Source organism: Apium graveolens, chromosome 1, assembly GCF_009905375.1.
Source record: "Apium graveolens cultivar Ventura chromosome 1, ASM990537v1, whole genome shotgun sequence".
Taxonomy (NCBI): domain Eukaryota; kingdom Viridiplantae; phylum Streptophyta; class Magnoliopsida; order Apiales; family Apiaceae; genus Apium; species Apium graveolens.
In genome coordinates, this window is record NC_133647.1 from 142,966,788 (window position 1) to 143,038,876 (window position 72,089).

The 72,089-nt window shown below is 36.0% G+C and overlaps 2 protein-coding genes and 2 non-coding genes across 4 annotated transcripts; 1 reads left to right on the forward strand and 3 right to left on the reverse strand.

The window, feature by feature from the left end:
* Nucleotides 1-8,262: 8,262 nt before the first annotated feature.
* Nucleotides 8,263-8,369, reverse strand: LOC141680430 (small nucleolar RNA R71). The gene has a single exon (XR_012558331.1). It is a non-coding gene; the product is annotated as a small nucleolar RNA R71 (small nucleolar RNA).
* Nucleotides 8,370-27,894: 19,525 nt separating this feature from the next.
* LOC141667709 (ethylene-responsive transcription factor ERF109-like) lies at nt 27,895-28,831 on the forward strand. Its single transcript, XM_074474311.1, has one exon. The coding sequence runs from the start codon at nt 27,942-27,944 to the stop codon at nt 28,704-28,706; it is 765 nt and encodes a 254-aa protein (XP_074330412.1). The 5' UTR covers nt 27,895-27,941; the 3' UTR covers nt 28,707-28,831.
* A 1,519-nt stretch (nt 28,832-30,350) lies between these two features.
* Nucleotides 30,351-30,423, reverse strand: TRNAR-CCU (transfer RNA arginine (anticodon CCU)). Its single transcript has one exon. It is a non-coding gene; the product is annotated as a tRNA-Arg (tRNA).
* A 930-nt stretch (nt 30,424-31,353) lies between these two features.
* On the reverse strand, nt 31,354-38,936 carry LOC141667717 (protein CHROMATIN REMODELING 25). The gene is made up of 21 exons (XM_074474324.1): nt 38,618-38,936; nt 37,502-37,882; nt 37,023-37,109; nt 36,680-36,920; nt 36,476-36,601; nt 36,321-36,377; nt 36,126-36,212; nt 35,736-35,831; nt 35,599-35,649; nt 34,834-34,908; nt 34,622-34,708; nt 34,293-34,384; nt 34,077-34,209; nt 33,508-33,627; nt 33,321-33,434; nt 33,130-33,213; nt 32,960-33,034; nt 32,817-32,875; nt 32,087-32,282; nt 31,895-31,993; nt 31,354-31,792 (listed from the first exon to the last, which is right to left on the reverse strand). The coding sequence occupies exons 1-21, from the start codon at nt 38,872-38,874 to the stop codon at nt 31,427-31,429; spliced, it is 2,883 nt and encodes a 960-aa protein (XP_074330425.1). The 5' UTR covers nt 38,875-38,936; the 3' UTR covers nt 31,354-31,426.
* Nucleotides 38,937-72,089: the final 33,153 nt, after the last annotated feature.

Genomic DNA, 72,089 nt, shown 5'->3' on the forward strand with positions numbered 1-72,089 from the left:
ATGCTCATGTCATCTGCTTATGTCATCTGCTTACACTTGTCCTCCTCTTGTTAGTGTGATGACATCATCCTCCACTAATCCCTTTGATTAACTCCTAATTACTTGGCTAATGATCGTTGATCTGTTATACAGTTCGCTTAACTTTCGTTCTCGTTTATCGTTTGAGGGATCATATCCGGGATCTTATTACTTGGGTTCCCCTAAACCTTTCTTAATATTTTATATTCCTTTTATGATCCTCTCTTATAATCCTTGAATTTAAATCCTTTTAATCATGTTATCTTATACTCATTTCTTTCGGTATCTGGTGGATTTTCGGGAAAAATCAAAGTGTTCGGATTCGAATTCTACCGACCTTTACATACACTCATTTACTTTATGGAATACTAATACGATCTTAAAATTTCCATAACAGTACTCCAATATATCGTGGACTGATAATTTTCCTTAATCAGCATCATCACCAAAAGTTACTATTCATCAGGGTTTCAAAAAGTCCAAAATTTTTGGGGTTATTACAACCTACATACTAGATATAGTGTCACCACACAAATGTCTATGAGAACAGACATCATTCATAATGAAGTAAATATAGGATGTACCGATCTTTGCGGATTACTAATTCCCAATTAGTAATCCTACGACCAGGAAATATTTAAGTTCAGAGTTATCATCTTTTAAGTCTCATTATTATGATCTCATCATAATTCATAAAAAGCTTTACTCTAAACTATGGTATATCTTATTTAAACACTTAAATAGATAAAGCCCACAATAAAACCAAAACAAGTCTTTTATTAATATCAATGAAATCAAAATAGATTACATAAAAGTTATTCCTAAATCATCATACGTGATTGGACTTAGGTCACATCTCTTTCAGGAAGCAAGTGTTATATTCTAAAAGACAACTCTGAATATGTGGGAAAATTTGACTCTAAAGCTTTTGAAGCAATTTTTCTGGGATATTCATTAGAAAGAACAGCCTACAAAGTTTATGTGATTGATCAAAAGAAAATTATGGAAAGCACAGATGTGACTTTTGATGATGACAAGTGTCCAGGCTTAAAATGCCTTGATGTAAATGATGCTGAAGCCCTTGCATTTGAAAATCTAACCACTGATAGTGATTCTGATGAGGAAGATAAAGTTGTGGCACAACAAGTGACAAATGAAGAGACCTCTGAACAAAATTATGGGAATGAAAGCTCTCTTCAGACACCTGAATTTGATGGCACAAACTCAGGGGGAGAAGGAAAGAATGGAAATGACAGTCATGGTAATACTGAAGAAAATGATGAAGGCACTAGTCAACATACACACACTAGAAAGTGGGATAGGAGTCATACAGTAGAAGCTATTATTGGTGATCCCTCAGCTGGTGTGAGAACTAGAAGTGCAACTGCTAATGAATGCCTACATGCATGTTTTCTATCTCAAGTAGAGCCCAAGAAATCTGAAGAAGCCCTATCGGATCCTGACTGGATATGTGCCATGCAGGAGGAGCTGGATCAGTTTGAGAGAATCAAAGTTTGGAAATTAGTCCATGCACCAAAGAACAGAAGCATAATTGGAACTAAGTGGGTGTACAGGAATAAAATGGATGAAAATGGAATTGTTACTAGAAACAAAGCAAGGCTGGTTGCTAAAGGCTACTCACAAGAAGAGGGAATTGACTATGATGAGAATTTTGCTCCTATTACAAGACTAGAAGCAATAAGAATTTTTCTGGCATTTGCTGCACACTCAAATTTCAAGGTGTATCAAATGGATGTCAATAGTGCTTTTCTCAATGGTGAACTAGAAGAAGAAGTTTATGTGCAACAGCCACCTGGCTTTGAAGATCCAGAATTTCCTAACTTTATTTACAAATTACTTAAGGCTCTCTATGGATTGAAACAGGCACCTAGAGCCTGGTATGACACACTGTCAGAATCTACTCAAACATGGTTTTACCAGAGGTACTATTGATAAGACTATCTTCTACAAGAAGCATGGTGAAGATATGATCCTAGTTCAAATCTATGTGGATGATATCATCTTTGGATCTACGAATCAAAAGCTTTGTCAAAGATTCTCTAGGCTAATGCAGAGTGAGTATGAAATGAGCATGATGGGATAATTGAGTTACTTCCTTAGCCTTCAAGTTAGTCAAAGAAGTGATGATATTTTCATCAGCCAAACCAAATATGTGAATGACTTATTGAAGAAATTTGGTATGGTGGATAGCTCACCAGCATCTACACCAATGTCTATTACAACCAAGTTGGGTGAAGACAAGAAAGGCAAGAGTGCGGATATTTCAAGCTATAGAGGGATGATTGGATCATTGCTGTATTTGACTGCTAGTAGACCAGACATCATGTTTGCTACTTGTCTATGTGCCAGATTTCAAGCCAATCCAAAGGAATCACATTTGATGACTGTAAAAAGGATTTTCAGATACTTAAAGGGAACTCCAAACTTGGGATTATGGTATCCTAAGGGAATTGGTTTTGAAGTTGTTGGATATACAGATGCAGATTTTGCTGGATGCAGGGTTGATAGGAAAAGTACTAGTGGAAGCTGTCAATTTCTTGGTCAAAGACTTGTATCCTGGTATAGTAAGAAACAACAATCTGTGTCAACTTCCACAGCTGAAGATGAATATATAGCTGCTGGAAGTTGTTGAGCTCAGGTGCTTTGGATTAGAAATCAGCTAATGGACTATGGTCTAGTGTTACACAAAATTCCTATTATGTGTGACAATACTAGTGCCATATCTATAGTAGCTAATCCAGTTAATCATTCTAGAACAAAGCACATTGATGTTAGGTACCATTTTATCAGGGAACATGCTGCAAATGGTACCATTGAGCTCATTTTTGTTCCAACAGAGAAACAATTAGCTGACATTTTTACTAAACCTTTGGATGAAGCAACCTTCACTAGACTTGTGAGTGAAATTGGAATGCTCAATTCTTCATCCTAAGGTAAGAACTCAGCTAATGTTTTGCAGCAGATTAATTTCTAATAAATCAACTTATTTTGATTTAATTGGAAATTAACTGAAATATGAATTATAAATATTTCAGAGTCTCTGTATATTTATTTTTCTTTAAAAACTCAATAAATTAACTTAGAATATTTCAAATTCTAAGTAAACTGCTTAGTTGTTAATTTACATCTTTAATGTGTAAAATTAAGACAAGGCAGAATAACAGTATGCAAAGGTATAGAGAACTGAGTTTTTGATAAGTCAAAATGACTTATCGACAAGTCATTTTAGAGTTCTCGAGTGAGTCCTCAATAAGTCTATTTACAGACTTCTCGAATGACTTCTCGATAAGCTCTATTATGACTTATCGATAAGACCATGTAGAGTTCTCTAATAGTGTTAATTCAAAGAGTTCTCGACAAGGATATTTTGAGACTTATCAATAACTCAGAACTAAAATAATTTAATTCAATGAATTATTTTAGACAAATACTTTTGGAAAATTTATTCTGATTTCAATTTGATTCAATTCAAATAAATTAGAATCATTTTTAGTCCATTTTCGGACAAACTGGGCATTTATCAGAGTTCTCGATAAATCATTTCTTAGTTCTCGAAAAGAATTAATAAAATGACTTATCGAATGTACGTTCTTTCAAATTCAAAATTACTTCTCGATAAGTTTAAAATCAAATGTTTATTTAACTTCTTGATAAGTATTTTACTTTTTCTATAAATACCCAGACTTCTCGATACATACACTGTACTTACACCTTCTCGAGATCTCAAGTGACCTAGTTTTCAGACAAAAGGCGATTTCTCTCTCGTTTTTGCTCCTTTCTCAAAACCTTTTCTTACCCACTTCTTCTAAACACTACAATGGCACAAAACATTGTTAGAGCTATCATTCCAAAGAAGGGAACTAACTTTATTGCTTTTCTTGATGCTAACCAAGCCCCTGATAGTTTCAAGGGGTTTGTGAAGTTTCTTTCTGAATCCTATATTGCAGGTGCTTTAATTGTAAGTCTTGTGCTGTATTTGGACGTTCTTCATGAATTTTGGACATCAGCTATAACTAGGACAGTTGTTCTAGAGAATGTCACTTCTATGGTGGTCACATTCACAATTGGAGGCCAGGAAATTGAGTTTTCAGCTGCTGATGTGAATACAGCCCTGGGATTGCCAACTGAGAATTATGGAGAGATGCCAACTGCAGATGAACTGAGTGAATTCATGGACTTCATCAACTACAGTGGCTCAATCAACTTGGCAAGCCTGAACATAACAAACTTTAGGAAGGAATGGTCCTTTGTGTTTGATTCTGTAGTGAGGGCTTTCACTTGCAGAAAAACTGGCTTTAACAACATCTTAAGTGTGGTGCAGAAGCTGGTGTTCTCAATAGCTCACAACAGGCATCTGAATATTGGGGCTCTAATTCTGGAGGAGCTGGCTACCAGGCTTACTATGCCTTTGAAGAATAGAGGTAAAGAAATCTTTTTACCAAGGTTTATTATGTCTACTTTAGCTCATAAGGTAAATGACATACATTTGTTAGCTGGTATTGACAGTAGTAGAATTGGCAACTGTAAGCAAGTGTCCAAAATAATATTTGGCTCACTCACTACAAAGAATAAGGTAAGTGTAAGTCTTAGAATCACTCCATTCATGTTGGAGAGATTCAGGACTTATCCTTACCCTATGCCAGACATGAGGGCTCCTCAAATTGCTAATTCAGCTATGGTTCCTGATCCTGTGGAAGTACAAACATAGGCACACCAACAGGGACTTTCCAAAGCTGCAGCCCCTTCTTCTAAACCATTAGATGTTAGCAAACCAACCACTTTAGTCTCTCAAAAGACTGAAGTGAGTAAATAGAAGAGAAATGAACCAACCCTTATTGTTGTAAATGAGAGTGAAATAATTCTTACTGAACTAGAGTCACCCTTGGTCAAGACACTAAAGAAGAGTAAAATACCTGAGCTGACCACTCAAAACACCTATGTGTCCTCCCAAAAGGGCACAATTGAATAAATGGGGAGTAAACAGTTACTAGATGCATCCTCTCAACATGGTGTATCTATTGAAAATAGTATTCATCCCAATGCATCATGTACTGAGTCAGCACAACCTGTACCTAGAGTGTATGGTAGAAGAAATAAGGATGGCACACACAGTGAGGGCACATCACTTGAAGCTCCCTCATCCATTCAGGGGGAGCTGCCAACACTCACAACTGAGCAAACTTCTCTAATCTCCCAAATTTCTTCATCATATAGAGCACTTGAATCAGATTCTCAAGTGCACCACCACTCAAGTGACATGGTTCATGAAACTGTGCTCACCACCCAGAACCAACATCTAGATGGTGAGAGGCTACTAGCTGGGGTAGACCTTTATGACACCACTCAAGTCACTCTTGCACCTTCATGTGTACAATCATCTTAACAGATGAATAGGTTTGAGGGTAGTACTCTTGAGGGAGAGCTATCTAAATCCTCTCCAATTCAATTGGAGGTTCCTCTAGAAGGAACAACTCCCCTCAAAACCCTAGCTGAAATTGCCTTCACAGTTGAAGCTAGGAGTACAATTGCCAATGACCCTGTTATGGGAGAGGCATGTTCATCACATTTATGTGACAGTGCTCTACAAGGTGCACAAAGGTTTGAGGCTGGTGTACATGACAGTAACCCAGTCAAATCATCTTCAATTCTAATGGAGGTTCCTACTACATGTGGTAAACAACAAATTGTCAAAACCACAGACTTGTCTGTGAGTCAAACTGTGACCTCAGTCACAGGTGGTAATCTGGACATTTCTCAGCAGCCATCCACATCTCAATCCAGTCAACCACATGTCATGGCTCAATGGCTACAAGATATGGAAGCTTAGCCTTCGACAGTTGATGACATGTTGGTAGATCAAATATCAGGCTTGGCCAATCTCTCTCAGCAATTGCTCACTTTAGACATGGGGAACCAGGACTATCAAGCTATACTGCTATGCTTTAATGAAGAGGTTGAACAACAGAAGGAAAAGATAGTAGATGAGGCTGAAGAAGATGGAAATGTAGATGCCTGGTTATCTGATGACCATGTGGCAGAAATGGATGAAGTTTTGGCTAGATTCAGGAGGGAGTACATAACTATCATGGGAAGTGATAAGTGGCATTTTATACCACTTAGAACGTCTTAAAATGGCTTAAATTGGTGTCTTGAAATCAAGTATTTTGTGTATTTGATGCGTTTTTCTAGTGTTTATGCATTTCAGGGTATTAGTTGCATTTCGGAGGAGGAATCGTCTAGAATAAGCCTTGGTATGTGTTCACCATTGAGAGAGGAAAAGAACGGGCAGATTACGGCGAAGAAACAGAGCAAACCTGGAATTTTTCCAGTAGGGTCCTGCGCGCCCGCGCAGCAATGCTGAGCGGCCGCGCAGCAGCCTTGCGCGCCCGCGCAGAAATGCTGAGCGGCCGCGCAGGGTCGGGGAAAAAGATGAATTATTTTAGACTTCTACTTCTGTTTGGCTTCCAACTTCTATGTAATCTGAGTTTTATGGGACTATTATATAAGTAGATTTGAGACGTTTTTATAGAGAAGAGGAAGGAGATTATGTTTTAGATTGTGTTTTGCGCAAGAAGCGAAGGAGATAAGGAAGAAGACCGATTTAGCACACTACAGTGAAGAGGAAGCATATATTCTTGTGATTCTTGTTTCGTTGTAATGTTGGATGCTAGTTTTCTTGCTTTGACTTGTTTACTCTTGTGACGTACTTTGTTTTAATATAATCAGTTTAGTTATTCTTTTCTTGTGTTTGTTTATCATGATTTCATATGAACCCATGATGGCGATAATTTCTATTATGGGCTAATCGTGATCATGGGGTTGCAACGGATTTATTATGGAATTCTTTAGTTAATTGTTTAATACTTTAGTGTGTGATGATTGCATGATATCTAGTATTGGTTGTGCGTATTCGTCTTATGTGCGTCGCGAACATATAAGATAGGGTGTTAATCTCTTGTGAAGCGACGGTGGATCTTGAGATTTAGAACTTGCCATGCTAGCATAGGTTCATGTACGTTGTGCATGATTAGTGGGTAACTCTAACAGTTTTATTTGCCCTATGTAATCAAAAGGAATAACTTGTGCTTAAATCGTTGTGTTGTCAATTTCTGTAGACATATAGGAACTCAACATAATTGATGACTATTCAACTTCTATCTTAATTGTGGATGTTTGGTAGAATGGTATTAGTACAATAAAAGTTGGCTTTTATCAGTTTCGTGTTATTCGATTAATGTCATCACTGTCACATGCTAAAGGTAATAACAATGGCTATAGAAGGAAGTAATAATGAAGTTGTGATCTCATGAGTGTTTTATTATTGATAAATTGAAGTGTTAGTTAAGTGGTTAATTAAGTAGTTAATTATAGTTAATATTTAATCAACAATTTTAAGTGTTATTATCTTAACATTGAGAAGTAGTCATACATTGGTGAGTGAGTTAAATTAGACAATAAATTAGTCTGAGTCTCTGAGGGAATGAACTAGAAAGTATTATATATTACTTGCGAACGCGTATACTTGCATGAATATTAGTGCGTGATTTCGCCCTAATAAGTTTTTGGCACCGCTGCCGGGGACTCGGCGTATTTGTTTAGTTTATGTACTTACCATCATTGGTCATTAGGACTCAGTGATTAGGACGTAGTAGTTAATTACTCTTTTCGGTTGTGTTTCAGGTACTTTAGCAAGCGTTTATGCAAACTCGTTCTCGTGCTCGCAAGAGGACCTTAGATACAGCTGAGGAGAAAGACGAAGTTCTTGATACTCCGGAGAAGTTAGATTTTGAGGATTCGGATTCAGGAACTGAGCAGAAAGAACCAGTAAACATGGGAGATCGTATTGTTCAAGCTGATCCAGCTCTTATGGATTTTTCTCGGCCTAAAATTGATGACATTCAGTCAAGCATCCTTCATCCGGCTATTCAAGCTAACACCTTTGAAATCAAGCCGGGCACTATTCAGATGGTGCAGAATTCTGTTTCTTTTGGAGGAGCGGCAACTGAAGACCCCAACATGCACATAAGGAATTTTGTCGAGATCTGCAGCACTTTTAAGTATAATGGCGTGACTGATGAGGCTATCAAGTTGAGGCTTTTCCCATTCTCACTGAGGGATAAAGCTAAAGACTGGTTACATTCTGAACCAGCTGGGTCAATCACTACGTGGCAAGATCTTGCGCAAAAGTTTCTGGTAAAGTTTTATCCAGTGGCAAAGACTGCTGCTATGAGGAGTGCTCTTACTCAATTTGCGCAGCAACCTACAGAATCTATGTGCGAGGCTTGGGAACGCTACAAGGAAATGTTGAGAAAATGTCCATATCATGGAATTCCGGATTGGATGGTAATCACTGGTTTTTATAATGGTTTGGGGGCCCAATCTCGGCCCATGCTCGATGCAGCAGCTGGAGGCGCCTTATGGGCTAAAAGCTATACTGAGGCGTATAATCTTATCGAGACGATGGCTGCAAATGAGCATCAAAACCCAACTCAGAGGATGACGTCAGGCAAGGTAGCAGGTATTCTGGAAGTTGATGCAGCCACCGCTATTGCAGCCCAGCTCCAAGCGCTATCAATGAAGGTTGATTCTTTGGCTACGTATGGAGTTAATCAAATAGCTATGGTTTGTGAGCTTTGTGCAGGTTCTCATGCTACGGATCAGTGTTCTCTTGTCAACGAATCTGTTCAGTATGTGAATAATTATCAGCGACAACAGCAGCCTGTGTCGGCGACCTATCATCCTAACAACAGAAATCATCCAAATTTCAGCTGGGGGAATAATCAAAATGCTATTCAGCCAACATATCAGCAAGGAGTAAGTAAACAGTTTAACCCACCTGGATTCCTGCAACCACAGCAGTATGCTACAAGGCAATCATATCCTCAACAGGGAAGTGCAGCTGCACCTACTAGTGCTGATTTTGAGGAACTTAAGCTGTTGTGCAAGAGTCAGGCGGTTTCTATCAAGACCTTGGAAAATCAAATCGGTCAATTAGCCAATGCAGTGCTCAATCGTCAACCTGGCACTCTTCCCAGTGACACGGAAGTACCAGGCAGGAAGGAAGCTAAAGAGCAAGTCAAGGCTATTACCTTAAGGTCTGGAAAAGTAGCTGATGCTGAAAAGGCAAAAGAAGTCGAAGCTGAAGTTAGAGATGAAGAATCTAAGCAAAAGGAGAAAGCGGCGGAACCAAGGAAGACTACTGTTGAACACACTCTGCCTGAGGCTAATACATGGGAGAAATAGCTCTATCCTCCACCACCTTTTCCTAAGAGATTGCAGCAACAAAAGCTGGATAGACAGTTCGGAAAGTTTCTGGAGGTGTTCAAGAAACTTCACATCAATATACCTTTCGCTGAGGCTCTGGAACAAATGCCTAGTTATGCGAAGTTTATGAAGACTATTCTTTCAAGGAAGGTGAAACTGGATGACCTTGAAACCGTTGCTCTCACGGAAGAATGCAGCGCGGTTCTGCAACAAAAGTTACCACCAAAACTGAAAGATCCAGGAAGCTTCACCATTCCTTGCACCATTGGCAATCTAACTTTTAACAAGTGCCTTTGCAATTTGGGAGCAAGCATTAATCTGATGCCGTTTTCGATCTTTAAAAAGCTGGATCTGCCTGATCCAAAACCTACATACATGTCGCTACAATTGGCGGACCGTTCCATTACTTACCCAAGGGGCATAGTTGAGGATGTGCTCGTCAAGGTGGATAAGCTCTTCTTTCCTGCAGATTTTGTTATTCTGGATTTTGAGGAAGATAAGAAGATTCCCATAATCTTGGGGAGGCCTTTCTTGGCTATTGGCCGTACCTTGATAGATGTGTAAAAAGGGGAACTTACTATACGGGTCCAAGATCAGGATGTGACCTTCAACGTATTCAAGGCAATGAAATTCCCTACAGAAGATGAGGAGTGCTTAAAAGTGGATGTGATTGATTCTGCGGTTACTTCGGAACTCGATCACATGCTAATGTCTGATGCATTGGAAAAGGCCTTAGTGGGGGATTTTGACAGCGATGATGAAGATAGCAACGAGCAATTACAATATCTGAACGCTTCTCCATGGAAGCGAAAGCTCGACATACCATTTGAATCTCTTGGTACTTCTGACCTTAAGAATGCTGAAGGGAAGCTCAAACCATCAATAGAGGAAGCACCTACCTTGGAGCTTAAACCATTACCTGAACACTTGAGGTATGCTTTTTTAGGTGATTCATCTACGTTACCTGTTATTATTTCAGCTGACCTTTCAGGTAGTGAGGAAGACAAGCTCTTAAGGATTTTGAGAGAATTCAAATCGGCTATAGGATGGACCATAGCAGACATCAAGGGGATAAGTCCTTCATATTGTATGCATAAAATTTTGTTAGAGGAAGGTAGTAAGCCAACTGTAGAACAGCAGCGAAGACTGAACCCGATCATGAAGGAGGTGGTGAAGAAAGAAATTCTGAAATGGCTAGATGCAGGCATCATTTATCCTATTTCTGACAGCTCGTGGGTGAGCCCCGTGCAATGTGTACCTAAGAAAGGAGGTATCACTGTGGTCGCAAATGAAAAGAATGAGCTCATCCCTACTCGAACAGTTATAGGATGGAGAGTATGCATGGATTATAGAAAATTGAACAAAGCCACAAGGAAGGATCACTTCCCTCTCCCATTCATTGATCAAATGCTTGACAGATTGGCGGGACATGAGTATTTTTGTCTTCTGGATGGTTATTCTGGGTATAATCAGATTTGTATTGCACCAGAGGATCAGGAAAAGACTACCTTCACTTGTCCATTTGGCACATTTGCTTTTCGTAGAGTTTCGTTTGGGTTATGTGGCGCCCCGGCCACCTTTCAGAGATGTATGATGGCTATATTCTCTGACATGATTGGAAATAACGTCGAAGTGTTCATGGATGACTTCTCTGTCTTTGGACACTCATATGATGAATGTTTGAATAATCTGCGCGCCGTACTCAAAAGATGCGTGGAAACTAATTTGGTGCTGAATTGGGAGAAATGTCATTTTATGGTGCGTGAAGGCATTATCCTTGGGCATAAGGTCTCTAGCAAAGGTCTGGAGGTGGACAAGGCCAAGGTGGGAGTCATTGAAAATCTTCCCCCACCTAATTCGGTGAAAGGAATCCGTAGTTTTCTCGGTCATGCGGGTTTTTATCGGCGATTCATCAAAGACTTTTCAAAGATATCTAAGCCGTTGTGCAATCTACTTGAGAAAGATGTGCCTTTCAAATTTGATGATGAATGTTTGGCAGCATTCGAGACTCTCAAGGAGAGTTTGATCACGGCACCAGTTATTACAGCACCAGATTGGACAGAACCGTTTGAGATGATGTGTGATGCGAGTGACTATGCGGTAGGTGCAGTTCTGGGACAGCGCAAGAAAAATCTCTTCCATGTGGTCTACTATGCGAGTAAGACTTTAAATGGGGCCCAATTGAACTACACCACTACTGAGAAGGAGCTTTTGGCTATAGTCTTTGGCTTTGAGAAATTTCGATCTTATCTGCTTGGTACGAAAGTGACAGTATTCACTGATCATGCAGCTATTCGCTATCTGGTTTCTAAGAAGGATTCGAAGCTGAGACTCATTCGTTGGGTGCTTTTACTTCAAGAATTTGAGTTAGAGATCAAAGATAGAAAAGGTACCGAGAATCAAGTAGCTGACCATCTCTCTAGGTTGGAGAATCCCGATTCTACTTCACAAGATAGGACGTTAATCAATGAATCTTTTCCGGATGAGCAGTTGGTTGCAATTCAGGAGGAAGAACCATGGTTTTCAGATATTGTAAACTATCTTGTCAACAATATAATGCCGCTTAATTTGACATCCGCTCAAAAGAAGAAGTTTCTGCATGAGGTGAAGTGGTATATGTGGGATGAACCATATTTGTTTAGACAGGGAGCTGACCAGATCATCAGGAGATGTATTTCGTTCTGTGAGACGGAGGGGATATTACGAGACTGCCATTCCACGGTTTATGGTGGACACTATGGAGGTGAGAAGACGGTAGCTCGTATTCTGCAAGCAGGTTTTTTCTGGCCTACTTTGTTCAAGGATGCTCATCAGTTTGTTTTAAGGTGTGATCGTTGCCAAAGAGTGGGAAATTTGTCAAGGAAGGATGAGATGCCATTAAATGTGATGCTTGAAGTCGAGGTCTTTGATGTATGGGGAATCGATTTCATGGGGCCTTTTATCTCGTCTTGCAATAATCAGTACATCTTGCTGGCAGTCGATTATGTCTCAAAATGGGTCGAAGTTAAAGCTTTACCGATAAATGATGCAAAGGCAGTGCTAAATTTTCTTCATAAGCAAATTTTCACAAGGTTTGGAACGCCTCGGGTAATCATAAGTGATGAAGGATCGCATTTTTGCAACCGTAAGTTCACTTCTATGATGCAGCGTTATAATGTGAATCATCGAGTAGCTACTGCCTATCATCCGCAAATAAATGGTCAAGCGGAAGTGTCTAACAGAGAGATAAAGCGCATTCTAGAGAAGGTTGTTTGTCCGTCAAGGAAGGATTGGTCTTTAAAGCTCGATGAAGCTGTTTGGGCTTACAGAACAGCATACAAAACTCCACTTGGGATGTCACCGTTTCAGTTGGTGTACGGTAAGGGATGTCATCTACCGGCGGAGCTTGAGCATAAGGCCTACTGGGCATTGAAGAAATTGAACCTGGATTTAGATGCAGCTGGTAAGAAAAGAATGCTTCAGCTGAATGAACTTGATGAATTTCGACTGCAAGCGTACGAGAATAACAAAATGTATAAGGAAAAGGTGAAGAGGTGGCACGATAGGAAGCTACATCCTAAGTTATTTGTGCCAGGGCAACAAGTTCTGTTATTCAACTCTCGGCTCCGACTTTTTCCTGGAAAGTTGAAATCAAGGTGGTCTGGACCTTTTATTGTCAAAACTGTGTTTCCACATGGAGCGGTGGAAATTTTTGAGAATGATTCGGACCAAGCATTCAAGGTTAACGGTCAGCGGTTGAAACACTACTATGGGGACATGGCAAACCGAGAGGTGGTTAGTGCCATTTTGTTGACTACTTGAGAAAGGTACGGAACGTCAAGCTAATGACGAAAAAGAAGCGCTGTGTGGGAGGCAACCCATGAATTGTTGTTACAGGATCCCTTAGAAGTTAATAACCTATCCAAAAACACAAAAAAATCAGAAAACAGGGGCTGAAAAAAAAAATTCCAGAGACCCTCCGCGCGCCCGCGCAGCTTGCTGCGCGCCCGCGCAGAAATGCTGAGCGGCCGCGCAGGGGTCGAGTTCCAGAAAATTTTTTGCAGTTCAGAAAAAAAAAAAAAAACAAAAACACAAAAACCCATCACAGCCCATAAACCCACGAATTCTTTTCCCATTACCCCATGATTTTATCCCTCAACCCCACTCCTAATCTAATTTAACCTACTCCACACCCTATATATACATACACCTATCCTACATATCTCCCACAAACTTCCTACACTTAAACCCTCTCATAAACATCAAAAATCAGTTCTTACAGACTTTTATTCACAAATCAATGGCACCCAAGAGAGCACGCACTATTGACAGCAGCAGCACAGTTCCTACTGCTTATTCATCAAGGGGTACTGCTGCAAGGCCTCGGTTATCTGACAGAGCTGCGGAGGAGGAGTACACTAGGATGTTGGGGAAGCCGATTCTGAAGGAGAGGGGGTTTTTACCATCAGGGAGGGATGGTGAGTTGTTGCCCATGATTGCAGAGAAGGGGTGGATAGCTTTTTGTGAGTCACCCGAAGCAATACCGATGAGTGTTGTTCGCGAGTTCTACGCGAACGCGAAGGCTGAAAAGAATGGGTTTTCTGTAGTTCGTGGGCTGACGGTTGATTATCATCCTGCGGCGATTCGCCGTGTGATTGGACAGCGAGAGAGAAAGCCCGAGGAGGAGAACTGGAATGAAAAGACTGCTGAGGATTTTGACTTGGATTTGATTTGTGCGACTCTCTGTCGACTGGGCACAGTTTGGAACCGCAGTCCAGCCAATAATGAGTATCGTCACTTTCCGGCGATCGCCATGAACAGGTATGCCTGTGCATGGAATGCATTTATATGTGCTAATATTTTGCCTTCTTCACATGCACACGAGGTCACAGTTGAGAGAGCACAGTTGTTGTGGGGAATTCTGAATGAGGAATACTATGTGGACCTTGGTGAGTTTATCTACCAAGGAATTCTGAAGTTTTTGAGGGGAGCAAAGCATATGAACATCCCTTATGCATCCACGGTTACGAAGCTATGCCGAGCAGTAGGAGTGAATTGGCCGGCTCATGAGCAGTTGCAGTTGCCAGCAGCTCCGATAGATTCTGGCACTCTGAATGGGATGCAGGAGTGGACCGGTGGTGAGCCTGAGGAGCATGGGCTGGGTTATCGTCTTCCAGGAGGACGTCCAGCACGAGGTGCTACTATGGCTAGGCCAGGGCGTGGTGAGGCTGGTTCTTCGAGAGCTCAGGAGGGTGCTGGGATGGGTGATGCCCAGTATAGGAGGCTTTCACGGCGGATGGATGCCATGTATGAGACGCAGAGCAGGTTTGCTCAGGAGCTCACTCTTGCGTTAGGGACTGCTTTTCAAGGCCTTGGAGCTGATATCCAGTGGCCAGTTTTTGGTGAGGACTCTGCATACCCGCCGCCTGATACTCCACCCACTGAGGGTGATGATGATGATGACTCCGAGTAGGTATACCCTGTGTTCCTTTCTACTACCTTCACTGGGGACAGTGAAGATTTTAAGTTTGGGGGTGGTAGTTAAGGAATATTTTGTGTGTGTCATATAGCTGCATATTCATGATAGTTAGTTCATATAGTTGCATAATTTTTGCTATAGAGTTTTTTTATATAACTTTATTTGTTTGTCATATCATATAGCTCATGCATATGCCATGATCCCTTTTGCAATGATTTATCGACTGAATTGTGATATTGATGCGAGTGTAGTGATAGCATTAAAGTGTTATTAAGTTGTGTAGGTTGATATGCATGCTAGAAGCACTTGTATTTTCACTAAGTCTTAGAGAATGCTTAAGGGCTAGATTGTTGTTATGATCTGATTATTTTCGAGGATAATCTATTTATTATGCTTAGAATTTGATAATAGGTTCTTAGTGGTAAAGGCATCAAAAAGAAAAAAAAATGGATGGAGTAAAAATGGAATTTGTTGCTAGTTGTGGCTAGGCGTCAAATGGCTAGTAGCCGGCTCGCATGTTATGCGAGTAGTCTAGGGTTGAGTAAGATGGAGCGAAACGCACTTGCTCAGAAAAAAAAAAGAGAAAAAAAAAATTTGCATAATTGATCAAGAGTGGGCTCTTTGGTATTCGAGTTATTAAGTTCTTAGGGGACTTTGTGCCTAGTGACCTAAGGCTTTTAGAGTCTGGGATCCGCTAACCTAACGCTCGTTACATGGATACCATTGTATAAGTCTTTTATATCACTTTGTGCCTAGAATTTTTATTCTTTGTATAATTGTAGGATTGCCTTGAGGATAGTCTAGTCATAGTAATTGGTCTAGTTCTGAAGCATATCTGTTAAGCATTTGCACACACCACGTTTCTGGCTGTATGTCCGTTTGCATGAGTTTATTGATCTTTAGTGTCTAACTGCATTCGTTGAGACGTGACAATTTGGTTGGTTAATTGTAGTAAGGGGGATCGTTGCATTTTCATATAGATTGCATTCATGCATATTTTTATTTATTTTGAGTCTGTGACGCTTGAGGACAAGCATCGATTTAAGTTTGGGGGTGTGATAAGTGGCATTTTATACCACTAAGAACGTCTTAAAATGGCTTAAATTGGTGTCTTAAAATCAAGTATTTTGTGTATTTGATGCGTTTTTCTAGTGTTTATACATTTCAGGGTATTAGTTGCATTTCGGAGGAGGAATCGTCAAGAATAAGCCTTGGCATGTGTTCACCATTGAGAGAGGAAAAGAACGGGCAGATTACGGCGAAGAAACGGAGCAAACCTAGAATTTTTCCAGTAGGGTCCTGCGCGCCCGCGCAGCAATGCTGAGCGGCCGCGCAGCAGCCTTGCGCGCCCGCGCAGAAATGCTGAGCGGCCGCGCAGGGTCGGGGAAAAAGATGAATTATTTTAGACTTCTACTTTTGTTTGGCTTCCAACTTCTATGTAATCTGAGTTTTATGGGACTATTATATAAGTAGATTTGAGACGTTTTCATAGAGAAGAGGAAGGAGATTATGTTTTAGATTGTGTTTTGCGCAAGAAGCGAAGGAGATAAGGAAGAAGACCGATTTAGCACACTACAGTGAAGAGGAAGCATATATTCTTGTGATTCTTGTTTCGTTGTAACGTTGGATGCTAGTTTTCTTGCTTTGACTTATTTACTCTTGTGACGTACTCTGTTTTAATATAATCAGTTTAGTTATTATTTTCTTGTGTTTGTTTATCATGATTTCATATGAACCCATGATGGCGATAAGTTCTATTATGGGCTAATCGTGATCATGGGGTTGCAACGGATTTATTATGGAATTCTTTAGTTAATTGTTTAATACTTTAGTGTGTGATGATTGCATGATATCTAGTATTGGTTGTGCGTATTCGTCTTATGTGCGTCGCGAACATATAAGATAGGGTGTTAATCTCTTGTGAAGCGACGGTGGATCTTGAGATTTAGAACTTGCCATGCTAGCATAGGTTCATGTACGTTGTGCATGATTAGTGGGTAACTCTAACAGTTTTATTTGCCCTATGTAATCAAAAGGAATAACTTGTGCTTAAATCGTTGTGTTGTCAATTTCTGTAGACATATAGGAACTCAACATAATTGATGACTATTCAACTTCTATCTTAATTGTGGATGTTTGGTAGAATGGTATTAGTACAATGAAAGTTGGCTTTTATCAGTTTCGTGTTATTCGATTAATGTCATCACTGTCACATGCTAAAGGTAATAACAATGGCTATAGAAGGAAGTAATAATGAAGTTGTGATCTCATGAGTGTTTTATTATTGATAAATTGAAGTGTTAGTTAAGTGGTTAATTAAGTAGTTAATTATAGTTAATATTTAATCAACAATTTTAAGTGTTATTATCTTAACATTGAGAAGTAGTCATACATTGGTGAGTGAGTTAAATTAGACAATAAATTAGTCTGAGTCTCTGAGGGAACGAACTAGAAAGTATTCTATATTACTTGCGAACGCGTATACTTGCGTGAATATTAGTGCATGATTTCGCCCTAACAGGAAGCAATGCTAAATCTCTCACTCCTCCTGAAGTCTATGATGCCATCATAGATGTGCACAAAGCTCAACTCAAGGTTTTCCATCTCTTTGGAAAGGCCTTTGAAGTAAAATTGACTGGACATGAAGATAAAATCAGGAAGCTGATCAAGGAAAAGATGGATGACATTGTGCCTTCTCAAAAGGACATCAAGAATCAATTCCAGTCTTTCACTGAGCAAATGTCAAGAATGGATTTGGCCTCCATTGAGAAGGAAGTATAAAAAATGAAGAGTTCTTTCAAGGCCCTGTTTGATCAAGTTCAAACTCATATGACAAATTCAAATGATGCCAGGGTCAAGCTAAATCGAATGTATACTGCTAGGTATGAGCCTTCATTTCTTCTCATGGAGGGTGTCAGAAAAGCTGTTGATGAACACTTTGGGTCCTTCTCAGCCAAAACCTCTACTCCTCAGATACAAGAACTTCAAGATCAAATTTCTTCACTTCAAAATTCTAACTCAGATTTATCTTCACAAGTCCGAGCTCTAACCACATTGGTTGAGAGTCAACAACATGATATTTAGGCCCTAGTGGAGTCCCATAAGCATTTACAAATGCAGAATACAGTTGCTTTGGGAGCCATTATGGGAAAATTCAACATACCACTGCAAACATTGTCTGAAGTTGTAAGACCTGAGATTCCTACTCCCCTACTCATGCCTGTTACCAAGACTAAGGGGGAGATAGATGCAAGGCTAGCCCAATCAACACTCAAAAGTCAAGAACAAGGTCTAGAACAAGAAGGCTCCTTATGGCTGCTCAAGGTCCAGGAATGACACAAGAGTTTGACAACCTGCTCACTGGACTAAGAAACTCTCTCAACAACAACTTCTTCACTTACAGAAAGACCTTGGAAAAGACTATCAATTATATTAGGGTGTTGCAGATCTCAGTCGAGGACCAGTTTTTGGAGAAAAAAAAGTGATCAATCTTAATGATTCTGGTGTAGATAGATGTATGCAAGTCAACTTCAATTATCTAGTTTCTAGAAGAGCATCTGAGATAGACATTTTGATTAACAAGGTCAGAATGATCAACAATGAAGAGAAAATGCTACTAGCAAAGTTGAAGAAGGCTCAAGAAGCTGTATTCCCAGAAGCCTACCTACATTCAAGCAAAGGGGTGCACTATATCTGCTCTACAACCAAGCAACTGAAACATTTCCAAGTACCTAAAAACTGTATCATGGCCAACAAAAGACTGATAATGGTGCTTGAGTCTGGGCTGAAAAGTAAGAAATTGAAGACTAGTGAAGATGAAGCTATGATCAAGATTCTGAGGAGATACATTGATAACTCTGAAGCCAATTTGCCTAAAACTAAAATCAACACAGATGACTTGGGTGATGATGAGCAGAAGAAAGATGGTCAAAATCCTTCTGGCTCAAACTCAAGTCAATCTAGTAAGGCAATTGATGGAAAAAATGATAGTGAGAAAGAGAAGGAGAAGAAAAGTGGATCTGAGACTCAAAGGAGGGATGGAAGGAGGCAAAGACAAAAGAATGATACCTCACAATCTCTCCAAACCCTAAATATCCAAATACCAACTGCTAAAACTTCACAATCAACCTCAACAGAAACTGCTAAACCTCAAATCTCTAAACCCAAATACTTCTACAAGCTCACTGCAAACTCTCTTCTCAAAACTCAAATCACTCACAGCCATACTTCTCTGAAAAGACTCAAAACCTTACCTTCATTTCAGCCACCCCTTAAAACACACTTCAAAACAGTTGGAATAGGTCCAAAAGAAGCCAAGGTCAAAAGGAGATTAAGAAGACAAAGAAGAGAACAACTGATAGCTGAAACTCCCAATGATCATGGATTTGGTGAAAAGGCCATCTGGAACAGATATAATCAAGATGATTTCAAACCTCTAAATGTTGTTCATTCAGATGAAGACTACTTCCAACAGCTAGCTGAAAGAATAGTCAGAGTTTGGGTCGTTCACATCAAAGAAGTTAGAATCTACTACAATGATGGGTCCTTTGAACAGCTTGGAAATAGACTAATGGATTCTCTCTCAATTGTTGAACTGAAAAGGGTGCTAAGCTTGATGATTGGTAAAGATACAGCCACTAAGGCATGGAGAACAGTATTGGCAGTGTTTGTGGTTAACAGAGAGGAGATGAGAAATGAGCATAGAGCTTTGCTAGCTGAAAAGAGGAGAAAGTATTAGCATGTCATTGATGAGTATATTAGAAGATCAGAAGAGTTGAAGGCAGCAGGCAAGAGCAGAATATCAAAGGATGGAAGATTTCTGAATGTAAAAGCTGGCTCTTTGTCAAGATACAGGATAGGGATGTTAGCTAGTTATCCTAAGCCAGATTTGCTGAAACTAATGGAGGCTCTAATTGACACCCCCATCCTAGAATAATTGGAAATACTTGTACAGATTAAGAACATAATTGAGAAAGGATCAGAAAGCTCAGTCTTTACTTAATTATTGTAAACTGTCAAATGTTCAATGTACAAGTGTTGTATCAGCTTTTGTATTATTTTATTTTCATTCTTTAACTTGGGGTTAGTCTTGTTAACAGGCATGAATTTGTGATAAGTATTCTTCTCACAAATTGGGGGAGATTGTTGTGCAAGACATGCCTGTATCATAACAAGACTAAGTCATTCTGACAACCCTAAGATTAGTTGTACTGTAACCTTAATCTGTAATTTATACTTGTAACACTTAATGTCTGTAAAATATAAATGGAGCAGACTAGAGCATTTTTCTCTAAACAGTGTCAAGCCTAAGAATTCTATCTGGAAGAAGATCAAGAAGGTCATGCCTCAGAAGAATTATGAAGAAGCTTGGAGTTGAATAATTCTGTTTGGTGAAAAATATTCTAAGTCAAGATCTCTACAAGTCACAGAATTTGTGTTATAGAGAAGTCATTCGAGAACTCAGAAAGACCTATCGAGAACTCAGGAATTGTCTATCGAGAACTCAGGAAATGCTATTGGAGATATCGATAAGTCATATACCCATTCGAGAACTCAGAGATATCGACAAGTGTACATTCATTAGAGAACCCTGAGTTATCGATAAGCCAAAGTCCATTAGAGAACTCTGAGTTATCGATAAACCAAAATTCACTAGAGAACTCAGAGTTGTCGATAAGTCAAGTCAATAATGAAGTTTCAGAGATATCGACAAGCCGACATGCCTATCGAGATGTTGAGTTCTCTACAGCTTAATTGGAGATCTCGAAGTGAAGAAATTTCTCTAAGTACAGAATTGCAGAACAGTTTAATATCCAAGGTTGCAAATCAACAAACAATTCACATAGCTGGATTGACAAGTCTACAAAAAGCAGCTTGAGAGATGTGCAAGATCAATGGCAAATATTAACTGACAGAGGAGATTAAAGTAATCACGGGATGCTAAAGATATGCTAAGCCAGAAATGGAAGATTTGCTTTTCTATAAATAGAAATGACAAGTGACAGTTTAGAAAAGCTAATAGCATATTTATTATCCACTGTGTAAACCAGCAGTTAACTGAGTTATAAAGTTAACACTGGTCCTTTAGTTAAGTAGAACAATCAAGATATAAAATCTAGTGTTCTCTCTCAAGAAAGAAGCTAAGTTCTAAAACAAGAACTTAGAGATTTTGTAGCAAAACACTGCTTGATTTTTAATATAAAATTAAGTGAGTTTTGAAGATCTTTCTTCTACATATTTGCATTGTTATTTATGTTTAACATCTACTCCACAAAATTATTGATAACAATCAACTGCTAAACTCAGAGCAAAACCAAAAAGTAAACATTTAAGCTAAAACACATTCACCCCCCCCTCTGTGTTGTATTCATTTCTAACATCCTCAATCTCCACTAAGGAGAAGAAGGATGATACTAAGGGATGAGTCTGATGAAGAAGAGGAGCAAGTTCTGGAGATAGTGCTCCAGTAAATGCTCCCATTCTTGGAAAGGAGACATTGATTCAAAAGTTTGTTGAAAAATACGCTCATGTTCCTTGGGAAGAAACTCACAGAGGGGTTGAGTGGACCAAGAAGTGGAATGAATCTGATTTCATTCCAAGCTCAAAAGTTCTGACAGAGCATATTGTTAAAGTTGATGAGTTGTTAACAAACTCTGATTTCAAGACACAACTCAAAGTCACAGCTCTAAGTACTAAACATCTTCAAGGTCTGCACTCCACAACTCATGAAAAAGTTGACAAACTTCTGGAAAAAGCTGATAAGCTGGATATGGAGATCAAGCTAGACAAAAAGAGGTTTATCAGACCTATACATGAGAAAGTTGAAGCTATTGAGAAGGTTCAAGAAAAGCAACATGCCCAAATTATTGAGGTCCTGAAGAATCAAGCCTCTCAACAAGCTCAACTGAATGAAATTCAATCTTCAGTAGAACTTCTTCTCTCTCTCCTACTACCAGATGATGCCAAAAAGGGGGCGAAGGCAGTTAAGTCCAAATGCTCAACTAGTCAAATTCTGAAGAAAAAGGATGACAATGAGGATGACCAGGGAAGCCCTAGCAAGGGCAAGGGTCAAGGTCAAGGGCAAAGCAGCAAAGTTTCTTCAAGAAAACTAATTTCTGATGCTATCAAATCTTCTATACAGAAGAAGACAAGTTCTGAAGCTGTAGATGCTCAAAATCTGATATCAAGTTCTGATGTCCTGATTCAAGGAGGAAGTAAAGACTCTCATAAGTTTTTGTAAACTCTGAAGCTCAAGGGAATGGAGACTACTGTCTACTACAAAGATCCTAAAATTCAGACACTTGATAAAGAAATTGCTAGAAGACTATTTCTCAAACATAATCCTGAAATGAATTTAGAGACTTTAAAGGAGGAAGAAGCTAGATTTGCAGCTGAGAAGACAAATCTTAAGTCTAAAGCTTCTGATGCAAAGAAACCTCCAAGGCCTAAGGCAAAAGGCATTGTGATCAAGGAAAAGTCAAATTCTGAGGCTTCAAAGCCCAAGACAAGATCACAAGTTGAGATTGATCCCAAAGATAAAGGGAAAGGAAAAATTGATGAACCAATAAAGCCATAGGAGATGAAGATTCCTCAAATCCTGATGAAACCTGTATGCAAACTGGTTCAAGTATTTGATGATTCTACTGTAGTAGATAAAACTGTTCAAACTCTGAAGAGAAGGAAGATAACTGAAGAATCTAAAACAACCTCTGAAACATCTCAAGTTGTTCAGAATGAAGAACAACAAGCTACAGAAGAAACAACAAATCCTGATCAAGTCATCAAGACATCAACCTCTGACAGTGCTCAAGTTAATTTAAACAAATTGACAGTTACTAATAAGAGAAAACTCCTATGGAAGAATGTTAATCCATCAGATCCTAAGAAAAGCCAGCTGTTATCTGATTTCATGACTGTTGGATTGAAAGCCAGAGAAGCAAGAGACAAAGCTGGATTAGGTTCGGAAGAAGCCAAAATCAAGACAGGAGTTGAAGTACTTACAAGAGATCCATTTTTATTGACTGACAAACCTCTTGAAGAAGTTACACAGAAATACCTTGACAAGGTTATATCTGTTCAAGTGGTACTGGATGCTCATGATAAGCATAATTTCAAAGAAAATCTGATTCTATTTCTTGAAGATGGAAGAACATATCAAATGTCAGAATCAGATGTGCTGAACAAATCTCTGAAAGAACTTTAATTCTTTCATTATCTTTTAGAGATAAAGTCTGAGATTACCAGGAGATGGTTAAATTTCATAATGAAGACCATAAGGGATAAAGCAAGAATTTCTGGTTCAAGGGTTACAGAATTCATTCCTAATATAGTTGAAGATGATGGAAGTGAAATTCCAATGAAGAAGGATTGTGCTAAACTTGAAGTGATTCTGAAAGAGAAATGTCTGTGCTACAATGAAGACTCTTCTCATCCAAGAGTGATCAGACTTGGTGATGGTTTAGAAAGAAATCACATCTCAGCACTTAGGACTGTAATCTACCAGATTGGAAGTCAAGATGAAGAATTGAAACAAGTCAAAGCTACACTAGTTCAAGTCCTAAGGAATAAAGAAGAAAAGTTGATATCAAACTTTGTCAAGAATCACTTTGGATTCAAATTGACTCAGTAAGATTGGTTAAAGCTACAAGGACTGTAAGTTGTAGTTAGTTGTCTAATTAAACTCTCATTGCATTTGTACTTAAATGTTTTTGACATCATCAAATCTATTAACTTGTATATTTTTCATAATTTATAAGTTGGGGGAGATTGTTAGATATATTTGAGATGTCATGTCTAATCTGATTTGTGTTTGGTTTTCAGAACTTAACAACATTACTTATCAGAACTTATTGAAATCAGAACTCACTGAAGTCAGAACTTAATATCAGAACTTAAGGCATCAGAAGATATATATCAGGACTTAAGTGCGGGAAGACTTCAGATAAGGAATGTGGCTGATTTACAGGAGAAGATCTGGACTAAAACAAAAGAAGATATGCATGAAGAGTTAGAGGACTAGAAAACTTGTAGAAGATATCTGATTGATATATTTTAGGAGACAAAATTATATTCAATATCAATTAGAAGATATCTTGTAATTGTGTACTATATAAACACAGCTTAGGGTTTACACTATATGTGTTATCATTCACGAGAACATTATTCATTGTAACCTAGCAGCTCTTAGTGATATTATTCATCACTGAGAGAGAACAACAGTTCTATTGTAACAGAGTTTATTTGAATATACTTGATCTTTGTTACATACTTGTGTTGAAATCGATTTGATTGTATAAACACTATATTCAACCCCCTTCCATAGTGTTGTGTGACCAAACAACTTCTCTCTGATGTATGATCAGGCTTGATCTTCTTTCAGAGTTTATCCCTTAGCTTGATAGTTGTTCATAGAAAAATCATCCAGTCTAATCTCCTTAACACTTTTACACACTCAATAAATAAAATAACAAAATACAAGAGGATTATCATACAACTAAATCTTAGGGTTGTCAAATTGACTTAATCTTATTATGTAGAGGCAAGTCTTACACAACACTGTTGGATGCGTCAGATCATGTATAACAAGCAACTCTCAACCCTCAAATTCAAGCATGATAGGCACGCAATGATATCCTGATCTATTGTTACGTAGCAATAAAAGCATGCTTATGCTGCTTCGGCGACAAAAAAACCTTCTCTTCAATCAGGACAAAAGCGCTAGTAGACACATGACCAACTTAGCTATAGTAGAGAAGGAAGTAGGCTGTTAACGAACATAGCTATTCGTTAAACTCGTTCGGTTCGTTCGAGTTCGAGTACGATAAACTCATCTGATAAGTTTATCGAACTCGAGTTCGAACAACGTTTCTTATCCGATAACCTTAACGAACCAAACCGAACCAAACTTTTAAGGTCTTCGACTTGAGTTCGGTTCGAGTTCGGTTCATTCATTAAGCTCGAGTTTGTTTCGAAATAAATAGTATATTTATAATATTATATGTATAAATATTATATATATTATTAATAATATATATGAATTATATTGTATAATTATTTCAAATAAATATTTTTTACTTAAAATAATATATAAAACTATTTTTTTAAGAAAATACATATAATGTTCACGAACAGTTCGTGTTCGTTCGTGTTCGGTTCGGTCGATATGTTCGCAAACGGTTCTTGTTCGGTTCAAATATTATCAAATGCAAGTTCAAACAAGAAATTTGTCCAATAAAATTATTGAACAATGTTCAGTTCATTAAGATTTCCGAGTTCGTTAAAAGTTCATATGAGTTCGACTCGTTTACAGCTCTAAAAAGAAGTATACATGAAAAATCTATCTATATTACTATATTAAAGCGGATCGTTGATCGGTATTAGATTCAACGGACTTTGTAAAATTAGCTTATTAAAATCTAATTTTAACGTGCTTATTAAAAATCAATATAAATTGATGATATCATAAACTTTTAAATATCTATATCAAATAGGTTTATTAATATTTAATTAAGATAATATTATTATTATACACAATAAAATCATCTTATAATCATTACCAAATATAAATATATATTAAAACAAGTATGTGCGGGTTCTTAACTAGTATCTGTTAATTATTGAACTAATATATCTTTTTGGCTATTTTGATAAATGAAAATTAAAATTTTGAAAAATATTCTTATATATATCTGATATACTCTGCAGCTAGGTCGGTAAGTTAAGTTAAGAGGTTATGCAGTTATGCTGTAGTTTGATAGGAACTTGAAATGATTACTTTCATAAAACCCCAAAAAGATTAGCCAAAAAAGTCCCAAACTGTAGGCTGGTAAAGTTTGATGCCAATAATAGTAAAGAAGTCAGATAAACCGAGAATTTTGAGGACCAAAGTCAATTAAACCGAGGAAAATCTTTGTAGCATAAAAAAACATAATCCTGTAGGTGATCATGAGATGATTTTCATTTCTTTCTTGTCGTGTTCAGTGTCCGGAGATCTTTCCTAACATAAACATACCCTACTTAAATTTTGCCGTTATAATCCTCAGTATCACAATATAAACGTGGGATATGGTCAAAATACAAATTTTTGATACATTTAGTTGTGAGACCCAACTTAAATCTAAATAAAAAACGCAAAATTTTCTAGCAATTTAAAGAAGCACAAAATTTTTATGCGTTATTTTAACCTATTAACGCAACAAATAATTACATTTTTTTACTTTTTGACAGGCCCAATCCTTGGTCTCATAAGAAATACACGGATTTTGAACATTCTGTATAAACACAAGTTTATCTTGCGTCTGTGAGTGATATAAAAAGTCAATTTTCCCAATTATAATATTTTGAAACATTTTCTTTTAAAATTGTGAGATTAAGGACCTTTTTTTAAATTATATAAAAAAATTTAACAAAATTTAGAAGATTAAAATATTGGAGATAAAAGTTGTCCATGAATAATCAAAGTAAGCCGATATTAGAATAATATATATTTGTATATTATTTTTTTGACAAAGATTTTTAACGAAAACAATCTATTTTTTATTTGATGCATTAATTTTTGCACACACTATATGTTATGACCGGTTATTTAAAAAAAATAATTTTAAATTTATCTGAACTAGAATATTTATTATTTATTTTTCTTTAAAAAAAATTATAAATAGTATTTTTAACTATGCGATTGTTATGCACAAAATCAAAATTTCAAATAAAAAAGAAAGATATAGTACCGAAGAGGAAACAAATTTGAACTGAAATGTGACGTAATGAGGAGGCAATGCAAGAAATATTTCTAGAATCATGTGGGATACGAGAGTGACAGCAGGAATGTTCGAATCACTACACAAGTAGCGGAAAACAAGAAAACATGTCCCCGTCGTGTTGGGTAACGCATCACGTCATCAACAATCCGTGTGTGAACACAACTTATTATACTATGACAGCTCATTTACCCCCCGGTCCACGTGTATTCAACTGGTCGTTAATTTGGATTTTGGTGGGGATACTGCTGTGGTAAAAACTAAAAAATACCGTGGGAACTAGGAAGAAAACTTGCCAAGTAAAATTAGTCTGTCTCGTAGATTTTTATGTCCATATCAAAATGATATTATCAACTTGAGCTGAAATTCAGAATTAAATAGTAGTTTGAATTTAACTTTTTAGGTTTCAACTTTGTTAAAAATAAGTTGAATGTGTAAAACAGAAAAGAGAAGTTATAATTTTTATATAAAAATTATTCTGTTGTAAGGAAGTTAATATCAACACGTTTACAATATATTAAAAAGAATGTATTCAAAATTACATCAAATGATGATGTAATATTTTTAAATAAAAATTATTTGATTATATTTTTAACAAATTATTATGTTTCCCAAAAGTTAATATCAATCATGTACGCTAATATAAAAAAGGGATGTATTCAAAATTTCATGAAATAATGATGTTATCCCATTGTCCCTCCCATTTGTTTACATTTTTCTCTCTCTCATTTATTTATACTTTTCTTTTTATAATGTCTTTTTCAATTGTTTATATTTCAAAAAATTTCAAAAATAATAAAGTTTTCATAATTTTTAAAATAACTACATACACTACTTCTCTCCGCTATACTCACTTTATATATATAATATTAATCGGTTTTACTACTTTACTCATTTTTAAATTTTTTCCTCCACTTATTTATCATTTTTCTTAAACTCCGTACATTTGGGAAGGAAGAAGGGAATACTATTTTTAAATGAAAATTATGTAAATATATTATCAATCGGGACGAAACGATCAAAGTTTAACCATATTTGTAATTGAATTTATTGGAATTCTTTCAAGATTTTTGACATATTTGGGGAAAATTGAACTCTACTCAAATGATATTAAATGTATTAGATATATGTGGAGAAAAATATATGTAGTCTAATAAAATTAAATGAAAATGAAAAGGTTAGTTTATGATTTGGAAATATCCTCCAAGGAGCAGTGAATAAAATAGTAGTCCACGAGTCCAATCCCACACGTGAAAACATCAAGCATACTCTACTTTCTTCATCCGTGTTAGAAATGTGTTGCTTAGCTGGCACTTATGAGGCCACGTACACACCTCACATATATATATACTCCGTCTCAATTTTGACCTTCATAACTTCCTCAACAAACAAAACAACCTTCTAATTTGGTCTCCCTCTTCAGCATGCACAACCCAACTCACAAATCACCAAAAAGTCAGCCGGGCAGCGCCGCCACAACCCACCAGCCTCCGCCACCGCGACTCACCTCCGAGCAAGAAATATTCGTCATGGTTAACGCGTTAAAAAATGTCCTCTCCGGGGGCTCAGCAATGGACATGTCAGATGATTTCCGCTTATTACCAATTTCTACTACTACTACGACTGCTACTGCTATTGCTTCCGCTTCTACGTCGTTTATGATTGAGCCCGAGACATGCAAGTTGTGTAACATTAGTGGTTGCTTAGGATGCGATTTTTTCGAAGAAAATGATAAAAACAACAAGGGTAAGAATGTGGGCACCAAGATGATGAAAAAGAAGAAAAATTATAGAGGAGTAAGACAGAGACCGTGGGGAAAATGGGCTGCGGAGATCCGGGACCCACGAAAGGCGGCGCGTGTTTGGCTAGGGACATTCGAGACTGCAGAGGCAGCTGCGCGTGCTTATGATAGAGCAGCTGTAGAATTTAGAGGCCCAAGAGCTAAGCTCAATTTTCCTTTTGCGGATTATGATTCTTCTCTGTCTCTACATAAGCAACAGGAAGAGATTGCGAAATTACGAAATGAAGAAGAGAAAAAGAAGAAGAAGGCAGAAAATTCGAGAAGAAGTGAAATGGAAATGGAGATGATGAGTACAGGGGATGATGAGTTCGAGAAATGGATGATGACGATGGATAATTGTGATCAGTCTTGTGATTCTGCTGGTAGGACTAATATTCATAGTGTTTGATTTTGTATGTAATAACAAAGTTTACGAACGACTTTATTATGATCAAGTATACATAAACAGATTAAACATTTTTAAATGTATTCTTTTAATTTGTAACAGCACAACAAAATATAGTTCTTCTTTGATACTCAGGAGTTTATCGTTGGATATCAGAAAATTTAAAAAGAGTGTAATTGTAATTAAATATTTGAAAAGACAGAGCATAGTGATAGACTGATAGTATAGTATTTCACTATATAATATCATTAAAAAACAGAAAAAATAATAACAACTTAAACAAATCTTAGAAAAAAATGATTATAATTACTATTAGATTCAATTCCGGTTGGATTTCCGGAATTTATAGGGGTTTATCATTCAAAAATGTTAGAGTCAATTTTGGCTGGATGTCCGATTTTAAATTTAAGTAGAAGTTTGAGAGGGTGAGATGATGCGAGATTAATTAATCTAAATGTAAATTATATCAATTATTTTATTAAAATAGGAGTATAAAAGATAAAATGAATTAATAACGATAAAATGAATGTGCATTTTGAGAATCGTTAAGGGGATGGTTCTTGAGCAGCTAATGTCCTGTTGTAAGATTCTTTGATGTCGACAGTATCTATTCGGGGGTAAACTACAGATAAATGACGGTGTGTGTATTATGTTGACATATATCCTGACTAGGTTCCATTGAATTCACTAAAATACGTACTTAACATCATCATGTCAAACACGTGCTTAAAAGTGTAAGTAATAATTAACTAATGAGTTGAAGTGTTCAACCCCTTAAACACTGTTGATTACTGCTATAACAAAGATCATCGAACTAGACATGGTTATGGATAATCTCTATTTACACCGACCATCCACATCCAAACCTTTTAAATTGAAACTTGAATTTGGAAATTTGAAAATCAAGTTCAGTATAATACATAATTGTCATATATTATTTCAAAAACATTTTTCTTGTGATATATTCATTAATCTATAATAACAAATTAGATGTCAAAATTTATTTAATTATTTTTTAATAAATATGATGAAATATCACTCAACTTATATAATAATTATTGTTAAAATGCAATAAACCCACGGAAATGATACTTCGTTAATTCGAGGGATACAAATTGTTGGATAAGGTCAAATTAGGTGGGACATAATCACATATATAATCTACTCCAACACTATTTTATCACATATATAATCTCCCCCTAACACTATTTTATTGTATACTATATGATATAGCATGAGGTTATGATTATGCGACTATTAGTCAAATTGGGTAGGACATAATAGTACATTCTCGGCACAAACTTGCATGTACAAACGGAAAAAGTCGATTCAATTGTTGCAATTCAATTTTCTTCATACATTACTAATTTACCTGTTTTAAGAAAGCATAATAAGTTAAAAAATGATCTTTAATAATCTTGTGTGAATATAACGTGAATATGATAAAATGACATTCAACTTATGGCCAACTTGAAGGCAATTTTTAAATTCAAAAAATTTACTAACGGATTATTAAATTAGAATTAACAGTTATGTGATCGAACAACCAATTTCAGGTTGAAGGCATGCAAAATAATACTAGTTCCATTAAAAAAGGAAAAGAAAGCTTGCTTTTTGGCAGGGTTTTTTACAATAAAAAAATTTACTCGCGCCAGGAAGGGGTCGAACCTTCGACTTTCTGCTTAGGAAACAGACGCTCTATCCACTGAGCTACAGGCGCTTATATGCAAAAAAGATCAATTAAAATTACTGTTTTTGGCAATTAAAGCCACAACATGTTTGTATAGATTATCAAGTTCAATGAAGCAAGTGGTAACTGGTGTTATTTGTTTTAAAATTTTATCGTCATGAACTCCAAAATCATGAAGAACAATGATATAAGTTTGCAAATTGCAAGTAAAGTTTATATAATTCACAAGGCAAGGAAATACTGCTACGGTCATTCCAATGGCCTTAGCTACTATTAGTCTGTTTGATCATAGCCACAGCTCATCCCAAGTTAATATGCGTGGGTATGGCTAAGAGTTACACAGTTTCGAACCCCTTCATCTCAGCACTTGAGGCTCTTTGTCTTGAAAAAACACTGCATATTTTAATCGATCTTGGCAAACACACTTTGTCAATGGTCGCTTCAGCTAGCTTTGGCTCTAATAGAGATATAATTAGTTACGGAGAGTGTTGATGACTGTTTTAAGTTCCTTTTAGTTTCTGCTTGTATTACATACAGTTGACTAGTTATTGAAATCATCCATTCAACCAAGCTTTGTAATCTTTGATGGATAAAAATGGCGCTAAATAAAGCCAATCCAACACAACACAAGTACTGGATTTCAGAACATTTAGTTCCAAGAAAGCCAAAGTATAACTAATTAAGAATGGAAAATGGCTCTTCCAGGCCAAGTTGAGATTGTCATAAAAATGCCAACAGATATGCCTGTTGGCCTTCATCCATGTTTAATAACATTTGTATGTCTATGTTGGTTTTATAAGTTGCCCATAAAATGAACATATGAATATCCAGATTCTTTCAGCAACTTTTCTGGAAGCTCTATTCCTTTCCAGTCAACTGCTTATAAACTTATTAGTTAATTACGTGACTCTACTGAGTTTCAGAACACGCTAAACTCGACATATAATGGGATTCCATATATTAAGAAAATCGAATTGGACTTGTTACAGAGAAAAAAAATGGCAATATAATGTCTTGCACCAAGTAAAAAGTTTTACTGAAAATCATCATCATCGTCTATATGATCTGGAGAATGCCTTTTTTGAGGTAATTGCTTCTTCAGAGAGAGTTTAGGTTTTATATTTACATGGCTTCTACTTTCTAAATGTGGCGTGATTGGTTTGATGTACTTACTTTGTGAAGGTTTTAGAGAAGCAGATAAATTGTTCTTTGGTGTATCGCTATTGGGAGAACTCCATGGGCGTGCCTGTGGATGACGTGATATAGATAGAGACTTTGGGAATACATTTCCCTTGGACTGGCATTGATTCTTATTTTCATGCATACTGCCTGTCTTTGGAACCACCGGTTCAACAGGCACAAGCTTTCCACTTACTTGGTTCGTAAAAACAAAAGTGACCTGCAGCGGTATGAAATTATGAGCTTCATATAGTGACAAATGTAAACACTATCATGCTTCCTGAAGATTAATATCTGAAAAGTTTTAAAGCTGTTAGCATACCTCATTTCCAGCTGATGCTTGTAAAATAGCATCTGGAACAGATGTCGGATTAAAATGATGACCCCAGCTACATAAATCCTCTTCAAGAGGGGTTCCTACCTGTTATCCAAATATATAAATGACTCAATCACGGCAGGAAATCAAAATGAATACCTGGGCAAAGAATGGTTTTTGATTATCTGCTTTACTGACCTGCTTCTCTGAGCTTTTTAACTTATGCAAGCACCCAGTAATCCCTGCGAAGCCCCCTATATCATCCTGATCAGATTGGCAATCTTCATTTACTGAACTAACTCCATTCTGTTCTGCATAAGTTTCAGGTATATCATCTGCCATTCCTCCACAGCTTCCACAACGGATGCAATTCATCTTCTCATGAATTTCAGAACTGCATAGAAATCTTTACTTAGAAGAGTTTTGACCATGGAGGCAAAGCAAACGGATATAGTAAATTTGTAATGGTAGATACCTTAATTGAAGCTATATCAGATCCCAGAAAAAAATGTAAAAAAAAGTACATAAAACTGATGGGAATGGTTCTCGACAAGTCTAGTCTAAAGTTATTCAACTAATATGTTTTATAAAATCAGTTGCACTGTTCAGTAATGATGAAATCAAAACCTTCATAAATAGGAATGTTTATTATACAAAAAAAAAATCAATTTCTTATGAAGTATAGCTTAAAAGATATCGGATTACAACTGATGTATAATCGCAATACTCATTCACTCTATCATTTTTACTTGACGTCCCCTTAGATTTCTCATGTTGTAATAGTTTCATTAGTTGTTTCCATGTCATATGGAAGCTAGATATCACGCTACTTTGTCAAGTACAAATATTTGTAGAAAATGCTAATGGTAAATAACAGTATACAGAATTATTTTTCTTAAATTTCAGTGGGTGGTTGAAAATAACTTGCCTAACATTATCATGAAGTGAGAACAGGTCTCGTAGATCTTCGGTTGACAGAAAGTTCCCCTGCAATAATAAAGTACGTGGTCTTGATCTAAGTTCGGCAAACATGTAAATTATGTGATAAGATGAAAAAAAGATAGCAAATACTTGGTTCTTAAGATCTGTTTGTTCCTTCTGGATAACTTTTTGAAGCCCTTCTTTTGACATCTGACGCTGGTAAACCTGCAATAGCATAAAGTAATTCATCAAGCTTACGATAGAGAAGTTTCACTGGGTTTTTTCCAGAGAACATATGTTATATAAGATTATATCAAAACCTTTTCTTCAATGGTTCCTGTGCTCAAAAATCTATAGATGTACACCCTCTTTTTTTGACCATCCCTCCAAACTCTTGCTGCAGCCTAAACGTGAAGTAAAAGGGAAATAATATGACTTAAACATCTTCATATGCAATTAGTCTTAATAGAGGCATGATTGTTCAACTAACATGTCAACAAGAAGTAGTTACTTGTTTGTCATTGGCAGGATTCCAATCAGGATCAAACAAAACTAGTCGGTTGCCACCTATCAAATTGAGCCCACAGCCACCAGCCTTGCTGCTTAACAAAAATGCAAACTCATCCTGCAAATTGTGGAATTACTTTGTTATGTGAAGTTGTTCTGCATAACTTGAAGGCCAAAAGAAACATGACTACCTTTGATTTATCATTGAAACTGTTGACCAACTTTTGTCTTTTACTGATTGACGTACTTCCATCAAGCCTTAGAAATGGGTATCTTCTCTCCCGACATAATTGGGCAATAAGGTCCAGGGTCTGGTTATAACAAATACTAGTTAGTGGACACAACAAATTATAAATGGTATTATGGTAAAAAAGAAAGTAACTTTCTTTCTAAAATAAAGTTATCAATGCAGTTTCCCAGTAATTAGTATTATGTCATTAATTCACTATAAGGAATAGTGAATGTAGCTAACTTGTCTAAAAGTAATCAGTAAGCGGCTAAGCGCCGACTCGTCATACAAAGAAAAAATCTTATCACCCTTCATTTAATTCATAAAATATAAACAAAAGAGAGTAACTGATTCATAAAGATAACTATTTTACACCACCTGATCATTAGACATGCATTCTGGGTGCATAGCATATTTCAATAAATTTACAAAAACTACCAAATGTTGAACTAAAATGTTGGTAAATAGCTCACCGCATGACTACAGTCTACAGGGACAATGATATTATGCAATTAGAAGGTGAATTCGTACTTGTGTATAGTTTGATACTAGGACAATCCGATCATCTGTTTTCTGACGAAGCTGAGCTAGTAATCGGGCTAACACATGCATTTTACCAGAGAGTTCAACCCAAATCCCATCACCGCCACTCCATGATCCAGATCTAACATGTTAAAATGCAAAATTGCCAATTAAGGGAAAATGTAAAACAATATTATATGTACCACATCAGACAAGTATTCTTACCTTCCAGAGAACAATTCTGGAGGGAAAAAGCGCATGCAGTCCTCAAACCCTGATGTTCCTGGACTCCCACTTCGTATTGTGTCATATATCAACTTCAAAATGATCATAAACAATTAAACTTTACTCTCACCTCATGCAATTTTCTTTTTGAAAGAATCTAGAACCATATGTTTACTGTCTCGTCACTTAATCATCATAACTAAACTATTGTCATTCTAACTACAACTTAATTTGATGAACATCTGCGACCATGGTTGGTTATTTAAATAATTTGTACTTTCTATTTTGAAATAGCCTAACAAGTGTCTAAGTAATGTTGTACAGTGTACCTTGGGATGATTGCACAACTTCTTGAGTGCTGTTATGCATGCTAAGATTTTTGCTTGTTTTGGTTCTTCATTAAGTACTTGTTTAACCTGTATTTACCAGTAACAGGAAAATGATTACAAAATCCCATGGTAAATAAGCACAGTAGATCAGTTAGCTAGACGATTTAGGAGCATGTGTTAGCCTTGGCCTTTGATTGATAGTCATGGCTTACATTTTTGGAATGGATAAAATGGTTGTACAATTCAACTTGCAGAGGAGTCAACCTGCAACAAACCACTTCAACTATCTGTAGATATGTAGGCAATTTTAGTCATAATCTGAATTTATGAATCAACTTCAACAGTTAAAAAAATTTAATAATAACTGATGGTTGGTAGCAATAGGAAAAATGAAACCCACACATTTTCATACTCAAACATGATGTTCAGTACTTAACAGCTAATACAATTATAAAAAGTACTCTCACATCCAATTTTTTAATCTTGGAATATCAAACAAACCCAAAAAATGATTATAACTTTGATATTAAGTCAAACTGAGTCAACAAGGGGTATTTGTTTGTGAGAGATATGAAAGTATATTAGCAAGAGTAAACATAATAGCACAACTAAACTCATCTACTCATGCTAACCAAAACATAATATATCGTGATTCATATTTTTCCAGGGAAAAGAAACCACCTTCTCAAAGTTCGATGCCATGAAAAGTACCCCAACGTAAAGGACTAATACCTCACCAGAAAACAAGTTCATAAATATTGTAGAGGCCCATAACCATGTTAAGAACTATTAGTATATGCCTGGTCAAACTTTACCGTCTATTGCAGCGGAAAGCAATTTCTCCATAATAAAACTACATAGAGCAATAGACATCTTCTATAGTTGTCAGAAAAGTTTTTTAGCGTAACAGTCAACAGCTAACATTTTTTTCAGGTACTAACATAATGTAATACAAAAATCGAGATTTTTCTTTTTACCTTTGGTGGTAGGTGGTTCGATAGCAGCGCATTAGTCCTCCTCAATATAAACTGATAATAGATGTATAATTAACCTTAGTTTTCAAAAAATATATATGAAAAACCTATCTCAAGGCCCAACTAATCTGTCCATGTACCTGATTAACTTTTGCACTCAATTCTGCAGATCGTTCAATGCCTAGTTTCTTCTCATCTTCGGTAGCAGAGGGCTCTCTTCCACATATGATAGGTGTCTTCATTCCAGTAGGTTAACATGTGAATCCACAAAAAAAATCACGTTAAACATACAATGCTTAAAATGTGACATGGCACATTTTGCAAAACTGCAGGAGGCCCATTAAAACCATCAGTTAAACTCCATGTTTTCAGATATTTTGAGCAAAACAGTCAGTTTATCACAGCAACTAATGTTAATTTTTTTAAATGTAGCGCTCTAATAATACATGAAAATACTGATCTACAAAGTTTAAGCAAGTAGCAAAATAATCAGTTTCTATTCAAATACTAAGGATAGGAATATCAGTCACCTGGTAATAGCGTCGAAAGTATGACGCATCGCCTAATATTCCCGGATTGGTAAAATTAACCATAGCATAAAACTCTTCCAGGTCATTCTGGAGGGCATTAAAAGTAAGGCGTAGATTCTTAGATTGTGTTATGGAACAAAGACTCGGAACTTGACAAGTACAGAAATATCCAGTTTGGCAGAAAATATATCTCACTTGCATTGGTGTTCCTGACAATAGAATCCGGCGCTTGCATGGTACAGCAGCCAAAGCCTGATATATTATTTGTAAGTAACACCACAAACAGTATACTTGTTCATAAATCATCAGAAGAACTAAACCAAAATATGTCACTACAAAACAACCCTTACTCGATTTGTTAGAGTCTGGCCATTTTTTAGCCTGTGAGCTTCATCGCATATGAGAAGATCACAGGATCCATTTTCACTGAATTTTGATGAATGCATTCGAAATGTCTCATAAGAAACAATTAGTACCTAGACAGGCATGAAGGTGTATCAGTTATTGATATTTACTTCTTAGCATTAAACACAATGTACTTCTACTGGATATACCTGTAGATTACTGCGAGGGCTTGTAAAACTTTTAATGCTGGAAACTACATCATCCCGGGTGCTTTCGCACAAAGCAACAAGACTGACTCTTTCCCCAACCCACTTCATGATTTCAGCCTCCCAGTTGCTTACAAGACTGGTGGGAGTTACAATTACTGCCTTTTTAACCGTTGGCTTCTTTTCAAATCCTTGACGAAGAAGAGTATATAGAAGGGTAATAGATTGTAATGTTTTTCCTAAACTGCGCATCCATAAGCGAAGAAGACTCACAACTTTAACCAGACAGTAATTACTTAAACCTGGATGCTTTGGCCAGCAATTTGAAAAGAGACAAAGTACTTACCCCATATCATCAGCCAAAATACACCCATGTATATTAGACGCACTACATAAGCCCGAAACGCATTCAAACATGAACTGGACCCCTTCTCTGAAAAAAATATATTCAATTGTAGCCTCTCAGTATGCAAGTAAAGATAGATATTGCTCAGCATGCAAGTAAAGAAAGACACTGCTTTAATTAACATATGAATGACTTCCCACAGTTTTTAAACTTGATCTCTATATTATTGTTACTTCTCTAACTATCATTATTAACATTTTAATGATTGACAGAATACATACTAAACAATATACTTTGTGCATTACATTTAGAACCTATATATAATTATCTTACGGCCATAGTCTACAGGCTTAACAAACCTGAGCTTTCTTAGAGCTTGGAAATATGAAGAAGCATATTAGCATTTCAACTGCTTTTAAGTTTGCTTCATTATTTTTTTTAGTCTAATAATTCTTACAAATTATATATGCACGAGTTACCTTTGATGAGGTCGAAGAAATTTAACAAGCAAGGGATCAACTGTTATCACTGAAAAATCATTGTCTTCCCCTTCACATTCTTCAGGCTGCCACAACACCAAAGGTTCAATCCCTGGTGGCAAGCTCTTATCCTCTTCTGGAGCTTCTTTTTCAGTGGCAACAGGAATATCTACCGTATTTGTAATGGGAACCAAAACTGGCCTCGTTGAACCCCATGGAACAAACCGTTTACGAGCCCAGAGCCGTTGAGCCAGCTTTTCATTCTCTTCAGAGTAGCCATTAGAACACGGAGGTTGAAAAGGCTTCCTGCCTGCTGCTGCTCTGTCTGTCACAGAAAGAACTCGGGGAAGTAGCGACTGCCTTTTCACTACAAGATTCCCTCTGAAATCATAATTTCAAGTTCACAAATCATACATTCGTCATTGCCTAATTGTATATAAACCCATATATATAAATAATAAATCCTTTCCTATTGGCATTTGCATACAAAACGAAGATTAACTCACAAGAAACTGAACTTGAATGACTACCCATGCCAAACCCCATCCAACACAAATCGACTACGACTACACACAAAAAAAGAAGCCCGAGCCTACTAGTTAACTTGCAACCGTAAATTATTTAAATACATTCCAATGACATCTTCAAAATGAGCCCCCACTTCATAAAAATCCTAAATCATCCCCAATACACACAACTAAAATTTCCAACACAAGATAAGTACTACCAGAAGGCAAAATCGAAATCAGCACACAAACACACACACACGTAAAGAAGTCATTAGAGCTTGTGTAAAAACAATGACTTCATATATATACATTTCGAGTTAACTGTCTAAATGCAATAAAACCTACAATTAGATAGTACAAATTATACTATTAGACTTAGAACCCTAAATTCTGTTTCTATTTCAATTACACCGACAGCTCATCAAAACCCCTAAATTCTCTAATTAATCCAATTACATCTTCGAAACGTGTCGCCAGCTCATAAAACCCCCTAAATTTATCTGTAATACACAAAACTAAGCTTCCAATACAAGTTAAACACTAAAACCAACACAGATTAAATAATAAACACACACAAATCACACACATAGTAATAATGATTTGATACCTGACAAGAGCATCGACATTTAGTGATTTCCGATCAATTCGACGAGGTGCTGAACGGACGGTGGATCGAGAAGCCACGTGTCCAGCTTGTTTACTACTATTATCGTTGTCGTCATCGGAATCGCAATCGAGATCGTCTTCTTCTTCGTCTTGTGTATCTTCTGGTGAATTAACGGCGAAGTCGTCGCCGGAATCGCTGAGTTCAGAACCGGAGGAAGGAGAAGAGAGTATCTCAACGGCGTCGTTTTGGGAGTCCATTGTTTTGGTTTAGGTCTCTGCTTGCTCTGCTCTAATTTATATTTTCGATTTTTTCGATTTGATTTGGCGGTAAAATGTTTGAGGCAGGCGGATTATGTTCAAACTTAAATAAAGAAATTTATTTTTATTTATAATTTTCAAAAACACTGTGGGAGTAATTTTTTTTTACGAGTTTTTAATAGTGTTCTAAAAATCCCCAATTTTAAAAAAAATCCTTGATAAATTCCCGATTAATCCTTAAAAAATATTTAGCCGGTCTATATTTTGAAATCCTATTAATATATATAAATTATTTTTAAATTATATATTACATAATAAATAAGGTAAATATATTAAATATTATTAAAATATTTAAATATATCCTATTTTTATTCCGATTAATCCCCGATTTACCGATTAATCCCTAATCGGTACTTAAACCGATTAGTACCGATTACTGATTTTTACAACCATGATTTTTAACAACAAAAAATTAATATATTATTATACTATTTGTCAGCGCTCAAGAGTAAATCTCTTTTAAAAAGGGAATGATAATGAAAGGACCCGTTTTTAAAAATTAATTTTAAAATTGAGAAGATGTGTTGATGTTTTTTTTTTATTTTCATAGGCTTTCCTAAAATAAATTACAAATAATAATTTGTTTGAAAATTTTAAAAAATTATGAAAAAAGTTTTGAATTTTAAGAATTCTCAAAATCTGTTTTTAAATCTCATATATGTTAGATTCAGAATCTTAATTTCAAAAATTATGTAATGATTATTGAAAGTGTGTTAATGAATATGTAATTTTGGAGAGATTTCAAAATATTAAAAACTAGGCGAAGAAACCGCGTTTCGCGCGGTCCGAAAAAATATTCAAGACACAGTCTAAAAATAGATAAAAATAAGTTTAGAATTTCATGGATAGACAAAAATTATGAATATATTCATAAAGAAAAAACATTAATTTTAAAATATAAAATATCAAAAGTGTAAAAATTATAATTAAAATCTTTGTAAAAAGGTAAAATATGATAAGACAGTAAAGTTGAAGGTAAAACTTTTCAGCCTTGATTTTTTTTAATAAAACCCAAATTCAAATGTACCACACATTATAATTCCATTTTAGTTTTTTGTTTATTATCATTATTTTTTTTGGTGTTTAATTCTTTTTATGTTTATTGTATTACATGTTACATGCTTTAGTGGAGATTTTTTTTCCCAGTGCTCCAATATATGAACTTAAAATAAAAATTTGAGTCATATTTTAATTAACATTGATTATCATTAAAAATTGAATTTACAAAAAAATGCGAATAAAAATTATAAATCTTGTTCCAGGCACGACTTGTTCTTCTTATATAGAGTGAATGTACCTAATCAAACTTTTTTGAATGCATGTGATGTAAATTTATGAAGTTTTTGTTAGCCAGGCTAAAATCATGTACTTGCATGATGAGGAAATTGAAATGTACATAACATTTGCAAGTTTAATAGGACTAAATTATAGAATTGCAAGATGTGATATATTGTTTATGATGTTTGTTGCAGGTCTGCATGATATACTGATGGGAATCAAGGAATGAATATGTTAATTTGGATTTGGTTATGCGTACTTGTGGTGATGTTCAATTGGAGAGGATGCAAACATTGGTTATGAAGCTTACTTGGACAACAAGGAATAAAGGAGCGATGCATGAAGTTGGACAAGTATCTGATTATTATATAATTATTAATTAGAATTTTGCTTGCAAGTTTTTACCTTTCACTTGAAAGGGTTTTTTCTTATTTTAAACACTTATGATTTTATTTTCCTATTTGGATTTGATTTTTGTCTTTTTTCTATTCGGGTTTGATTTTTAAATTTATTTCCTGGAAGGATTCATATATTGGCTAATTCAAGCTGATATTGGATTTCTCTTGGAATCCTATAGGATTTGGGTTATTGTCTAAGCTTATAAAGGTTTGGGTTATTGTCTAAGCCTATAAATACCCCTCTCATGTAATCTTTTGAGACAATGGATGATATAAAACTTGTGTTTTGAGATAAACTATGAGTAGTTTTTCTTTTCTCTAAACTTCAATTACTGAATTGTTTTGAAGATTAGATCCGAATTACTTAGTTTCTGGATTGATCTAAGCAATTTGAGATTCAAAGTTCACGTTTCTGGATTGATCGTATTCTTTTGAAATATCATCTTCTTCTCTTATCCCTTTTCTTTCTTATTTTTTGTTTTTTTGTAGTGCGATCCACATCAATTTGGTATCAAGAGCCAAGGTTTTTTCTCCAATTTCTTAATTGTTGGGTGATCTAGGTTTTAAAAAAAAAAATTACTATTCACGAGTACTGTTCACGAGGGGTACTGTTCACAAAATTACTGTTCACGGGCACTGTTCACGGGTACTGTTCTCGGGGGTACTGTTCATCGGCACTGTTCACGGGTACTGTTCACCATTTTTTTTTCAGGTTTTTCTTATGGCTACGGATAAATTGTTTAGAAAATTACTTGGAAAATTGAATGAGATTGATAAACGTACTCAAAAGCTTGCTAATTCAACGGAATCGAGGTTTGATGCATGGGATAAAATTTTAATTAAGGTGAAAGATAGTGATGAAGTCTATGATCCTGGTATAGATCTTGGTTATTTTACAGGTTTGGGTAGCATAGATGATTTTGTTGAATGGGTTACACAAGTCGATAAGATTTCTGCTTATACAGGTTGGACTGAGATGAGAATATTCAAGATTGCAGCGCTTAAACTTACAAAGAAAGCAAGCTTGTGGTTTGATAATCTAAACATAAAAAGAGTTAGATCTGGAAAAGAAAAGATTATGACTTGGACATCTCTGAAGAAGAAACTTCGTGCAAAATATATTCCTTTGCATTATAAATTCGAATGTATAATGAAGATGACATCCCTCTCTCAAGGTACTATGAGTGTTTCCGAGTATACTTCTGAATTTTATAGATTGCGCCTTATTTGTGACTTGGAGGAGACAGAAACAATTAAAATTGGAAGATTTATTCGTGGATTGAATTTGCCTATTTATCGAAAGGTTAAATCAAGTCCATATATCTCGTTTAATGATGTATGCAATCTTGCTTTGGAATTTGAATCTTTTCAACAAGACGAGAAATTGAACTCTTCCCTTCACGAGTTTACTCTTTCAGAAGAAACTAAAGAAGAAGACTTTGTCAGTGTGGAGAATGTCGCGGATCTTGTTGCTGATTACCATGTGTTACATGTGGCGACTATATCAAGTTTGGATGAAAAGGATGAACCAGTTACAAAAGAAGCTATAATAGAGAAGCATGAAGAAAGACAGTCACTTGTTGAGAAAGTCTTGGTTGTTGAAAAAGATCAGACAGATGCATCTCCTAAATTTGTGCATGACGACATTGTTGAAGGACAAGAGATACTAAAGGAGACGTTCGAAACTAAAGAGGTTGTGTACAAGGAAACAACATTATCCTAGTGGAACACAATGATTTTCTGGGGGTAGAGAACTTGTTGAATTCACCTATCTCATCAAACTATCTTATTCTTTCGAGTTTACTTCCAAAGATATTGCTGATGGAATTGAAATTTAAGGCTTTCAAGTTCTACGAGAAATCACCTCGTTATGTGCTTATTCTTAAATACTTTAGAACTCGAGGACGAGTTTTCTTCAAAGGAGAGGAGAATGACGAGGATCAAGGAATGAATATGTTAATTTGGATTTGGTTATGCGTACTTGTGGTGATGTTCAATTGGAGAGGATGCAAATATTGGTTATGAGGCTTACTTGGACAACAAGGAATAAAGGAGTGATGCATGAAGTTGGACAAGTAGCCGATTATTATATAATTATTAATTAGAATTTTGCTTGCAAGTTTTTACCTTTCACTTAAAACAAGAAAAACCCTTTCAAGTGAAAGGTAAAAACTTGCAAGCAAAATTCTAATTAATAATTATATAATAATCAGCTACTTGTCCAACTTCATGCATCGCTCATTTATTCCTTGTTGTCCAAGTAAGCTTCATAACCAATGTTTGCATCCTCTCCAATTGAACATCACCACAAGTACGCATAACCAAATCCAAATTAACATATTCATTCTTTGATCTTCATCATATACATTATAGTCTAGATAAGGATTCCGCAAGTTCAGATTCACCGGAAGTTAATTTAGATGCATCGTCTCCCCGAGTGTCTCATAAGGAGTCTCATAAGGACCCTCCTTTTCTTCCTCTTCTAGCTCCTTCACCATTATTGCCATTGACAAATTACAGTAGTCCGCCAGCATTATCAGGTACTTAATAACATGTTTACATAAGTGCATTGTTGTTTTTGATTTTCTGATTTAGCAAGGAATCCATTGTTGTAATGAAATTAACTATATCTAGACATGCACTTTTTCATATGGAATATCATAAATTTCTACAAATTTTATAAGCTCATTTTTTTAGTTATTGGTAATGTTAGGTCACACTTTCACTGTAGAGGGGGTGAATACAGTGTTTATTACAATCAAATCAAATTTCAAGAACTTATGTAACAGAAAACAAACTTTATTGAAATAATAAACTCTGTTACAATCTGGAACTGTTATCTCTCAGTGATGAACAAAATATCACGAGAGCTGCTAGAGTTACAGTAAATAATATTCTCGATAATGATAACACTTATAGTGTAAACCCTATGTCTGTGTTTATATATTACACAGTTACAAGATAATCGCTAGTTGATATGGAATATAATTCTGCTTCCTAATATATATCAATCAGATATCTTTTCTTCCAAGTATTCCATTCTTTACGGAATTCCTTCTTCATGCATATCTCTTCTTATGTTTATCTTGATCTTCTTAACTTTAATCAGCTACTGTCCTTATCTGATCGTCCTTCAGTACTTAAGTTCTGATATCTATCTCCTGATGCTTATCTCCTGATAACATAAGTACTGATATCCCTTAAGTCCTGACGTCCAGTATAAGTACTGATCAGTTAAGTACTGATTTGTCCTGTTCAAATAAGATCTGAAATCTAAACATAAAACATATTAGCCATGACATTATCAAATATATCTAACAATCTCCCCCAACTTGTAAATTAGCAAAATATACAAGTTTAACAGATATTTGATGATGTCAAAAACATTAAGTACAAATGCATGAGAATTAGACAAGATAACTACAACTTACAGTCCTTAAAGCTTTTACCAATTCAACTTCTGATAACAACTTTAGTCTGTATACACATCAGAATTTAAGCAGTTGTAGATCTTCGACTTGGCTTCATCATTTTCTGATCTCTCTGATGTCAGGAGTTGTTCTGAGATAATTCTTCAACAAATATTTCTCAGCATATCTGAGTTCATCAATCATTCTCCGTTTGACATCTTTAAGCTCTGCAGTATCTTCACCAGTTTGAAATATTGCAGCTCTGAGATCATTAATCTTTGCTTTTCTCAACTCCTGATATAGTCTTATGACATAAGCTTTGTCAGACTCTAGATTAAACTCAAGCCCCTTAATACCAAGATATGTTCTGATCTGTGCAGTATTAGGCTTCATATCAACAATATCACCATTGTGATTTCTGTACTTTGGAACATATATGCTGTCAGACTTAACAGAATAAAGTCTTTTCTGTCTCTGAATCTGTTCTTTCAAATAGTTTGCAGCAGTCCCTGTCAATCTGTCATCCACTTGAAGTAAGAATAATACATGCTCCAATTCTTCAAAATACTTCATTGGAATGGCATTTTGTCTTATATGATAAACCCTACCATCTGTCATGAAATACAACAAGATGTGTTCCTTCAAGTAGGTATGGTAAACCATTTGTACAGATTCCAATTGATTCAATCTTTCAGGAGTTACTCCAATTCCTGGTTCACTCAAGGAAGTTGGATCATTGGTAGTGTTGTGTACTCTTCTTTCATCAGCACTTCCCAATCCAGTTTTATCTCTTGCTTCCTTTCCAGTAACTACTCTAGCTTCAAAACGACTTGCAGTAGTCTTCAAAGGTTGAGTTTGTTTTGCTTTAGTGAATCCTGGTAGGAGTGTTTTTGATCTTCCTTCTGATATCAAGTTAACTTGAACTGTGTCAGAGGTTACTTGCTTCTTTTGAATATCAGAACTTTTAATTTCTTGACTCTGAACAACTTGAGCTGTATCAGAGGTTGTTTTAAGAACTTTTCTTGAAGTCAGAGCAAGATTATCTTCTTTATCAGTAATTTCTTCATCAACAGGAGGTACATAAACTTTAACAGGTTCACCAACCTTTTCTTTACCCTTGGATCTTGGATCTATCTTTGGTTGTGATTTAGCAAATGTTGCTTCAGTTTGTGCCTTTTCTTTAATCACAATACCTTTCAGTTTTGGAAGTGACTTTTTACCAGAAGCTTCAGATTTAGATGTGGCTTTCTTTGATTTAAGTCTAGCTTCTTCTTCCTTTAAACTTTCCAAGTCCATTCCTGGATTTTCTTGAAGAAATAACTGTCTTGACATTTCTTCATCAAGATCTAGAAGTTCATCAGAATTTATTCTTTTACCAGTATCAGAACTTATTCTCTTCCCAGTATCAGAACTTATCCTGTGACTTGCAATTTCAGCATTTCTTGATGAGAATCTTTTACCTTGACTATGACCTCCACCCATTCCAGAGTTTCCTTGGTCATCTTTTTCATCATCCTTTCCTTGCAGTGTCTTGTCATCCTTGCATTTGGACTTAATCACTTTCTCCCCCTTTTTGGCATCAGCAGGAAGTAGAAGAGAGATAAGCAATTCCACTGAAGATTGGATTTCAGTCAGTTGTGATTGCTGAGAAGCTTGATTTTGCAGAATTTTATCAATCTGTGCTTGTTGACGATCTTGAGTCTTCTCAATATAAGCAATCCTGTCCATAGATGGTTGAAAGAACTTTTTCTTATCAAGTTTCCAAACTTGTTCTTGTTTGATAAAGTTCTCCTGAATCTTGTGTATTTCTGCATGAGTAGTTGAATGAAGACCTTGTAGATGTTTAGTACTCAATGCAGTGACACGAAGCTGAGTTTTGAAATCATCAGAATTTAACATTTCATCAGTTTTAGTCAAGTGCTCAGTAAGATGTAACGCAGATGGAATACATGAGACTGAGTTCCATTCCTTAGTCCACTCCTGTCCTGCAGGAGTTTCACTCCAAGGCACTGGTGGTTCCTCTGTAACAAACTTCTTTACTAGTTCAGACTTAGAAAGAGGAATGTGTCCTGAAGGACCTGCTGCATCAGTATTTGCAGTTGGAGCAGCATCACCAGTATCTCCAGCATGTGCAGCATCAGAACTTATAGAATCAGTATCATCTGATATAATAGCAGTGTGAGTAGCAATGGAGGCGTCAGCATCCTCTAATTGCTGATCTGATGCTAAGTTCTGATCAACAGCCATATCCTGATAGCTTCCCGCCTTTCCTCCTCCAATCGATCAAGATGAAGCTGGTAGTCCATCTCGAAGAACAGAAGTCGGTTCAGCACCGCCTGTGGGACAGAGCCCCATATCTCTTCAGGAATGGCAGTTACATGCCACTCCTGCTGCCAGTCGGCGCAGCTTAGCTCCATATGAAAATTTTGGTAATTCAAAAACATGTTGAATCGGACCATGATGTTTTTGAAAAAGAATATGAAGTTAAGATTGTGAGAAAAATTGATGGAAAGGCTAATGTGAAGTGGCTGTTTATATAGGCAAGAGAATGCCAGGAGACGCGGAGATATTTAATGCTGACAGATAGAGTTAAGTCTACCTCATCTCCCTAGACTTGAAAAAGAATAACAGTCATTTGAAAAGGAATGTGCACATGTAATAAGAGTGAACTGTTCAAGGACGAGTGCCATTAGTCCTAACCATAGACTATTAATCTTCCACTTCAACATATTCTAAATTAATCTGAGACTGTTACCAAATTTTACTCACAGATAAGTCAAGTAAAGGGTTAGACTGAAAAATCAGAACTTAGACCTATACCAGAACTTAACAGTCATCAGAACATAATGTCTTAACTCGAACAAGGAATATCTATCTTAGTAAGTTTTCATACAAGTTCTGAGTTATAGTCTTCAGAACTTAATCATCAGAACATATAACTAGAACGTGTCCTCAGAATTTGTGCAAGGTGACACAATGACTGTTTGTCTAAAAGAACATAGACCACCACAAAAATTTCATCATTCATATGGAGTGATTTGTGTGTGCATTAAGCTAAATAACTAATAAAGAGTAAAGTCTGATTTACTTCAGTACATCTTAGAAATAAGTCATAATTAAAATTTTGCTAAAGAGCTGTCATTATCCTGAAACCTACTGATAAATGAGTTCATGCATGAGTCCACCTCAACTGTTTTTTTTTTTTAAATTCTATTTTACAGTGGCTTCTCAGTGTAAGTGAGTTACGACTGCTTATCAGAATTTATGCTATTATCAGAGTATTTCTCCAGTAATCATAGAGTGTGAAAAGTCACCAAGAAAATATTTTGCTTTTTTAATGCATATTTACTTAATACCAGCTATGCACTTGGGTCGTCCCATTCACATTTTTACTCTAGATCTCAAAGGAGTACCTGATATTATTCTTTAATTCTTTTTCTTCTTCTTTTGATAAGTGAGGTTTATCAGCACTTAGTACATTCAGCAGTTTTACTAGAATCAGAACTTAAACAGATGAGTAGCATTATTCTAATTTGGGACTTAGTAATAAGATGAATAAAGTAAACTAAACTAAGCTCAAGTATCAGAATTTGCTTGTGTCATAAGATTTCCATAGAAATAATTACTTCTTTCATGGGATCATTTGTTTATTGAAGACTAGTAGGTCAGTATCTAGCACAATTATCCTCATAGGATTGAATGATTACTTAAACAGATATATCACTTATTAGAGTTAAGAGATATATATCAGACAACAGTCAGTACTTAAAAACATTTATCAATTAAGCACAGAATACACAAAGAGATTAATTCTGTAAATACTGATCATAATTTCTGATAACATAGAACAAGTTTAAGCAGATTTAGAGAAAGAACCTGAAATCATTCCAAGTTCATTTACCAATCTTGTAAAGGTAGCTTCACACAGTGGTTTTGTGAAGATATCTGCTACTTGTTGATCTGTGGGAACAAAATGCAATTCCACTGTACCTTCATCCACATGTTCCCTGATGAAATGGTACCTGATGCTGATGTGCTTTATCATAGAGTGTTGAACTGGATTACCTGTCATAGCAATAGCACTTTGATTATCACAGTAAATAGGGATTTTGAAATATGTTAACCCATAATCCAGTAACTGATTCTTCATCCAAAGAATCTGTGTACAGCAGCTTCCTGCAGCAATATACTCTGCTTCTGCAGTTGATGTGGAAATTGACTTTTGTTTCTTGCTATACCAAGAAACCAATCTGCCTCCAAGAAATTGGCAGCTTCCAGTTGTGCTTTTCCTGTCAATTTTGCAACCTGCAAAATCTGCATCTGAGTAACCTATTAATTTAAAATCTGATTCTCTAGGATACCATAATCCTAGATCAGCTGTTCCTTTAAGATACTTAAAGATTCTTTTTACAGCTGTTAAGTGAGGTTCTCTTGGATCTGCTTGAAATCTTGCACAAAGACAGGTAGCAAATATGAAATCTGGTCTACTAGCAGTTAGATAGAGAAGTGAGCCAATCATACCTCTGTAATCAGTAATATCTACTGAATTACCAGTATCCTTATCCAGTTTTGTTGCAGTGGCCATGGGAGTGGTTGCACTTGAATAGTCTTGCATTCCAAATTTCTTCAGCAAGTTTCTGGTGTACTTAGATTGACAAATAAAGGTGCCTTCTTCACTCTGCTTGACTTGAAGGCCCAGAAAATAACTAAGTTCTCCCATCATACTCATCTGATATCTTGACTGCATTAGTTTGGCAAACTTTTTGCAAAGTTTGTCATTTGGAGACCCAAAGATGATATCATCAACATAAATCTGGACCAAAAGTAAGTCCTTGCCATGGTTGAGATAGAATAGTGTTTTGTCAATAGTTCCTCTGTTGAATCCACTTTCCAGAAGAAACTGAGCTAAAGTCTCATACCATACTCTAGGAGCTTGCTTAAGTCCATAAAGTGATTTATCAAGCCTGTAGACATAATCTGAATGTTTGGAATCTACAAAGCCTGGAGGTTGTTCAACATATACTTCCTCCTCCAATTCTCCATTGAGAAAAGCACTTTTCACATCCATTTGAAAGACAGTAAACTTTTTGTGAGCAGCATAAGCCATGAATATCCTTATGGCTTCTAACCTAGCAACTGGCGCAAATGTTTCATCATAGTCAATTCCCTCCTGTTGAGAATATCCTTTTGCAACCAGCCTTGCCTTGTTCCTTACAATTATGCCATCACTGTCAGTTTTGTTTCTGAATACCCATTTTGTACCAACAACAGATCTATTCTTAGGTCTTGGCACTAAGGTCCAGACTTTGTTTCTTTCAAATTCATTCAACTCTTCCTGCATTGCTTGCACCCAATCAGCATCTTGAAGAGCTTCTTCCACTTTCTTTGGCTCAGACTGAGAGAGAAAAGAATTGTAAAGACATTCATTCGAAGTACCTGTTCTAGTTCTGACACCTGCATCAGGATTTCCAATTATCAAATCAGGTGTATGTGATTTTGTCCACTTCCTTGAAGATGGAAGGTTTTCTCTAGAACTGGATGCTCCCCCTGAAACTATGCTCTCTGAGTTGGATCCTTCAGCATTTAGATTTTCAGCACTGTCAGTACTAGGCTTATCAGAACTTGACGAATCAGAACTTGAAGAGCCAGATGTATGTTCTGATGCTTCTTGAGATGTGATAATATCTTGAGTATGCTCCCCCTGCATTGGTGCATCTTCCTTTGACGTAGTCACCACAGTTTCAATAATATCAGAGTTTAATCCATCAGAGTTTACAGTATCAGGACTTAGACTGTCAGGACTTAAGGTATCAGAATATGAATCTTCATTTTCAAATCTCAGCTGATCATGATCAATGCAATCTTCAAGTCCAGTGATCTTCTTGTCATCAAAAGAGACATTGATAGATTCCATGACCACTTTTGTTCTCAAATTATAGACTCTGAAGGCTTTTGTGGAAAGTGGATATCCAACAAAGATTCCCTCATTAGCTTTTAGATCAAACTTGGATAGCTGTTCAGGATGAGTCTTGAGAACAAAACACTTACATCCAAATACATGAAAGTATTTCAGATTTGGCTTCTTGTTCTTCACCATCTCATATGGTGTTTTTCCATGCTTGTTAATGAGTGTTGCATTTTGAGTAAAACAAGCAGTCTGCACAGCTTCAGCCCAGAAATAGGTTGGAAGCTTTGCTTCTTCAAGCATTGTTCGTGCAGCTTCAATGAGAGTTCTATTCTTCCTTTCAACAACTCCATTTTGATGTGGAGTTCCAGGAGCAGAAAATTCCTGCTTTATTCCATGATTTTTGCAGAACTCTTCCATTATCAGATTCTTGAATTCAGTGCCATTATCACTCCTCAAAATTTTCACAGAATCTTTGATCAATTTATCCAGATGTTTGACATGATCAATCAGGATAGATGCAGTTTCACTTTTTGTGTGCAAGAAATACACCCATGTGTATCTGGTGAACTCATCTACTATGACCAACGTATATTTCTTCTTTGCAATAGACATGACATTCACTGGACCAAATAGATCAACATGAAGTAGATAATAAGGCTCAAGAATTGATGATTCAGTCTTGCTCTTGAATGAAGATTTTCTTTGTTTGGCCTTCTGACATGAGTCACAAAGACCATCAGGAGCAAACACTGATTTTGGCAGTCCTCTCACAAGATCTTTCTTGATCAGTTCATTTATCTTGTTGAAGTTTAAATGAGAGAGTTTCTTGTACCAATTCCAGCTTTCTTCAATTGAGGCTCTACTCACTAAACAGATTGCAGAACCATCAGAACTTGTTGAAAGCTTAGCTTCATAAATGTTACCACGCCTGAATCCCTTCAGAACAATTTTTCCTTTAGATTTACTAACTATTTCACAATGTTCTGCAAAGAAATCAACATGATAACCTCTGTCACAGATTTGACTTATACTCAGTAAGTTGTGTTTAAGTCCTGAGACCAGAGCTACATCTTTAATGATGACATTCCCAAGATTGATATTGCCATATCCCAAAGTTTTTCCAATGTTGCCATCTCCATAAGAAACACTTGGGCCAGCTTTCTCCACAAAGTCTGATAGCAGGGCCTTATTTCCAGTCATATGTCCTGAACATCCACTGTCCAGAACTAAAATATTTTTCCTGTTGCCCTGCAATCAAAAAGACCACTAATTATTAGTTTTAAGGACCCAGACTTGCTTGGATCCTTTGGCCTTTTTAGGTTTGTTAACATTTGCAGCGGATTTAGCATCAGATTTTATGTTAACAGTTTTCTTATCAGAACTTATACTACCAGACTTTGAATCAGAACTTACACTAGAAGGAACAACAGAAACTTTCTTTAAAGAAGGTTTTATTTGATAATAATCATAGTACAAACTATGATATTCCTTACAAGTATAAATGGAATGCCATAAACTACCACAATGAAAACAAGGATTTTGTGGTTTGTATCTAACAGACTGACTCTTAACTCCTGATTTTGAAGATAAGGAGTTAATATTCTTATTCTTCCTGCAAAAAGAAGCCAGATGGTTAGAACTTCCACAGTTATGACATGCTTTCCTAGGAGCATCAGGAACAGATTTATAGTTATTGCTTTTATTCACACCTTCCTTTCCATTCCTGTTTTTCCTAGGTGATTTTACCTTGTTTGCATTCTTAACATCTTTCAGCTTATGCTTAAGCTGCTTCTTTGTCATTAAGCCTATGTTAACCTCAGCTGTCTTTTCCTGTTTTAGTTTGTTAGAAGCTAATTCCTTTTTAACTTCTGATTTCTCATTTTCAGATTTTTCAGTTACAAACTTAACAGGTTTTAACTTCGGCTTTTGCTTATCAACAGGCTTAATTTCTACAGTTCCTTTTTCATTTTTATTTTCTCCATAACCTAAGCCCTCTTTTCAGTTTCCACTGCTTAGCAAATTTTGAGTTGTTTTGCCAGAGTTAGTCCAAGTCCTAATAATCTCTCTCTCCTTTTCTAACTCAGTTTTTAGAGATTCATTCATTTTTAGCACTTCATCCCTAACATAAAAAGCATCATCTCTATCCTTCTGAGTTTGATGGAACATGACTAACTCTTTTTCTAAGAAATCATTTCTTTTCCTAAAAGCAAGATTTTCAGAAGTTAATCTTTCACATGTTAAAGTTTGATCTCTATAACTAACAAACATGGTTTTAAGATATCTTCTCAACTCATTAATATCATCAGTATGAAAAGCATAAGTAGTCTGAGGTACCTTTGTTTCAGCAGCTTCAGAACTGCTCTCAGAACTTGATTTATCAGCATTTGCCATCAATGCATAGTTCTCCTCACTTTCAGAGTCTGAGGTGTCTGTCCAGCTTTTCTGCTTTGTGACAAGAACTTTGCCTTTGTCACTCTTGGTCTTCTTGCAATCAGGAGATATGTGGCCTTTCTCACCACAATTATAACATTTAACATTGGCGTAATCTCCTCTGTCAGACTTTACTCCTCTTCCTTCAGATCTTCTGAAATTCTTCTTATCAGAACTTATGCCTTTCCTGGAAAACTTCTTTCCCTTCCTGAACTTCCTGTATGCAATCTTTGTGATTCCTTTCACCATAAGAGCACACAACTTCATCATCTCCTCATCAGCATCAGTTTCAGGCAAGCTTTCAGAATCTGAGTCATCATCACTCTCAGAACTTGATGACTCAGTATCAGACTTTATGAAAAGAGCTTTACCCTTGTCTTTCTTTGAGGAAGGTGCTTTGGGGGATTCCTCTTCAGCCTTGAGAGCAACTGTCCTTGACTTTCCTCCTTTCCTCTTGCTTCTTTGTTCCATCTCAAGTTCGTGAGTCTTGAGCATTCCATAGATTTCATCAAGAGTTGTTTCATCAAGATTGTAGTTGTCTCTTATTGTTGTTGCCTTCAAATCCCAGCATTCAGGAAGAGCTAACAGGAATTTTAGGTTGGTATCTTCAAGATCATACTCTTTATCAACCAATGACAAATCATTCAAAAGTTTGACAAATCTATCATATAAATCATTCAATGACTCATTAGATTTTGAGTCAAAATGTTCATACTCTTGAGTGAGTATTGTCTTCCTGTTCTTCTTAACTGTTTCAGTTCCTTGACACCTTGTCTCCAGTGCATCCCATATCTCCTTGGCAGTCTTGCAGTTGATTACCCTGTTTGACATTACATTATCAATGGCACTATGCAGTAAGTGTCGTACCTTGGCATCCTTAGCAATAGATGCTATATCTTCAGCAGTGTAATCACTCTTTTCCTTTGGTACAGTCTTTGCTGCTTCACCTGCAACTACAACAGCGAGCTTGGTAGGTTTGTGAGGCCCTTCCTTGATTCTATCAAGATATTCTGGATCTGTTGCTTCCAGAAACATGGTCATCCTTACCTTCCATATGGGATATTCAGATGGTCTCAATATGGGAACTCTGATAGTCTCATATCGACTCTGAATTGATGTCTTTGATGATTCCTCAGTTTTGGTAGGCTTAGTTGGAGTTTCTGTGTCAGACATGATTGTGTTTGGATCTTTAACTGTATGTATGTTAACAGAAGGCTCTGATACCACTTGTTAGGTCACACTTTCACTGTAGAGGGGGTGAATACAGTGTTTATTACAATCAAATCAAATTTCAAGAACTTATGTAACAGAAAACAAACTTTATTGAAACAATAAACTCTGTTACAATCTGGAACTGTTATCTCTCAGTGATGAATAAAATATCACGAGAGCTGCTAGAGTTACAGTAAATAATATTCTCGATAATGATAACACTTATAGTGTAAACCCTATGTCTGTGTTTATATATTACACAGTTACAAGATAATCGCTAATTGATATGGAATATAATTCTGCTTCCTAATATATATCAATCAGATATCTTTTCTTCCAAGTATTCCATTCTTTACGGAATTCCTTCTTCATGCATATCTCTTCTTATGTTTATCTTGATCTTCTTAACTTTAATCAGCTACTGTCCTTATCTGATCGTCCTTCAGTACTTAAGTTCTGATATCTATTTCCTGATGCTTATCTCCTGATAACATAAGTACTGATATCCCTTAAGTCCTGACGTCTAGTATAAGTACTGATCAGTTAAGTACTGATTTGTCCTGTTCAAATAAGATCTGAAATCTAAACATAAAACATATTAGCCATGACATTATCAAATATATCTAACAGGTAATTACCTTCTCCCCTTTACATTTTTAACTCTCGTGTAATCATGTCACTCAGTTAAAGAAACAATTTACATGAAATTGTAATAAATTTCTGCTCACTTAGCCTACACAATAATAATACAGTTGGTGAACATGAGGAAAAAATGAATAGTACCAAATTTATAAAAGATTATCCGACCAATATAACTTGACTAAAGTGCATAAACATACTTGTCAACAGATCTCATTTACTCTTCTTTAGTTCTCTGGAACTGATAAAATAGTAGATGAACATCCACGTTGTAAAAAATTGATAGTTTGTGCCAATAAAATTTAGAACATTTTCCTCATATCGACAATTGGTAAATATATCAGTAAATCAAACACTTGCATTTTTAATGTACAAAGTATATGGGAAAAAATATATGAAACTTCACCTTTGTTGTGAGTCTCTCCATGAGATAATATCAAAACTCATGAAACAGAAGTTAGAGCCAATTTCAAATTATATGTCTTTTACAGAGACAATATACGCATTGAACATTTTCTGGTGTTGTTTTTTATCCAGCTAATTCGCTCCAGATTTCATACAAATGCCTAAAATGTATATAAAAAGGTCTCTTGATTAATAACAAAACAGAATTGTATGGAAAAATATAGAAGCTATATAACACCAACATGAGCAAAACATCACGTAAAGACACTGATACAACCAAGCACCTAAATCCTAATTAGAGCAAACCGTAGACGAATCACTACTCAATGCAGCACCTCATTTATAATCTGTACTTTCTTTTTAAGTGCAACTTGTTAGACTATAAATTTATAATAGGATAGAAATACTAATTATCTAAATACCTAGAAATTGTGCTTGGAGGCCACCACATTTGTACTTGCAATTTATAATAATTTTAAGATAGGCGAGCATAACTTTGAAAGGCCTCTGTCATGATTACAGGGATGGTTTCAAGATTTTTGATAAATACCTATAAATTTTCAGTGACAATGTCGTCTGTCCGTGGTCACTACAAGGACCAAAAACAGTCCCCATATAAATTTCGTTGGCAACCAAACACATTTGTGCAATAAATCATGCAAAACCTTTCCTAGAAAATTAATGGAGCGCATTTCTCACATAAGAAAAATCACATGAGACTTGCTTTGACACAAGAAATTCAGCCGTGCAAAGTTTTCCATCATTGATAAAGAGAAAAGTAACATGTTTTGATGAACAAAATAAAAAATAATTAAATATCTTATGCATATAATAAGGAACATATAATTACAGAATATCTTATTTTGTAATATAATTACAAAATTAAAAATAATTAAATTATCTTATGCATCTAATGTTCAAGCTATTAAATTATTTTCGTGCATCTAACGAACTTAGGATTCTATATATAATTTGAGTCAACCAAAATTAGCATTAATATTGACAAAAAAATAATGACATAATTTATAAGTAAAAATGTACCTAGAGAGATTGAAACTGTTGATTGGCTTCCCATAAAAGTGTAGAAGTGGCTGACCAACTGTTTTTTTAGTATGATCCATGAACAAAGTTCGGGCGCACGAAACTTAAATATAGATACAAATGTAACAGCCAACATGAATGTAATTACTGATTAGATATTTGTAATAATTTCCTTGTCCATACAGAATGAATCTCTATGAGGTTTCTCTGCTCATATTTCAAGCATAACACTGACCGTACTATAATACAATATGACAGAGGCGGCCTAATTAAATCAGGCATGTCTGTTAGGCCATCCATGTCAATGCCTCTAATTTTAAGTTTAAGATTATTTTACCTTGAATAGCCTAAATGAATAATCGGTTTAGGTTGGAACAGTTTGAGCCCCTTGACAACAATCAAAATATCACAAAGAAAGATGTAAAAAATTATTTAGTTGTGGCCTACTGGCCTGCAACCAATAGAATAATAAACAAAGACCAAATAACACCTAAAATAGCGAGGGTATATGAAAAAGAAGAAGAGAACGTGAATATAATTTACCGGGCAAAAGCTTAAAACAAACACCTACCATACATTATACAAGATAAGTACATATTAGATGCACTGTTCAAGAGCACAATTATGTACTCTCCTTAATCTCATGTGCTTCTTACGATAACTGAACTAATTGAAATACAGTGCTCAATATAAACTTCTAGAAAATTGAAATTTTCCAAAGCCCGATTAATATAGAGCTCAATACAAAACCCAAAAATAGTAATATGTAAATTTAAAGATCAAAGAAAACATTGTTAGTAAGCATATTTATAAAAAACTAAAGTAATAAAATCAAGCACCCAAGTAAAAAGGGAAGGCTTAATAATTAACTTAATTTTGTTAAAAATCAACTTGCTTCGATGGACAACTTTTGGCAATACAGTAGAAAGATTACTTTGGAAACAGTAAGAGCTCTTGAAATTTCTGAGATGTACTTTGGGGCACCATCTAAAAAGCTAATTTACCGTAGTATAGCTTTTTCACACAAATTTAATCATATATAACAACAATACATTAAAAGAACTTTTAATTAGATACCAAGACATTTTTATCTATTATTTAAAAGAATGCTTGTTCAGAAGGCTAATCTCCAAAAAAATAAGCATGAACAACAAATTCTTAATACAAATAACCAGAATTTGAATCGTTTACTGGATATATTGTGGCTAGATTTGCAGGTCTGAATTATTGGTTGAAAAAATATGGACATAAGAATTCTATAAGCAAAGATCTGAAAATTGAGATCAGTTTCAAGAACGAAAAACTAAAGCAAATACTATCAAATTATCCAAAATACATATTCCATGAAATTTTCGCCATACCTTTGAAATATATATGGCATTCTTTCTCCTTTCAGCATAGCTTTTCCAGGTGCATGACTACATATATATACATGAATAAATTGGTCCTCCATTTGATGATTGATGATTTGGTAGGCGGAGTGCAAAGAACTGATTGGGAGTCAAAGCAAATACACACCAAAATTTCCAAAACACATATCCAAATTCTAACATATTACTTGATGTTTACGTGTAATCCAATATATGTACACAACTATACAAAGTCGAAACTGAGCAGAAACATACCTGGTTAAATGATTGTGAGTATTATAACTCTGACACTTGATGGCGTTTGATCTAGTGGCAGATGAAAAGGCCGAAACTAATTGATATAGAAGACTATAAGCCTAAAATTGATTATTGACGATACAGAAAGAGAAGACAGAAAGCCTAAAAGTGATTAATTTGTGTTGTGCAAGACATGCCTGTATCATAACAAGACTAAGTCATATTGACAACCCTAAGATTAGTTGTATTGTAACCTTAATCTGTAATTTATACTTGTAACACTTAATGTCTGTAAAATGTAAATGGAGCGGACTGGAGCATTTTTCCCTAAACAGTGTTAAGCCTAAGAATTCTATCTGAAAGAAGATCAAGAAGGTCATGCCTCAGAAGAATTATGAAGAAGCTTGGAATTGAATAATTCTGTTTGGTGAAAAATATTCTAAGTCAAGATCTCTACAAGCCACAAAATGAGTGTTATAGAGAAGTCATTCGAGAACTCAGAAAGACCTATCGAGAACTCAGGAATTGTCTATCGAGAACTCAGGAAATGCTATTGGAGATATCGATAAGTCAGATACCCATTCGAGAACTCAGAGATATCGACAAGTATACATTCATTAGAGAACTATGAGTTATCGATAAGCCAAAGTCCATTAGAGAACTCTGAGTTATCGATAAACCAAAATTCACTAGATAACTCAGAGTTGTCGATAAGTCAAGTCAACAATGACGTTTCAGAGATATCGACAAGCCAACATGCCTATCGAGATGTCGAGTTCTCTACAGCTTAATTGGAGATCTCGAAGTGAAGAAATTTCTCTAAGTACAGAATTGCAGAACAGTTCAATATCCAAAGTTGCAAATCAACAAACAATTCACACAGCTGGATTGATAAGTCTACAAAAAGCAGCTTGAGAGATGTGTAAGATTAATGGTGAAGATTAACTGACAAAGGAGGATCAACCAATACACAGTGGATGAAGATATGCTAATCTAGATATGGAAATCTCACTTTTCCCTTAAATAGAAGTGATTAGTGATAGGTTAGAAAAGTGATTAGCACTTCTTATTATTCACTGTGTAAACCAAAGTTAACTATCATATAAAGTTAACTGTGGTCCTTTGTTTAAGAGAGGATTGAATAGATTAGAAATTGTATTCTCTCTCAAGAAAGAAGCTAAGTTCTAAACCAAGAACTTAGAGATTTTGTAGAAAAACACTGCTTGATTTTTAATATAAAATTAAGTGAGTTTGAAGATCTTTGTTTTATATATTTGCATTGTTATTTATGTTTAACATCTATTCTACAAAATTATTGATAACAACCAACTTCTAAACCCAAAGTCGATCAAAAAGTAAATATTTAAGCCAAAACACATTCACCCCCCTATGTTGTATTCATATCTAACAAGCGGTATCAGAGCAAAATCTGAAAGTAAACAGATTAGATCTTGGAAAAATGAATACACAGAAAATCAGTAGTATCAAGATTCCTCCCTTTGATAAGGCCAACTACACTTTATGGAAAAAGAAAATGTTGCTGTTTATAAGAATGGCCAATCACCTTTACATTCAGATCCTCAAGAATGGGCCCTTCACTCCTATGGTTAGAGTTGAGGAAACCACATATGGAGACATGGTTATTCCAGCTCATTATGCTCCCAAGGATGCCTCTGAGTATACTGAACCTGAAAGAGAGAAAGTTTCCCTAGATAGTGCTTTACAACTGATACTAATTGAGTCACTTGACAATGTAATGTATAATAACATTGTCAACTGTGACACTGCTAAACAGATCTGGGAAAAGATTGAGATACTCTGTGAAGGAACTGAGGAGGTTAGGTCAAATCAAAGAAGGATATTGATTTCTTAGTATGAGAGTTTTATGGCTAAACCAAAGGAAGGTATTACTGATGTGTTTAAAAGGTTTAATAAGCTGATAAATGACTTGCAGCTTCATGATAAATTTTATGATGTTGAAGAAGTGAATTTGAAGTTCTTGCTTCTCTCCCTGATCATTTGGAACAAAATATCTCTGCAATCAGAGAAGGAAGGGATTTGAGTAGAATCACACTGGAAGTGCTCTATGGGGTTCTGAAAACTTATGAACTTGAAATGATTCAAAAGAAATTATTAAGGGCTGGTCAAGGATATGTAATGGATGGTTGAAGTGCACTGATTGTGAATGATGGCCATACCTCTAATGATGAGCAAAGATCCCAAACTTCAGTAATTTCTACAAGTGAGAAAAGAGTCAATGACACCAAAAAGCAAGTCATACTGGAATTGGATGAATAAGATGAGTTCTACACTCTTGATGAGCTAGAAAAATTAATGGCTTACTTGGCTAGAAAATTCTCTAACATTAGAGTGAAGAAACCAAGATTTTTCAAGAGCAAAGGACAATCCTTCAACAAAGACAGCAGCTGGAAAGGAAAAGGGAAGTACACTCCTGATAGCAAAACTGGCTACAAAACTGGATCTGTTGATAGATCAAACATAAGGTGCTTTAACTGTGATGAGTTGGGCCATTTTGCTACAGAATGTAGGAAACCCAAGAAGGCAAAGAAAGACAAAGCCTATCTTGAATTGGAAGCAAAGTATGATGCTCTTCTAAAGAAGCAACAAGAGAAAGGTTATATTGCTGAGGGCAAAAGCTGGGATGATTCAGATAATGATGAAGATGAAGAAGTTGGAAACTATGCACTCATGGCCTTGGAGCAAGGGGATTCTTCATCATCTAAATCACAGGTACCAACTCTTACCACAACTGATTTAAATGTGAGTCAATATAAGGAAACTGTTGAAAAGATGAGCATAGAAATGTTCTACATTCATACAAGCATGGTTGCTACAAATGAGGAAGTTAGTAGATTGAAAAAGATCAATGAAAAACTTGAGAGTGAAAAACAAGAGACTGAATTGTTGCTGGTTGAGCTTGATGCTGCTAAGCAAGAAAATGCATACTTAAAGAACAAATTAAAGTGTGCAAGTGAAATTGAAGCAGTATTGAGAGAAAGGCTGGAGAAGAATGAAGTGAAGCTGAAATCCTTCAAAAATGCTTCTGAGTTGATTGGCCAATATCATGAAAAGAACAAGCCATGTGCAAACATTGCCATTGGTCTTGATTATGAGGGTTTGAACAACAAAAAGAAGTCTGTCAATGACAAAGGAAAATCAACTGAAACTGAGAATGTTCCAATTATTTTGAAGAAAGTTGAATCACCTTTGTTCAAGGCATGTGAGGTGAACTTCAGTGAAGAAGAGTTGATCATCAAACAGGAGATAGCTGATGAGGACAAGGAAAAGAAAAATGATGAGACAACTCAGTCTTCTATATCTGTTGAAACACTAAAAGCCAATCAAGAAACTAAGGAGCCTGTGAAAGAGATTAAAGCTGAAGAGGTCAAAAAGAAAAAGAAGAATAGAAATGAAAAGACTGGGATAAACAAAAGCAATAATTTTGCTTATGTTGCAGATGCTCCTAGAATGAGGTGTGAGAATTATGGATCAATGAATCACCTAACTCACCTTTGTAAAAAGATTGTTAGCAATCCACCTGAAGGAGTCTGCAAGTACAATGAAGCTAAGGCTAATGATCCCTATTCATTCCGTGACAAGTTTGACTGCATTCCCTACAACATGAAAGTGATGAAGAGTTGCCACAAATTGAGAATTGATCTCATAGAATCAAAAGTTGGTTCTATATCTGAAAGGGAAAATTCTCAACAATCTATGAATTCCATTTTATCTGAAAATTCTCATTCTACTTCTGCAAAATCAGTTAATAAGAAGAAAGTGCCCAACACAGCTTGGGTAGCTAAACACACTTAATCCTCATTGTGTGCAGGGCAAAGGAAAGAAGGTCATGTGGAACATTGATAGTGGATGTTCCAGGCATATGACATGTAATAAGGCCCTGCTATCACAATTTGAGGAGATGGCTGGCCCCTTGGTGACCTTTGGAGACAACAACAAAGGATTCAAAATGGGATATGGCAAGATTGTTTATGGAAATGTTGTCATTGAAGATGTAGCACTAGTTGCTGGATTAGAAGTAAATCTTCTTAGTGTTAGTCAATTTGCAGACAGAGGTTTTCAAGTTGTTTTCAACAAAGAAGATTGTGCTTTTATTAGCAAAAAGACTGGTGAAATTGCTCTTAAAGGAGTAAGAAAGGGAAGCTTGTTTATTACAGACTTAGACTCAACAAATAAGGATGGAGTGTGTTGTTTCTACACCAAGGCATCAGAAGAGCAAAGCAAATTGTGGCATAAGAAGCTATCTCACTTGAATTTCAAAGCAATCAACACCTTAGTCAAGAAGGAGCTTGTGAGAGACATGCCCAGTCTGGAATTTGCTCAACTGGAAGTTTGTGAAGCTTGTCAGAAAGGAAAAATGAAAAGATCAAGTCACAAGTCAAAATCTGTGAATTCTATAAGTACACCTCTGTAACTTATTCACATGGACTTGTTTGGGCCAGTAAATGTCTTGTCCATTTCAAGGAACAAATATGCCTTGTCATGGTTGATGATTTTTCAAGATACACTTGGGTTGAGTTCATGTACTCTAAAGATGAAACTCCAAACATTATAATTGAGCACATCAAGAAAATTGAGAAGCAAGCTGAAGGAAAAGTTAGTGTGAAAAGATTGAGGAGTGATAATGGAACATAATTCAAAAACTCAACATTAAGTGAATTCTGCAAAAGCAAAGGCATTGTTCAAGAATTTTCAACAGCTAGAACACCTCAACAGAATGGAGTAGTTGAGAGGAAAAATAGAACATTCGTTGAAGCTGCTAGAATCTTGCTACAAGATGCTCAGTTGCCAACTAGTTTTTGGGAAGAGGCTGCTAATACTGCATGCTACACTTAAAACAGATATCTCATCAACAAAGCTCATGGAAAATCACCTTACTCAATCATGTCTAACAGGAAGTCTACAGTGAAGCATCTACATGTGTTTGGAAGCAAGTGTTATATTCTAAAAGATAACTCTGAATATGTGGGAAAATTTGACTCTAAAGTTTCTGAAGCAATTTTTCTGGGATATTCATTGGAAATAACAGCCTACAAAGTTTATGTGATTGATCAAAAGAAAATTATAGAAAGCACAGATGTGACTTTTGATGATGACAAGTGTCCATGCTTGGAATGCCTTGATGTAAATGATGCTAAAGCCCTTGCATTTGAGAATCTAACCATTGATAGTGATTCTGATGAGGAAGATGAAGTTGTGGCACAACAAATGACAAATGAAGAGACCTCTGAACAAAATTATGGGAATGAAAGCTCTCTTCAGATACCTGAATTTTATGGCACAAACTCAGGGGGAAAAGGAGAGAATGAAAATGACAGTCATGGTAATACTGAAGAAAATGATGAAGGCACTAGTCAACAGACACACACTAGAAAGTGGGATATGAGTCATACAGTAGAAGCTATTATTGGTGATCCCTCAGCTGGTGTGAGAACTAGAAGTGCAACTGCTAATGAATGCCTACATGCATATTTTCTATCTCAAGTAGAGCCCAAGAAAACTGAAGAAGCCCTATTGGATCCTGATTGGATATGTGCTATGCAGGAGGAGCTGAATCAGTTTGAGAGAAACAAAGTTTGGAAATTAGTCCCTATACCAAAGAATAGAAGCATAATTGGAACTAAGTGGGTGTACAGGAACAAAATGGATGAAAATGGAATTGTTACTAGAAACAAAGCAAGGCTGGTTGCTAAAGGCTACTCACAAGAAGAGGGAATTGACTATGATGAGACTTTTGCTCCTGTTGCAAGACTAGAAGCAATAAGAATTTTTCTGGCATTTGCTGTACACTCAAATTTCAAGGTGTATCAAATGGATGTCAAGAGTGCTTTTCTTAATGGTGAACTAGAAGAAGAAGTTTATGTGCAACAGCCACCTGGCTTTGAAGATCCAGAATTTCCTAACTTTGTTTACAAATTACTCAAGGCTCTATATGGATTGAAACATGCACCTAGAGCCTGGTATGACACACTATCAGAATTTCTACTCAAACATGGTTTTACCAGAGGTACTATTGATAAGACTCTCTTCTATAAGAAGCATGGTAAAGATATGATCCTAGTTCAAATCTATGTGGATGATATCATCTTTGGATCTACAAATGAAAAACTTTGTCAAAGATTCTCTAGGCTAATGCAGAGTGAGTATGAAATGAGCATGATGGGAGAATTGAGTTACTTCCTTGGCCTTCAAGTTAGTCAAAGAAGTGATGATATTTTCAACAGCCAAACCAAATATGTGAATGACTTATTGAAGAAATTTGGTATGGTGGATAGCTCACCTGCATCTACACCAATGTCTACTGCAACCAAGTTGGATGAAGACAAGAAAGGAAAGAGTGTGGATATTTCAAGCTACAGAGGGATGATTGGATCATTGCTTTATTTGACTGCTAGTAGACCAGACATCATGTTTGATACTTGTCTATGTGCTAGATTTCAAGCCAATCCAAAGGAATCACATTTGATGGTTGTGAAAAGGATTTTCAGATACTTAAAGGGAACTCCAAACTTGGGATTATGGTATCCTAAGGGAACTGGTTTTGAAGCTGTTGGATACACAGATGCAGATTTTGCTGGATGCAGGGTTGATAGGAAAAGTACTAGTGGAAGCTGTCAATTTCTTGGTCAAAGACTTGTATCCTGGTATAGTAAGAAACAACAATCTGTGTCAACTTCCACAGCTGAGGCTGAATATATAGCTGCTGGAAGTTGTTATGCTCAGGTGCTTTGGATTAGAAATCAACTAATGGACTATGGTCTAGTGTTACACAAAATTCCTATTATGTGTGACAATACTAGTGCCATATCTATAGTAGCTAATCCAGTTAATCATTCTAGAACAAAACACATTGATGTTAGGTACCATTTTATCAGGGAACATGCTGCAAACGGTACCATTGAGCTCATTTTTGTTCCAACAGAGAAACAATTAGCTGACATTTTTACTAAACCTTTGGATGAAGTAACCTTCACTAGACTTGTGAGTGAAATTGGAATGCTCAATTCTTCATCCTAAGGCAAGAACTCAGCTAATGTGTTGCAGCAGATTAATTTCTAATAAATCAACCTAGTTTGATTTAATTGGAATTTAACTGAAATATGAATTATAAATATTTCAGAATCTCTGTATTTTTTTTAAGAACTCAAAAATTAACTTAGAATATTTCAAATTCTAAGTAAACAGCGTAGTTGTTAATTTACATCTTAAATGTGTAAAATTAACACAAGGCAGAATAACAGTACTCAAAGGTATAGAGAACTGAGTTCTCGATAAGTCAAAATGACTTATCGATAAGTCATTTTAGAGTTCTCGAGTGAGTCCTCGATAAGTCTATTTACAGACTTCTCGAATGACTTCTCGATAAGCTCTATTATGACTTATCGATAAGACCATGTAGAGTTCTCTAATAGTGTTAATTCACAGATTTCTCGACAAGGATATTTTGAGACTTGTCAATAACTCAGAACTAAAATAATTTAATTCAATGAATTATTTTAGACAAATACTTTTTGAAAATTTATTCAGATTTCAATTTGATTCAATTCAAATAAATTAGAATCAATTTTAGTCCATTTTCGGACAAACTGGGCATTTATCAGAGTTCTCGATAAATCATTTCTTAGTTCTCGAAAAGAATTAATAAAATGACTTATCGAATGTACTTTTTTCAAATTCAAAATTACTTCTCGATAAGTTTAATATCAAACGTTTATTTGACTTCTCGATAAGTATATTACTTTTTCTATAAATACCTAGACTTCTCGATACATACACTGTACTTACACTTTTTCGAGATCTCAAGTGACCTAGCTTTCAGACAAAAGGCGATTTCTCTCTCGTTTTTGCTCCTTTCTCAAAACTTTTTCTTACCCACTACTTCTAAATACTAAAATGGCACAAAACATTGTTAGAGCTATCATTCCAGAGAAGGGAACCAACTTTATTGCTTTTCTTGATGCTAACCAAGCTCCTGATAGTTTCAAGGGGTTTGTGAAGTTTCTTTTTGAATCCTATATTGCAGGTGCTTTAACTGTAAGTCCTATGCTGTATTTGGACGTTCTTCATGAATTTTGGACATCCGCTATAACTAGGAAAGTTGTTCTAGAGAATGTCACTTCTATGGTGGTCACCTGCACAATTGGGGGCCAAGGAATTGATTTTTTAGCTGCTGATGTGAATATAGCCCTAGGATTGCCAACTGAGAACTATGGAGAGATGCCAACTACAGATGAGCTGAGTGAATTCATGGACTTCATCAACTACAGTGGCTCAAACAACCTGGCAAGCCTGAACATGACAAACCTTAGGAAATAATGGTCCTTTGTGTTTGATTCTGTAGTGAGGGCTTTCACCTGCAGAAAAACTGGCTTTGACAACATCTCAAGTGTGGTGCAGAAGCTGTTGTTCTCAATAGCTCACAACAGGCATCTGAATGTTGGGGCTCTAATTCTGGAGGAGCTGGCTACCAGGCTTACTATGCCTTTGAAGAATAGAGGTAAAGAAATCTTTTTGCCAAGGTTTATTATGTCTAATTTAGCTCATAAAGTAAATGACATACATTTCTTAGCTGGTATTGATAGTAGTAGAATTGGCAATTGTAAACAAGCGTCCAAAATAATATTTGGCTCACTTACTACAAAGAATAAGGTGAGTGTAAGTCTTAGAATCACTCCATTTTTGTTGGAGAGATTTAGGACTTATCCTTACCCTATGCCAGACATGAGGGCTCCTCAATTTGCTAGTTCAGCTATGGTTCCTGAGCCTGTGGAAGTACAAACACAGGAACACCAACAGGGACCTTCCAAAGCTGTAACCCCTTCTTCTAAACCACTAGATGTTAGCAAACCAACCACTTTAGTCTCTCAAAAGACTGAAGTGAGTAAAAAGAAGAGAAAGGAACCAACCCCTGCTGTTGTAAATGAGAGTGAAATAGTTAAAACTGAATCAGAGTCACCCTTGGTCAAGAGACCAAAGAAGAGTAAGATACCTGAGTTGACCACTCAAAACACCTCTGTGTCCTCCCAAAAGGGCACAGTTGAACAAATGGGGAGTAAACAGTTACTAGATGCATCCTCTCAACATGGTGTATCTATTGAAAAGAGTATTCACCCCAATGCATCATGTACTGAGTCAGCACAACCTGCACCTAGAGTGTATGGTAGAAGAAATAAGGATGGAACACACATTGAGGGCACATCATTTGAAGCTCCCTCATCCATTCAGGGGGAGCTGCCAACACTCACAACTGAGCAAACTTCTCTAATCTCTCAAATTTCTTCATCATATAGAGCACTTGAATCTGATTCTAAAGTGCACCAACACTCAAGTGACATGGTTCATGAAACTGTGATCACCACCCAGAACCATCATCTAGATGGTGAGAGGCTACTAGCTGGGGTAGACCTTGATGACACCATCAAAAGCATGGGGGTTTCATCAGTTTTTACTGAAGACCCCATGGTCACTCTTGCACCTTCATGTGCACAATCATCTTCACAGATGAATAGGTTTGAGAGTAGTACTCTTGAGGGAGAGCTATCTAAATCCTCTCCAATTCAATTGAAAATTCCTCTAGAAGGAATAACTCCCCTAAAAAACCTAGCTGAAATTGCCTTGGCAGTTGAAGCTAGGAGTACAATTGCCAATGACCCAGTTATGGGAGAGGCAAGTTCATCACATTTATGTGACAGTGCTCTGCAAGGTGCACAAAGGTTTGAGGCTGGTGTACATGACAATAACCCATTCAAATCCTCTCCAATTCCAATGGAGGTCCCCACTACATGTGGTGAACAACAAACTGTCAAAACCACATATTTATCTGTGAGTCAAACTGTAACTTCAGTCACAGGTGGTAATCTGGACATTTCTCAACAACCATCCACATATCAATCCAACCAACCACATGTCATGTCTCAATGGCTACAAGATATAGAAGCTCAGCCTTCTACAATTGATGACATTTTGGTAGATCAAATCTCAGGCTTGACCAATCTCTCTCAGCAATTGCTCACTTCAGACATGAGGAAGCAGCACTATCAAGCTATACTGTTATGCTTCAATGAAGAGGTTGAACAACATAAGGAGAAGATAGTAGATGAGGCTGAAGAGCATGGAAATGTAGATGCCTGATTGTCTGATGACCATGTGGAAGAAATGGATGAAGTTTTGGCTAGATTCAGGAGGGAGTACATAACTATCATGGGAAGCAATGCTAAATCTCTCACTCCTCCTAAAGTCTATGATGCCATCATGGATGTGCACAAAGCTCAACTCAAGGCTTTCCATCTCTTTGGAAAGGCCCTTGAAGTAAAATTGATTGGACATGAAGATAAAATCAGGAAGCTGATCAAGGAAAAGATGGATGACATTGTGCCTTCTCAAAAGGACATCAAGAATAAATTCCAGTCTTTCACTGAGCAAATGTCAAAGATGAATCTGGCCTCCATGGAGAAGGAAGTGTCAAATATGAAAAGTTCCTTCAAGGCCCTGTTTGAATAAGTTCAAGCTCATATCACAAATTCAAATGATACCAGGGTCAAGCTAAATCAAATGCATATTGCTAGGTATGAGCCTTCATTTCTTCTCATGGAGGGTGTCAGAAAAGCTGTTGATGAACATTTTGGGTCCTTCTCAGCTACAACAGTCTCCACTACCTCTACTCCTCAAATAAAAGAACTTCAAGATCAAATTTCTTCACTTCAAGTTTCCAACTCAGATTTATCTTCAAAGTCAGAGCTCTAACCACATTGGTTGAGAGTCAACAACATGATATTCAGGCCATAGTAGAGTCCTATAAGCATTTACAAATGCAGAATATAATTGCTTTGGGAGCCATTATGGGAAAACTCAACATACCACTGCCAGCATTGCCTGAAGCTGTAAGACCTGAGATTCCTACTCCCCTACTCATGCCTGTCACCAAGATTAAGGGGGAGATAGATGCAAGGCTAGCACAATCAAAACTCAAAAGTCAAGTACAAGGTCTAGAACAAGAGAGGCTCCTTATGGCTGCCCAAGGTCCAGGAATGACACAAGAGTTTGACAATTTGCTCACTGGACTAAGGAAATCTCTCAACAATAACTTCTTCACTTACAAAAAGACCTTGGAAAAGACTATCAATTACATCAGGGTGCTGCAGATCCCAGTCAAGGACCAGTTTTTGGAGGAAAAGGATAGTGATCAATCTTAATGATTCTGGTGTAAACAAATGTATGCAAGTCAATATCAATTATCTAATTTCTAGAAGAGCATCTGAGGTGGATATTTTGATTAACAAGGTCAGGATAATCACCAATGAAGAGAAAATGCTACTAGCAGAGTTGAAGAAGGCTCAAGAAGCTGCATTCCCAGAAGCCTATCTACATCCAAGCAAATGGGTGCACTATATCTGCTCTACAACCAAGCAACTGAAACATTTCCAAGTACCTAAAAACTGTGTCATGGCCAACAGAAGACTGATAATGGTGCTTGAGTCTGGGTTGAAAAGTAAGAAATTGAAGACTAGTGAAGATGAAGCTATGATCAAGATTTCGAGGAGATACATTGATAAACCTGAAGCCAATTTGCCTAAAACTCAAATCAACAAAGATGACTTGGGTGATGATGAGCAGAAGAAAGATGGTCAAAACCCTTCTGGCTCAAACTCAAGTCAATCTAGCAAGGCAATTGGTGGAAAAAGTGATAGTGAGAAAGAGAAGGAGAAGAAAAGTGGATCTGAGACTCAAAGGAGGGGTGGAAGGAGACAAAGACAAAAGAATGATACCTCACAACCCCTCCAAACCCTAAATATCCAAATACCAATTGCTAAACCTTCACATTCAACCTCATTAAAAACTGTTCAACCTCAAACCTCTAAGTCTAAATATTTCTACAAGCTCACTGCAAACTCTCTCATCAAAACTCAAATCACTCACAGCTATACTTCTCTGAAAAGACTCAAAACTGTACCTTCATTTAAGCCACCCCAGAAAACACACTTCAAAACAGTTGGAATAGGTCCAAAAAAAGCCAAGGTCAAGAGAAGATTCAGAAGACAAAGAATACAAAGAAGAAGACAACTGATAGCTGAATTTTTCAATGATCATGGATTTGGTGAAAAGGCCATCTGGAACAGATATAATCAAGATGATTTCCAACCTCTAAATGTTGTTGATTCAGATGAAGACTACTTCCAACAGCTAGCTGAAAGAATGGTCAGAGTTTGGGTTATTAACATCAAAGAAGTTAGAATCTACTACAGTGATGGGTCCTTTGAACATCTTGGAAATAGACTAATGGATTCTCTCTCAATTGTTGAACTGAAAAGGGTGATAAGCTTGATGAATGGTAAAGATTCAGCCACTAAGGCATGGAGAACAGTATTGGCAGTGTTTGTGGTTAACAGAGAGGAGATGAGAGATGAGCATAGAGCTTTGCTAGCTGAAAAGAAGAGAAAGTATGAGCATGATATTGATGAGTATATTAGAAGATCAGAAGAGTTGAAGGCAACAGGCAAGAGCAGAATATCAAAGAATGGAAGATTTCTGAATGTAAAAGCTGGCTCTTTGTCAAGATACATGATAGGGATGTTAGCTAGTTATCCTAAGCCAGATTTGCTGAAAATAATAGAGGCTCTAACTGACACCCCCATCCTAGAAGAATTAGAAATACTTGTACAGATTAAGAACATAATTAAGAAAGGATCAGAAAGCTCAGTCTTTACTTAATTATTGTAAACTGTCAAATGTTCAATGTACAAGTGTTGTATCGGCTTTTGTATTGTTTTATTTTCATTCTTTAACGTGGGGTTAGTCTTGTTAACATGCATGAATTTGTGATAAACAATTTTCTCACAAATTGGGGGAGATTATTGTGCAAGACATGCCTGTATCATAACAAGACTAAGTCATATTAACAACCCTAAGATTAGTTGTATTGTAACCTTAATCTGTAATTTATACTTGTAACACTTAATGTCTGTAAAATGTAAATGGAGCAGACTGGAGCATTTTTCCCTAAACAGTGTCAAGCCTAAGAATTCTATCCGGAAGAAGATCAAGAAGGTCATGCCTCAGAAGAATTATGAAGAAGCTTGGAGTTGAATAATTCTGTTTGGTGAAAAACATTCTAAGTCATGATCTCTACAAGTCACATAATTAGAGTTATAGAGAAGTTATTCGAGAACTCAGAAAGACCTATCGAGAACTCAGGAATTGTCCATCGAGAACTCAGGAAATGCTATTGGAGATATCGATAAGTCAGATACCCATTCGAGAAATCAGAGATATCGACAAGTATACATTCATTAGAGAACTCTGAGTTATCGATAAGCCAAATTCCATTAGAGAACTCTGAGTTATCGATAAACCAAAATTTACTAGATAACTCAGAGTTGTCGATAAGTCAAGTCAACAATGACGTTTCAGAGATATCGACAAGCCAACATGCCTATCGAGATGTCGAGTTCTCTACAGCTTAATTGGAGATCTCGAAGTGAAGAAATTTCTCTAAGTACAGAATTGCAGAACAGTTCAATATCCAAGTTTGCAAATCAACAAACAATTCACACAGCTGGATTGACAAGTCTACAAAAAGCAGCTTGAGAGATGTGCAAGATTAATGGTGAAGATTAACTGACAAAGGAGGATCAACCAATACACAGTGGATGAAGATATGCTAATCTAGATATGTAAATCTCACTTTTCCCTTAAATAGAAGTGATTAGTGACAGGTTAGAAAAGTGATTAGCACTTCTTATTGTTCACTATGTAAACCAAAGTTAACTATCATATAAAGTTAACTGAGTCCTTTATTTAAGAGAGGACTGAATAGATTAGAAATTGTATTCTCTCTCAAGAAAGAAGCTAAGTTCTAAACCAAGAACTTAGAGATTTTGTAGCAAAACAATGCTTGATTTTTAATATAAAATTAAGTGAGTTTTGAAGATCTTTGTTTTACATATTTGCATTGTTATTTATGTTTAACATCTATTCTACAAAATCATTGATAACAACCAACTGCTAAACCCAAAGTCGATCAAAAAGTAAACATTTAAGCCAAAACACATTCACCCCCCGTGTTGTATTCATATCTAACAATTTGGCATAAGAATTGCCCAAAAATGAGAAATGCCCAAAATAAGTGAAATCAGCTAAAAGGAAGCTCAAGCATGCCATGTCAGCCATGTGTGATATTCCTTTATATAGATATATAGATAGATAGATGTACTAACAAATTCATCAAAATTTTTGAATACCATTAGATTTTGATGAATATTTTAAAATCCAAATTGAAATCAAATGTTGATTGCCTTTTTAAAATCTAAATTAAATACACTCGGATTTTAAAAGACTTTTTCCAATCGTTATTGAATGAGCAATGCTACGTACCCCCAAAGTAATCCAAAAATCTTACCAAAATGATACGTGGCTTGTTTTTTATTTGTGCACTCATATTTTTGCACGAGAGGCCCAATTTTGAAGGAATAACCTAACAAAATAATGGCAACTAATTATTCAGAAACCGATTCGGAAACTCTAGCATTTCTCTTATTAAATACCATCAAATTTTAAAAATTATTTAAAATCCAAATGAAACATCTGATGATTTTTCAAAATCCACAAAAAATTATAAAATTTTTAATTTAGTACACCTGCGTTACTCTCATCTACTTTTTAAGTTACTCATATGTATTGTTCTTTTGATGTCGTGGTAAATACGTGCAGAAAAATTAATTAATGTCATATTTGGGAACATTCACTTTTTAAAATAATCAATTTCATATGAAATGATATGTTATTAAGAATA

Coding starts and splice junctions, on each gene's coding strand:
- LOC141667717 (XM_074474324.1), bottom strand. CDS start 38,874: ATGGACTCCCAAAACGACGCCGTTGAGATACTCTCTTCTCCTTCCTCC. Junction 36,602..36,679: donor GCCCTCGCAGTAATCTACAG/GTATATCCAGTA, acceptor ATGCCTGTCTAG/GTACTAATTGTTTCTTATGA. Junction 32,283..32,816: donor TCACTTCATGATAATGTTAG/GCAAGTTATTTT, acceptor ATTTCTATGCAG/TTCTGAAATTCATGAGAAGA.
- LOC141667709 (XM_074474311.1), top strand. CDS start 27,942: ATGCACAACCCAACTCACAAATCACCAAAAAGTCAGCCGGGCAGCGCC.